The sequence below is a fragment of the Engystomops pustulosus genome, chromosome 10 (genome assembly GCF_040894005.1).
Source record: "Engystomops pustulosus chromosome 10, aEngPut4.maternal, whole genome shotgun sequence".
In the NCBI taxonomy this organism is placed as follows: domain Eukaryota; kingdom Metazoa; phylum Chordata; class Amphibia; order Anura; family Leptodactylidae; genus Engystomops; species Engystomops pustulosus.
Genome location: NC_092420.1, coordinates 41,189,735 through 41,261,823, shown reverse-complemented (window position 1 = coordinate 41,261,823; position 72,089 = coordinate 41,189,735). Strand labels below are relative to the sequence as shown.

The following is a 72,089-nucleotide window of genomic DNA, read 5'->3' as shown; positions in this document are numbered from 1 at the left end:
GCCGAGACCCCTAATTTTACCACAAAAACCTGGTAAAACCTATTGACTCGAGTATAAGCCGAGGGTGGAAAATGCATTGTTCACAGCCCCTTCCCCCAAGTCTATAGTGAGCAAGCCCCCAGAAGTATATAACCAGCAGTCCCCCAGTATATAGCCAGCATTGGTCACAGCCCCTTCCCCCAAGTATATAGCGAGCAAGCCCTCAGAAGTATATAGCCAGTAGCCCCCAGTAGTATATAGCCAGCAGTCCCCCCAGTATATACCCTGCCAGCCCGTGCCCCAGTATACAGCCTGGCAGCCCCTGTGCCCCAGTATACAGCCTGGCAGCCCCTGTGCCCCAGTATACAGCCTGGCAGCCCCTGTGCCCCAGTATACAGCCTGGCAGCCCCTGTGCCCCACTATACAGCCTGGCAGCCCCTGTGCCCCACTATACAGCCTGGCAGCCCCTGTGCCCCACTATACAGCCTGGCAGCCCCTGTGCCCCACTATACAGCCTGGCAGCCCCTGTGCCCCACTATACAGCCTGGCAGCCCCTGTGCCCCACTATACAGCCTGGCAGCCCCTGTGCCCCACTATACAGCCTGGCAGCCCCTGTGCCCCACTATACAGCCTGGCAGCCCCTGTGCCCCACTATACAGCCTGGCAGCCCCTGTGCCCCACTATACAGCCTGGCAGCCCCTGTGCCCCACTATACAGCCTGGCAGCCCCTGTGCCCCACTATACAGCCTGGCAGCCCCTGTGCCCCACTATACAGCCTGGCAGCCCCTGTGCCCCACTATACAGCCTGGCAGCCCCTGTGCCCCACTATACAGCCTGGCAGCCCCTGTGCCCCACTATACAGCCTGGCAGCCCCTGTGCCCCGGTCAATATAACCTTCCAGCCCCTGTGCCCCGGTCAATATAACCTTCCAGCCCCTGTGCCCCGGTCAATATAACCTTCCAGCCCCTGTGCCCCGGTCAATATAACCTGCCAGCCCCTGTGCCCCGGTCAATATAACCTGCCAGCCAGTGTGCCCCGGTCAATATAACCTGCCAGCCCCTGTGCCCCGGTCAATATAACCTGCCAGCCCCTGTGCCCCGGTCAATATAACCTGCCAGCCCCTGTGCCCCGGTCAATATAACCTGCCAGCCCCTGTGCCCCGGTCAATATAACCTGCCAGCCCCGGTCAATATAACCTGCCAGCCCCTGTGCCCCGGTCAATATAACCTGCCAGCCCCTGTGCCCCGGTCAATATAACCTGCCAGCCCCTGTGCCCCGTTATTGAGCCGGACCCCCGCCCTGTTGATGTAAAAAAAATAAATAAATCAAAACTCACCTTTCCGGCGGCCCCCTCGGGTCTTCTGTGTGATCCAGCAGTCGGCGGCATGTCTGTGCATCGCACAGCGCTGACGCCAGCCGCAGCCGCTGCCGGCACACACAATACTATTGCAGCGGCGGCGGCGGCTGATGTCAGTGCCTGTGACATCCCACGGACCTGCCGCTGACTGCCGGATCACACAAACGACCCGAGGGGGCCGCCGGAAAGGTGAGTTTTGATTGTTTTTCTTTTTTTTTTTTTTTTTTTTTTTTTTCAGCGGCAGGTCCGCACAGCACTGACATCAGCCGCTGACATCACAGTGTGTGCCGGCTGTCGACGCACAGACAATACTATCGCAGCGGCGGCTGATGTCAGTGCCTGTGACATTGCACGGACCGGCCGCTGACCGACGGATCGCACAGAAGACCCGAAGGGGACCGCTGGAAAGGTGAGTTTTGATAGTGTTTTTTTTTTTTTTTTTTTTTTTTTTTTCTTTTCTTGGTGTCAGATTTTGTTTGACTCGAGTATAAGCCGAGTTTGTGTTTTTCAGCACAATTTTTGTGCTGAGAAACTCGGCTTATACTCGAGTATATACGGTATATACTGCAATACAGTAGTATTGCAGTATATAGTATTAGCAATCGGACCCTGCAGGGTTAAATTACCCTGGAGAATCTAAAATAATGGTTAAAAAAAATGTAAATTTTTTTAAAAAAAATATGAAAAAATAGTAAAAAAAAGGTAAAAGTTTAAATCCCCCCCTTTTCCCTAGAACTGTTATAAATATAAATAAACAATAAAAATCATAAACACATTAGGTATCATCGCGTCCCAAAATGTCCCCATAACGGAAATTGGCGCCCAAAGTCGAAGATACCAATTTTTTGCCATTTTGAAAAATATAAAAAATTCTATAAAAAGTGATCAAAAGCCCATGCAGTCCTCAAAATGAAAGCATTAAAAAGAATCCAAAGAAACCAAAGAATATAATAGACATGTGATTTGGGGCGCTCAGTGAAAGCTGTAAAATCCAAGCCCACAAGAAAACGGCGCAAATGCGTTTTTTCATCATTTCACTGCATTCTGAATTTTTTTCCCGCTTCCCAGTACACGGCATGGAATAATAAATACCATCACTGTGAAGTTCAATTTGTTATGCAGAAAACAAGCCTAAACAGAGCTCTTTACATGGAAAAATAAAAAAATTACAGATTTTTGAAGGTGGGGAGTGAAAAATGCAAAAACGAAAAAGGGCCACGTTCCTAAGGGGTTAAAGGGGTATTCCAGGAATCAGCATAATTCATATACAAATGGGTCCTTAACCCCTTAAGGACGCAGCCTGTTTGCAGGTTAAGGCTACTTTTTTTTTTTTAATTTGACCAGTGTCTCTTCCTGTGGTAATAACTTTTCAACGCTTTAAGATATCTCTGTGATTTTGAGATTGTTTTCTTGTGAGACATTGTAGTTTATGTTAGTAGTGTCATTTCGGTGATCCGTTCGTTTTTTGGGGGGTAAAAATTCAATAATTTAGGAAAAATTTGAAAATAATTTTCAAAGTTTCAAATGTTATACTTTTTAGACAAAAAGTGATACCACAAATTTTTTTTGATAGAAACCTTTTGCCATTGGTCTTCTTTTTATATCCATTATTTGTTTTAAGTTTCCATTTTTTTTTTATGGATGTGAGAAGGTTTGAAGTTTTAGTAGCAACTTCTCAGATTTTCTAGAAATTTGAAAAATGCTAACTTTTTGGTGATCAATTCAGTTTGGAAGTGCCCTATAAAGGCTTATGTACTATATACCCCCACAAGTAACACCATTTTATGAACCTAACATCTCAACCTATTCAAATCAGCATTTAAGAAGTCTGTTAACCCTTTAATTATTTTTCCGGAAGCATATGAAAATGGAGTGGAAATTTTGAAATTTCAATTTTTGATTTCAATCTTTCCAATTTAGCCCTAAAATGGATACATTCAGAAGGAATTTGAGGTAAATATATATTCCTAATTTCTTGCCCTGCTTCTTCTGAGTACGGTAATACCAGACATGTGGATGTCAGCTGCTGTTTCCCCGCACAGTGATGTCCAGAACAGAGTTAGCGATACTGGGAATTTGGAAGGCCAATTTGGCTGCAAATATTTTGTGGTGCCACAGTGTAATTGAAGAGCCCCTGAAGTGAAAGTACAATAGAAAACCCCCCAAAATGTCACCATTTCGGAAACTAGACCCCTCAAAGAATTTATCGGTGCTTGTGGTGAGCATTTTAACCCCCAACACGCTGGTCAAAATTGAATGCAAAGTAAATGGTGCAGAGTAAAAATTGTGTTTTTATCTCAAAAATGTCATTTTAGTGCCTCATATACTGTGCCCAACCCATGCCACTTTAGACAAACACCCCAAAAATCATTCTTCGGGTTGTCCCGAGTACAGCAATACCACACATGTGCCAATAATTTACAGGCTGGGCACACGGCAGGGGTCAGGAAGAAAGAAGCACAATTTAGGTTTTCAAGCTTCGTTTTCACTAGATTGGTAATGGGGGGTACCCCCGAGGTACCAGTACAATAGAAACCCCCAAGTAGTGAACCCATTTTGGAAAGGGCACCCCTCAAAGAATGTATGTAGGCTTGTATGAGCATTTTAACCCCTAAGGTGCTGGCTAAAATGTAATACAAAGTGAGTAGTGCAGAGAAACAATTGTATTGCAATTTATCAAATATGCCATTGAAGTGACAAAAGTATTTTGCCCAACTCATGCCACTGGGGAAAAACACATCAAAAATCATTCTGCGGGTTACCCCGGTTAGGGCAATACCCCATAGGAGGCAATAATCTGTAGGATGGAGACACGGCAGGGCTCAAAAGGGAATAACTTGTTGGAGCACAGACATTGTACTTTTTTTTTTTTGGCATCATGAAAGATTTGTAGATGCCAATAGGGGCCAGTACAGTAGAACCCCCTAAGAACTGACCCTATTTTGGAAACTACACCCCTCCATGAATTAATCTAGGGGTATAGTTAGCATTTTAACCCCACAGGTGGACCCCTGAAAAAGTGCATAGTAAAAAATATCCATTATGTCATTTTGTGCCCAGCTGCTGCCATGGGAGACAAACACCCTAAAAATCATGATGCATGTTTTCCCGGGTAAAGCATACGGGACAGTAATCTACAGGCTGGGCACATGGCAGGGCTTAGAAGGGAAGGTGCGGCATGCGGCATGATGTATAAGCTGTGCGTCAGGGTAACAACAGGGTACTCTAAAAATCCAGGGATGTATGATAAATTCGGAAGCAATCTTTCATGCATAACCCTGGTTTTTCTGGGCATGTCTCACAGTGATGAATGGTGTCCTTCCGAATGCCATTTTTGGAGCACACCCTGCACCTCTTTTGTGACCTTCCCTTGCTGGCTGTTTGGGGAACTACTCCTGGAAAGTGCTGCCCTGGCACAATACGTGATGTGGCCTCACTTCCAGTTGTGCTAGCACTCCCCCCTTCCTGGTCTCCAAAAAGAAAGTACTTTATTACCACCTCTTGAAATTCCAGGAAAGTTCCCCTCTGGCCGGCATATCGATGCAGCACATAAGCATCATACAATGCCATCTGCATGATGTGCACGGCCAGCTTCTTGTACCACACCCTCGACTTCCGCATGGCATTGTACGGCTGAAGCACCTGGTCAGACAAGTCCACCCCTCCCATGTATTTGTTATAATCTAAAATACAGTCTGGCTTGGGGGTTTCTGTACTGGCACCTCGTACTGGGACAGGGGTGGTGGTGTGCTCATGTATTGTGGTTAATACAAGGACCTCTCTCTTGTCCTTGTACTTAACACAAAATACAGAGTCACTGCATAGTGCCCTGCTTTCGTGCCTTTTAAGTTTTTGCCCAAGCAGCGACTTAGGGAGACCTCTCTGATTTCTGCGTACAGTGCCGCATGCCACAGTATTTCTGGAAGTGAGGCACTTGAACAGGGTGGTGCTGGTGTAGAAATTGTCCAGGTAGAGGTGGTAGTCCTGGTCCAGCAGTGGGTGCACTAAATCCCACACTATCTTCCCTGTAACACCCAGGAAGGGGGGGCATTCTGGGGGCACTATAGTGGAGTCCTTCCCTTCATATATCCTGAACTTGTACGTGTACCCTGATGAACTTTCGCACAGCTTATACATCTTCACACCATACCTTGCCCTCTTATTGGGCAGGTACTGGCGGAAGTGAAGTCTCCCTTTGAATTGTACCAGGGACTCGTCTATGCTCACATGTTTGGCGGGGGTATACGCCTGGGCAAACTTGGCACTAAAATTATCTAATATGGGCCTGACCTTAAATAACCGATCATAACTGGGGTCACCTCTGGGTGGGCACTGTGTGTTGTCAGTGTAGTGCAAAAACTTATGGATGGCTTCAAAGCGCATCCTGCTCATTGCCATGCGGAACATGGGGGTGTGGTACAGTATATCTGAGCTCCAGTAGTCCCTGATTGAAGGCTTTTTTACTATCCCCATAAGGAGTATTATGCCCCAATACTTGTGCATCTCTGCTGCAGTGACAGTGGCCCACCTGTAGGGTTGTGCATAAAAGGACGTGGGGTTTTGGGCAATATGTTGTGCAGCGTAGAGATTTGTCTGAAATATAATAATATTCAGCAGCGCCTCATCAAAAAAAAACTTTAAAAAGTCCACAGCTCTGAGCCCTGTCGTGTCAAAGTTAATTCCAGGATGGCCCAAAAAGTCAGGGACCTGAGGGGTATAATTATCTGGGGCTACCCATGTGGGGTCAGTGGAAGCCCCAGGCCCCAGGCACTTCTCCTGCAGAAGTCCCAGGCACTTCTCCTGCAGAAGTCCCAGGCACCTCTCCTGCAGAAGTCCCAGGCACCTCTCCTGCAGAAGTCCCAGGCACCCCTCCTGCAGAAGTCCCAGGCACCCCTCCTGCAGAAGTCCCAGGCACCCCTCCTGCAGAAGTCCCAGGCACCCCTCCTGCAGAAGTCCCAGGCACCCCTCCTGCAGAAGTCCCAGGCACCCCTCCTGCAGAAGTCCCAGGCACCCCTCCTGCAGAAGTCCCAGGCACCCCTCCTGCAGAAGTCCCAGGCACCCCTCCTGCAGAAGTCCCAGGCACCCCTCCTGCAGAAGTCCCAGGCACCCCTCCTGCAGAAGTCCCAGGCACCCCTCCTGCAGAAGTCCCAGGCACCCCTCCTGCAGAAGTCCCAGGCACCCCTCCTGCAGAAGTCCCAGGCACCCCTCCTGCAGAAGTCCCAGGCACCCCTCCTGCAGAAGTCCCAGGCACCCCTCCTGCAGAAGTCCCAGGCACCCCTCCTGCAGAAGTCCCAGGCACCCCTCCTGCAGAAGTCCCAGGCACCCCTCCTGCAGAAGTCCCAGGCACCCCTCCTGCAGAAGTCCCAGGCACCCCTCCTGCAGAAGTCCCAGGCACCCCTCCTGCAGAAGTCCCAGGCACCCCTCCTGCAGAAGTCCCAGGCACCCCTCCTGCAGAAGTCCCAGGCACCCTACGGCGCCTTCTTGGGGGTCCTTTCAGGTCACTGGAAGATGATGATAGGTAAAAGGGACCATCATCCCCACTAGCTGACTCGGTGTCAGAGGCAGGCATGTTATATGCCTCCAACACGGTGTACGTCTTCTGAGACATTGCACACAAAAAAAATAGAGAACTAGAAAAATTAGATAATGTGCACCAAGCTACATGGATAAACCGTCTAGCAGGCACACAAAAAAAAAAATAATGCACACCAAACCACACGGACCAGCCGCACAGATGGCACACAAAAAATAATGCGCACTAAACTACACGGACAAGCCGCACAGATGGCACACACAAAAAATAGCTAAGCGCACCTACGGCGCTCTGGAAAAAATATTACCAGGCACCGAAAAAAACCTATGTGCACCGCGCAAAAAGGCGCTACAAATGCACCTAGCTTGCCCTAAGACAAACTAACTACCTCTAAGACTGCTAAAGATTTTGTGCAGCACTATTCACACGGCGCACTGAAAAGTGCGTTTGGGTTCAGAAGGGACAGACAGGGAAAAACGGAAGACACGTGGGATCACACAAGGCGATCACACAGGGAACACACAGGACACAGGAAAAAACAGATAGGAACAATAGGGATCAGATAAGGATCAGAACACTATTTATAGTGTAAAAGTGTATTTTGGTGCACACAGTAACGCTCTTTCCTCTCTCCAGCGATACCAAACTAAAATGGTGCCGCTGGAGGAAGAGGAAAGGGCTAAAAGCACGTTTTTTAGCCTAAAATCGCGATCGGCGGGCGGGACCGATTTGATTGGTCGGGTGACGGAGACAGGAACTCCTCCTGCCTCGGTCACCCAAATCTCGTCCCGATGTCGCGAGACGTGGTGACAATTCTAAAATAGTATGCGCTCGCGCCGTAGCTGTACTGCGCTGAGCGCTAATCGTCGGAAGCTGCGCAGTACAGCTACGGCGCGGAGCGCTAAGGGGTTAAAATATAAACTAATATGTATTTAGTTATTTAAAATTTTGCTCCCTTAGCAGAAATATGCTGTTGCCATAGACTGTTTATTGTGTTTTAATACATTTTCAAAAATTAAACGAATTTTTGCCATCTTCTGGAGCTAATAACTTTTTCATACTTTGGCGCACGGAGCTGTGTGAGGTGTCATTTTTTTTGCGAAATGAGCCGACCTTTACATTGCTACCATTTTTTAGTTCTGTGCGACATTTTGATAATATTTTATTCCATTTTTTATGTGATGTAAAAAGGTGTACAAGTTGCATTTCGGACATTTGGGCGCCATTTCCCGTCTCGGAGGTCACCGCCGGCCGTAACCGTTTTTATATTTTGATAGATCAGGCATTTTGGGACGCGGCGATACCTAATGTGTCTGTGATTTTTACTGTTTATTATGTTTTATATCAGTTCTAGCGAAAGGGGGGTGATTTTGAATTTTTAATATTTAAAAAAAATTTTTTTTTTTTTTTAATTTTTTTTTTCCCCACTATTTCTTAGACCATCTAGGGTACATTAACCCTAGATGGTCAGATGGCTCATACCATATACTGCTATACTTCTGTATTGCAATATATGGCATTTTTGCAGCTCATTCATTAAAATGAGCCACTGGCTCATTGTAACAAATCTGCAGATGCCAGAGCAGGTCATGTGATCACCACTGCAGTCGGTTGGTTGCAGTGCATCCAGTATGGACAGTGTTTTGGTGATGGCAGCTACACATCATTACTACGGTAACAGAGCAAGTAAACCTGTTACATCACTGGGAGAATAGCATAAGAGGTAGGAGCAGTTGCTGAGAACTAAAGGATTTTGGTGTTATACTTTAGAGAGGTCATAAAATTTAGAGAGGTCATAAAATTTTGTGAATCATAAAATCAAACTATTTGAACTCCATTTTGTGACATTGAGTTTTGTTACATTCATTTGTTCATAGCATCATGGGTTTTTGTATCAGACGTTCATATTCCCAGAATACCCCTTTTAAAGTTCCTCATGATAAATTCCTCATGAAAATTTTTTTTCCAGTATAATGGTATAGCTTGCTTCTGCTAGCATTCTAGCTACAGACCGTCTAAATTCTGGCAGATTAACTCCATATTTAAATTCAAAAGAGCAAGTCCGGACTTAGCTTAATTGGTGGGCTCCAGATCTGTTTGATCAGATTCTGGAGCCACCCCCCTTCGGGGGCCCTTAAACATATATGAGGCGAAAAATAAAAAAGTTATGCATGTGAAAGACGGTGATGCTAAAATTAACAACATTTTTGCCAAATTACTTTTTATTCAGTAAAAATGGGAAAAAAATCTTTATAAATTAGGTCTTTTCGTAATCGTGGCGACCCATAGAATAAAAATGAATATACTATTTTTATGGTATGGTTAATGGCCAAAAAAAAACACAAAAATTTTCCTAAAAATTGATGATTTTCATTTCCTCCACCAACAACGAGTTAATAAAATCTCACCAATTAGCTATACATGCCCCAAAATTACGTCCCAGAAAAGTGCATCTCATGTGGCACTCATATGGGGTATCGGTGTACTCGGGAGAAATTGGGTATCAAACTTTGTGGAGCCTTTTTTCATTTAATCCATTGTAAATGTTTAATTTTTCCACCCAAAATGAGTGTATTGTGAAAAAAATATTACAATTTGCAGACTGCACCTCCATTTTGTTTTAACCCCTATAAAACAAAGGGTTAACAAACTTCTTAAAAGTGGGTTTTCATACGTTGAGGGGTGTAGTTTCCATATTGGGGTAATTTATGAGTCTTGCCATTATTTAGGCCTCTCAATGTCAATTAGAATTTGAGCAGGTCCATCTAAATACGGGTTTTGGTGATTCTACAAAAAATGTGAAAAATTATACCTAAATTCTGAGCCTCATAACATTATAGTAAAATATGTGGAATCTTAAAAAAAACATCCAACATAAAGCAGACATTTGGGAAATGTAAGTTATGAATTTATTTGGGTGCTATAACTATCTGCATCAAAAGTAAAGAATTTAGAACATTGAAAATAAAGAATTTTTAAAAATTTTTGCCAATTTTTTTTTTTTTTTTTTTATAACTAAACACAAAAGATTTCATCCAAATTTTTTAAACTAATTTGAAGTACAATGAGAAAACAATCTCAAAATCCCCTGGATATCTCATAGCGTTCCAAAGCTATAACCACTTATAGTGACACGGGCCAGATTTGAAAAATGGGGCCGCATCCTTAAGGCCAAAAGAGGCTGAGTCCCGTAGGGGTTAAGCAGTTTTCTTAATGCATCTCTTGTCTGCTTCCCTCTAATAAAACCTACCTGATCAGGTGACGGTAATCTATGTAATATAGCCGACATTTTCCTAGCTAGTATAGATGAAAAGATTTTCAGGTCCGAGTTTAAAATTGAGATTGGCCTATAATTTGGAATGCAAGGATCTTTACCACTTTTATGAATGATAATAATTTTAGCTTCCTGCATTTCTTCAGGGATAACCTCGCCTTCAAGAAATTTTATTAAAAAGGATAGTCAAATACGGAATTAATATCTTACTAAATAATATGTAATATTCATTAATTATCCCGTCTGGGCCAGGGGCTTCAGCTTTTTTCAACACTTTTATTACATCTGTTACTTCCTCCCTGCTAATAGGTCTATTTAGCTCTTGATTTAGCTGTTTATCCAGTTTAGGTAACTGCGCTGATGAGAGGAATTTTATTATTTTTTTTCACCGGTGGATCCTTATATCCTACTACTTCCTTAAAGTTATATACCGTATATACTCGTGTAGAAGACAAAAAAATGTGCTGAAAAACCTCAATTTGGCTGATACACGAGTCAATACTTAAAAAAAAAAAATAAATAAATAAAAAGCTTACATACTCGCCCTCTGGCGGCCCCGATGCACAGCACTGCTCCCCCGATGTCATCGCGGCTCCTCTTCTGGCTTCCCCTCGGCTCCTCTTCTTTCTGTAATAGGCGGCAGGCCATGTTATCTGCTGGCAGGCGCATACTATGACGCGGTCGCTGCCGACGTCATACTATGCGCCTGCCGGCTGTGAGATAACATGGCCGCGTCCTGCCGCCTGTTACAGAAGAAAGAAGAGGAGCCGCGGGGAAGCCAGAAGAGGAGCCGCAATGACATCGGGGGAGCAGTGCTGCGCATCGGGGCCGCCGGAGGGTGAGTATGTAAGCTTTTTTTGTTTTTTTAAGTGCTGGGCTAGCTGTATACTGCAGGGGGCAGAAAGGGCTGGCTGTGTACTGCAGGGGGCAGAAATGGGCTGGCTGTGTACTGCAGGGGGCAGAAATGGGCTGGCTGTGTACTGCAGGGGGCAGAAATGGGCTGGCTGTGTACTGCAGGGGGCAGAAATGGGCTGGCTGTGTACTGCAGGGGGCAGAAATGGGCTGGCTGTATACTGCAGGGGGCAGAAATGGGCTGGCTGTATACTGCAGGGGGCAGAAATGGGCTGGCTGTATACTGCAGGGGGCAGAAATGGGCTGGCTGTATACTGCAGGGGGCAGAAATGGGCTGGCTGTATACTGCAGGGGGCAGAAATGGGCTGGCTGTATACTGCAGGGGGCAGGCTGACTATATACTGGGGGGGGGGCCGTGACCAGTGCATTTCCCATCCTCTACTTATACTCGAGTCAATAGGTTTTCCCAGTTTTTGGTGGTAAAATTAGGGGTCTCGGCTTATACTCGGGTCGGCTTATACTCGAGTGTATACTGTAGTGATGAATATGGATCAAACAGCATTTCTCCCTTTTCATTCAATATTTTCTCTATAACATTGGCCACTTTAGATTGGTTTATTGCATTACTGAGACGCTTTGAAGCTTTGTTTCCCATAGCATATGTGTGAGCCTTAGTTGGCTCTAGCTGACCTGCATAATCATTTATTAATATTGTTTTTATTCCATATCTTGTATATTCTATTTTTATCAACTATGACAGTGATGGCAAATCTTTTAGAGACCGAGTGCCCAAACTACAACAAAGACCCGCTTATTTATCGCAAAGTGCCAACACAAATTTAATTTGTGATTTATACTCCCTTCTCTGTCACAGTTTTCATTGATACCAGCACCCTGAGGACACCAATAAAGCAGAAAATAGTCCCAGGTACAGCTGTCCCTTTAAAATAGCTCTGTGCACAGCAAGTCCTGGGCTGTCTGGGACTGTAGGAAGATAACTGGAGTCCTCTCTGGTGATGGCCTGAGTGACCACAGAAAGGGCTCGGAGTGCCACCTCTGGCACCAGTGCCATAGGTTAGCCATCACTGAACTATGACATTGTCCACTTCCTTTTTGTGCTGATAATAATCGATTCTTGAATACGAACTATGTGGTCTGGAAAAAAACGTGTATCCTCTTTCGGAACCATGCTTACATCTCAAACATCATGCACATGGTATTCATACATAATTTTCCTCACTGATCTACATTCCCTTTTATTTTCCCCGGAAACATCTAACTCAGCATTCATAATCGCATCAAAATCCCCACCCATTATCATGTTTGAACCCTTTATTTTTTTAAGCTTTTCACAAACCGATCTAATAAATTTACATTGGCCTGCATTACGGCAGAAATATTGACAAAGGTGCATTCACGTCCCTGAACCATGCCATTCATAGTTATGTATCTTCCTTCTGGATCTATCTCAGTATTGCTTATTACTATCCCAACTGTTGCATGAACTGCTATGAGAACTCCTGCCTTTTTAGTTGATGCAGTGGCATGGATTATATAAGGTAATTTTGAATGACTCATTCGCCAGGTATCCTTTGCCAACAAATGAGTCTCCTGAAGAAACACTATCTGACTCTCTGATGCATTAAATTCTTGCCATGCCAAATGCCGTTTTACCGGCCCATTCAATCCTTTTACATTAATAGATATACATTTAAGTGCCATTCATGTTCATATACAATGCAGTTTTTCCCAGACCATGATCATAATCCTCTAATTACTTTTCTCTTGCAAAAGAAGTCCTGTAAACATGAACCACTTCCAAAAGACTGATACCAAAAAAGAAGAATAAGGGAAAAAAAAGAATATAGTCTGTAAATACACACATTTTTAATCAATATATTACTCATACCTTTAGGGGGCCCTTTCATGATAACCTTAATTCTTAGATTGGCAAAGGGGTCTTTTATCAATACTAAATGCACTGCAACAGAGTGCATACATAGGGATTAGTAAGCCTTGGCCCTAGTTATTTCCCTGCCAGCCTGCGGTGAGAGTTTGAGCTAATATTTTATCGCTTCAACAGTAATCCTTTCCTCCCTAACCTACACTCTTCCCATCCAGAAACACCTCTTTACCTTTCCTTTCCACCATTTTCTACAATCTGCCATCTTCTTTGCTTGGGAGCACCAGTGCCATTGATGTAGCATTTTCCCCATTTCTTCTTTAGAATGGCAAATTATTGTTTTTATTATCTTTTTCAAAAATTATCTTGGAAGGGAAACCCCACGTGTATCAAATATTGTTATCAAGTAGAATATCCGTATATTCTTTCAGGTCTCTCCTCATAGATAAAGTGGTTACAGAGAGATCTTGCAGTATTACCAATTCCTTTAATTTTTTTTTTCTGTTTTATAGTATCATAGTATATAAGGCTGGAAAAAGACGCAAGTCCATCAAGTCCAACCTTTAAGAATTAAATAAATGTTTTACCCCCATAACCTGTGATATTTTTGCTCTCCAGAAAGGCATCCAGGCCTCTCTTGAACATGTACATAGAGTCCGCCATAACAACCTCCTGCGGCAGAGAGTTCCATAGTCTCACTGCTCTTACAGTAAAGAACCTTTGTCTATGTTGATGGTAAAATCGCCTCTCCTCTAGACGCAGAGGCTGCCCCCTTGTCCTGGTCACAGGCCTAGGTATAAAAAGATCTTTGGAGAGATCCTTGTACTGTCCGTTCAGGTATTTGTACATTGTAACGAGGTCTCCCCTCAGTCGTCTTTTTTCTAAACTGAATAATCCCAAATTTTGTAATCTGTCATTGTATTCTAATCCCCCCATTCCCCTAATAATCCTGGTTGCTCTCCTCTGCACCCGTTCCAGCTCTACTATATCCTTTTTATACACTGGTGCCCAAATCTGTACACAATATTCCATGTGTGGTCTGACCAGCGATTTGTATAAGGGCAAAACTATGTCTTTATCATGAGAATCTATTCCTCTCTTGATACATCCCATAATTTTATTTGCTTTGGCAGCAGCTGCCTGGCTCTGGTCACTAAAATTAAGTTTACCATCCACCAATACCCCCAAGTCCTTTTCAGCTCCAGTTTTACCAAGTAATTGACCGTTTAGAACATAATTATACTTTTTGTTTCCATGGCCCAAGTGCATAACTTTACATTTATCTACATTAAACCTCATTAACCATTTCTCTGCCCACTCCTCAAGCTTCCACAAATCCCTCTGTAACGCTAAACTATCGACCTCAGTATTTTATTACTTTACACAGCTTAGTATCATCTGCAAATATTGAAACTTGACTGTGTAAACCCACTACAAGGTCATTAATAAAAATATTAAAAAGAAGTGGCCCCAATACTGACCCCTGTGGCACTCCACTGGTAACATCAACCCAATCTGAGAATGTGCCATTAATGACGACCCTCTGTTTTCTATCACTAAGCCAATTACTTACCCAAATACACAGATTTTCTCCTATTCCCAGCAGTCTCATTTTATATACCAACCTTTTATGTGGAACGGTGTCAAATGCCTTTGAAAAGTCCAGATATACAAGATCTACAGCGTCCCCCAGATCCAGTCTTGAACTTACCTCCTCGTAGAAACCAATCAGATTAGTCTGACAGGACCGATCTCTCATAAACCCATGCTGACGCTGGGTTATAAGGTTGTGCACAGTGAGATACTCCAGGATAGCATCTCTAATAAACCCCTCAAATATTTTCCCCACCACAGCAGTTACTCACGGGTCTGTAGTTTCCAGGATCGCTATTTGATCCTTTTTTGTATATTGGTACCACATTTGCTATGCGCCATTCCTGTGGAACATAACCAGTCCTCAGTGAATCTTCAAATATTAAAAATAACGGTCTGTCTATCACCGTACATAATTCATGCAGAACCCGGGGGTGTATGCCATCTGGCCCAAGTTAATTTATCTATCTTAGTGGTTGCGAGGCGGCGCCGTACCTCTTCCTGGGTTAAACTGTTGACATTATAAAAAGAATTAACATTATTCCTCATTGTGTCTTCCACCAGGGGATTTTCCTGGGTAAAGACCGTTGAGAAGGCGACATTCAGTAGATTGGCCCTTTCCTCATCTCCTTCCACCATGACCCCCATGTTATTTCTAAGGGGATCAACACTCTCTGTTTTTAGTTTCTTTTCATTTATATACTTGAAAAATAATTTGGGATTATTTTTGCTCTCCCTGGCAATATTTCTCTCAGTCTCTATTGGTAGGTGGTAGGTTTCCTTCAGTGGTAGGTTTCCTTTAAGATATTATTATAATTATTAAATTATTGCATGTGTGCATGGTCGCAAGTAAATGAATCAGACCACCGTTGATACAAGACAAGCTCATGGCTATCACCCTGGGTAAAAATCAGCACTGCGCAAGCTTTATTTGTTCTATCAGTCTATATAGAAAAATGGGAAAGAAGCAGAAGAGGGAGGAGAGTTTTCAGGTCCTGTAGTCTCTTGATTGGAGAACTTCCCTGCTGTCGCACATTGACGTCAGGTCCGCATTCCTTAGCTTCAAAACTTTGAGGTGTGGTCCACGATGCCGGCGCCATCTTGAGTTCATTGTTTCTATTACGGTACTTTTTAGGAAAATAAGACAAGTAGAAATGACAAGGTAAACCTAGCTAATAGATCAAATCCTAACAACCCTTCTGTCGCACCCCAAGTCACAGGACAAAGCAGTACGTTTTTGTAACACAAAGCAGATAACCTGTACGAAAATGTCACCTGAGTGCCTCATGGCTCCTCTGGCTCCTCTGACTCTCTGGCTCCAAACACCTCCCCTCCCTCCACCCTTCAAGGCCAGCTTTCCACAAATCTTGTGATAACCATTATTTTGCGCTGCCAGCAGTTTATTATGCATAAATGTTGTTCTCACTCTGACATCGCTGCCTGTCTATGAAACGTGGACAGGGCATGCATAGTTAGTTGTCGTCTGAGCCATGAGGCACTCAGGTGACGGCAGCCTGAGCACCTCAGGCCAATTTACATATTTCTACAAAGTTATTTTCTCTAATATTCTGGAAATTAATAACAAATGAAAAAACACTGCCTGTATCCCATAGAGGTAACGAGCAAGCTATTTAAGACATTCTAGATGTCCTTTAAAATCTAGGAAATAAAATCATCCAAGTTAACCTAAAAAAATGGAGGGACCGGAATGATTGCGAAGACGAGTGAGGTAATTGTTTTGTTTGTTAAAAAAATATTTTAAAACTAATATAATATTTTTTTTCCTTTTATTTCAGTGTGAAGCCGCTATTATTGCTTCTAGTAAATATTCTACTAAACCTTGGATATTTGATATTAGAATACCACATAGCCTCACTCAGTTTGTTCTCTGATTACATTTCAAAATATTAGCATTTTTCACATCTGAACATTTTAAATTATATCATTGTCATGTCTTGGTTTGGTAAAAATTTTATTAAACCTACCCTCACCATCCTAAGGACTGAGTTGTCTTTTGCCCTTGTGAATAGAAAGCCAGTGGTACCTGGACATATTCTGGTTTGTCCATTAAGACCTGTAAAACGTTTTAAAGACCTAATGCCTGAAGAAATAAGTGACCTCTTTAACACCGTACAGAAAGTTTCCAATGTGGTGGAGAAACACTTTAATGGCACTTCTTTAACCATCTCAATGCAGGATGGTCTAGAGGCAGGACAGACAGTTCCCCATGTTCATGTGCATGTTTTACCCAGGAGAGCAGGAGATTTTGAAAAGAATGACACGGTGTATGAAGTTTTACAAAACCATGACAAAGAAGACATGGCAGCTTCAGAAAAGTGGAGATCTGAGGAAGAGATGGAAGCAGAGGCTAATGAACTTCGGAAGTATTTCCAAATTGAACCTTTCTGCAGATGAAATTTTTACCTATCATTTTGCAGTAGAACATTGCCATAATGATATTAAAATGATATGATTAGTAATTATTGTGTACCTGTAAATTATTATAATCACTGAACAAAATCAAAAGAGAGAGGTGCCTTTTGGTGAAGAGCAGTTTGGCAAATACAGTTACAGTATGTGAGCTGTAAGAAGCTTGCTCACCTGGAAATAAATTTTAGCTGGTGATATATGGGTCTTAAAGGGGGTTTCCCATGAACGCAATTGCTGATCAGTGGGGGTCTCAGTGCTGAGACCCCTCCACAGATCACGAACATGAGGGGTCCGGTGGAGTTTCACGTACCTCTGTCAGACCCCTCATCGCTTCGTCAGACTAATGGAGCAGATGGCCGCGCAAGACCGTGCTGCTTCATTAAGATTAATTAAGCAGAACAGTCTTGCGCAGCCGTCTCCGCCATTTTGGAGCTGACAGAAATTGCCGAGCACTGCACTCGGCGATCTTCATCAGCTCCATATGTCAACTAAAATTTATTACTAGGTGATCAAGTGAACAGCACTGATGGCAAAAGGGATCAGGGATTATGGTTTCGCTTCCTGGCTACTCAGATCATCAAATAATATAGGTAACGTGCTTGTGTGTATAGGACACTTTAATTCAGAAGAAATTGCAACGCATTTCGATCTATATGTAGCTAGTGCTATCAAGAGTAATATATATCAGTCTTTCATCTCCAGTATCAAATCTGGACCTGACAGATTACTGCATAGTATCCCAGAAATTGTGTTTATATATCATTCCTTCTACACCACCTTTTTTCCATTTATATAAAAAAAAAATTTTAAATTAAAACTGGCACTGCAATAGATGGAAATATAGGACAATTGTAAAATTAAAATACATTTATTACATAATATGCCTAAAAATAAATATAATCCAAGAACTCATGCAGGGCCCTTGCACAGAGTTCTACCGGTATATTCAAAGTTATATTGCATAAATGTATGTCACGTAGAGAACAGTAAATCACATAAAAATGTTATGCACCTCACTAGGACTTGAGGTCCGTCTGGGAACCATACTGCGCATGTGCGCAACCGGAAACACAGCCAGCTTTCGTTTTTCTCTTTGTGATACACGTGATAAGTTGCTTATTTATTCTCCCTTTTGCAACTTTTTGTGGTGTGTGACTTTTGAGTCTCAAATAAGTATTTCCCAAAAGCAAGTCTGTGGGGCACATATATTATAGTTTTTCGGCTGCCACTTTTTCAGGATTCCTGACTTTGGCTACATGCACACTGCCGTGTGCCCGCCGCACCGTAGTACAGCGGGCACACAGCAGCGCGGGGAGAGGGGGAGGAGGTGAGCGCCGCTCCACATATGGCCACCGCGCCGTAATACGGGAAAAGATAGGACATCTGTCCTATCTTTTCCCGGGCTACGGAGCGGTGGTTTATACCCATCTCATGGATCCCATCATCTCTTATCTCTGATCTGTCTCTCTTTTTTTTTTTCTTTCTATGTGTCAGGTACTAGTAGACTGTTCAGAAGCTTAAAGAAAGTGTATATAAACCCTGGATCCTGATAATCTAAGCACATTGTCAGCACACAGCATCTCATAGCACAGAGGAATCATGAAGTGTCTGCTTAGAGAGTTCCTGCCCACACTCTGGAATATTACATTGACCAACTCTGAGTGATAGGCGCTAAAACAGCAATAAAAATGAGTAAAATTGTAAAGTAGGGGGTTAAAAATGATCTTTGTGTAAACATCACTAGGAGATTAAAATTTGAGAACATTCTTTCGTGGGCAAATCCCTTTAACCTCTTCACAACGTGGTAGTGGTCACATGTCAGATGCGGGTGAATGGAGGGGGCTGACGAGCTGAGCCTTCTCCATTGCTGATAAGTCTTTGCTGCATATTGAAGCAAAGTGTGCTAACCCGTCCATCGCTGCCGGCAATGCTGCCATCTTGGTGAAGATTGTCGCTCCCTGTGGCGTCATCCGGGAGCGACAATGATGTGGCGTCATTACAATGTGCAAATCCAAAGACCCAAGGCTGTCTCGTTTTAACCTATTCATTACAATGTGCGATTTGCACATTGTAATGAATGAGGAGGAAAATCCCCATAAACTGCCATACTGTAGTATGGCAGTATATGGTAGGATCAATCAAACAACCTAGGGTCAAAGTACCCTAGGGGTCTGAAAAATAGTAAAACAAAACTAAAATCTACCCCTTTTCCTAGAAGTAATATAAATAAACAGTAAAAATCATAAACACATTAGGTATCACCGCGTCTGAAAATGCCCAATCTATCAAAATATAACTGTTATTCACAGCGTTCACAGAAAATTTTGCCATTTTGAAAAATATAAAAAAATGAAATAAAATGTAATCAATAAGCCACACAGTCCTAAAAATAGAAGCATTGAAAATGTCATCAAAAGTCGCAAAAAGCAACACAACCCAAAGAATAAAGTAGATATTTCATTTGGGGTGCACAGTGAAAGCTGTAAAATCCAAGCCCACAAGAAATTTTTCACCAATTTCATTTGGAATTTTTTTCTAGCTTCCCGTTATATGACATGTAATACTAAATACTGTCTCAATGAAGAGCAATTTGTTACACAGAAAATAATCTCTTACATGGAAAAATTTTAAAAAATTTGATTTTTGACGGCGAGTGAAAAATGGAAATGAAAAAACAAAGGGCCTGGTCGTGAAGGGGTTAATGCGTTCTATTTGGTGTACATTTATTTATGCCTTCTCTTTTGCCCTCATTCTTAAAGCACTCTCTTTCTCCCCATACATAATGCCTCCTTCATTATGCTCCCATTTATAGTGCCCACTGTCCTTATGCCCCCGCTGATGATTAGGTCCTCCCTTTTGTTGCGCCTTCCAGTTGGTGCCGGTCGCCAGCGATGTAGTAAACGGGTATCAAATAAATCCTATAACTCAGCAGGACCTCCTGATGTCACTATTGCTATTTGCATATCTCCTGTTCTACTATATACACACATGAGCATTCTCCTGATGTGTTAAGATCTGCTCTGATCCGTTCCCATGGCCACATGAGATGTTCACATCATGATATGTACCAATTCCGATACCGCGATGCGATACAGTGACTTCTAGCACCATAGCGACCAGCAAGCGTCACTTCCGGTTATGCGCACACCACCTCCTGTGACGCGCTGGATCTTTACCCTGGATCAGGGGTCCCCAAACTTTTTTACATAGGGGGCCGTTCACTGTCCATTGGAGACCATTGGAGGGCTGGACTAAAGTTTAAAAATAAATAGCGGTTCATGTGACCGCATCCGTAATACACTAGGCCCCCCCTCAATTAATTATTTAATATACTGCACCCCCTTGTGAACTATTTTTATATATTGGCCCAATTAAATTATTAATGGGTCAATTAATTATTACATATACTGAGACCCCTCTCCATTAATTATTGAATAATGCCCCCCCATTAATTACTAGACTGCCCCTCATAATTCATTATTTCTTATGCCCCCCCCCCACATTAATTACTATGCTTCCCCCCACCATTAATTAATTACTATGCTGCCCCACACCTTTTATTATTTCCTATGCTGCCCCTCATAATTAATTATTTCCTGTTCTGCCCCTCATAATTATTTCCTATGCTGCCCCTCATAATTAACTATTTCCTTTTCTGCCCCTCATAATTAATTTTATATATTAGGGCCCCCGGCCGCCACAATCTTTCTCCTGGCGTTTTAGGTGTACTCACCTCAGTCTCTGTGCTTCTTCTATCTTCTTGCTGCGTCCCGGCAGGAAGGGGTGCGCGGCCGTGTGATTACGTAATCACGCGGCCGCCCATCCTAGTTCACGGAGCGATGTGCACCGGGGTTGTCTTCCGGCCACTTCACTCCAGTACAGTACCGGCAACATCGAGCACTATACAGTGACGGGCAGGAGCTTCCTGTCCGGACGGAAGCCCCTGCCCGACTGTCGAAGGCTCCAAGCACTCCAAGCATCAGGGGCCGGTTAGAAATGGTCCACGGGCCGTAGTTTGGGGACTCCTGCCCTATATCTTTCTATTTCCAGGCCAGATCTCACTTGACAAAGGTCGAGATGACTGAAATGTCGTAAAATATTTGTGATCTGTATAATATTTCTCATGTATTCATTCATTACAGTGAAGGCTATGCTATGTGATATGTTCACTGGAATAAAATCATAAAAATTAATTTTGGTGTGTGCCATGGATGTTCCGAAATCACGTGACTCATTGACGGCAGTAGATCCTTCTGCGGTGCACATGTAGCCTCACTTTATACTGTGACGGTTGCTGTATGCTCACAGTAAGAGGCATGGCAGAGGTGATGAGGGGTTACAGAAGCTCAGGGTGCGAATTCCGGAGCGGTAAGGTAAAGATGGCGGATAAAGGAGTTTGTGTGGCGGGGTGTTGTCAAGATGGCGGCTAGGGATGGCTCTGTGTTTTGGGGGAGGGCAGGTGAAGATGGCGGATGGAGGTATGTGTGTCAGGTGGGCAGGTGAAGATGGCAACTGGGGTTATGTGTGTCTGTGTGGGGGAGCAGGTGAAGTTGCCGGGTGGGGGTATGTGTTTCCTTTCTCAGGCGTTTTCCTCTGCCCCCCCAGGTGCTGTGTCCTCTGTCCCCACCCACGAGCTGTGTCCCCTGTCCCCCATGGAGCTATACTTGTGGAGGGAGGTTGCTACTCGATATGTTATTATTGAAGGGAAGCCGCTGCTGGACATGTTGTTTGTGGTGCTAGGCCACTGCTGGACATGTTGTTAGTGAGGGGAGGCCACTGCTGGACATGTTGTTAGTGAGGGGAGGCCACTGCTGGACATGTTGTTAGTGAGGGGAGGCCACTGCTGGACATGTTGTTAGTGAGGGGAGGCCACTGCTGGACATGTTGTTAGTGAGGGGAGGCCACTGCTGGACATGTTGTTTGTGAGGGGAGGCCACTGCTGGACATGTTGTTAGTGAGGGGAGGCCACTGCTGGACATGTTGTTAGTGAGGGGAGGCCACTGCTGGACATGTTGTTAGTGAGGGGAGGCCACTGCTGGACATGTTGTTAGTGAGGGGAGGCCACTGCTGGACATGTTGTTAGTGAGGGGAGGCCACTGCTGGACATGTTGTTAGTGAGGGGAGGCCACTGCTGGACATGTTGTTAGTGAGGGGAGGCCACTGCTGGACATGTTGTTAGTGAGGGGAGGCCACTGCTGGACATGTTGTTAGTGAGGGGAGGCCACTGCTGGACATGTTGTTAGTGAGGGGAGGCCACTGCTGGACATGTTGTTAGTGAGGGGAGGCCACTGCTGGACATGTTGTTAGTGAGGGGAGGCCACTGCTGGACATGTTGTTAGTGAGGGGAGGCCACTGCTGGACATGTTGTTAGTGAGGGGAGGCCACTGCTGGACATGTTGTTAGTGAGGGGAGGCCACTGCTGGACATGTTGTTAGTGAGGGGAGGCCACTGCTGGACATGTTGTTAGTGAGGGGAGGCCACTGCTGGACATGTTGTTAGTGAGGGGAGGCCACTGCTGGACATGTTGTTAGTGAGGGGAGGCCACTGCTGGACATGTTGTTAGTGAGGGGAGGCCACTGCTGGACATGTTGTTAGTGAGGGGAGGCCACTGCTGGACATGTTGTTAGTGAGGGGAGGCCACTGCTGGACATGTTGTTAGTGAGGGGAGGCCACTGCTGGACATGTTGTTAGTGAGGGGAGGCCACTGCTGGACATGTTGTTAGTGAGGGGAGGCCACTGCTGGACATGTTGTTAGTGAGGGGAGGCCACTGCTGGACATGTTGTTAGTGAGGGGAGGCCACTGCTGGACATGTTGTTAGTGAGGGGAGGCCACTGCTGGACATGTTGTTAGTGAGGGGAGGCCACTGCTGGACATGTTGTTAGTGAGGGGAGGCCACTGCTGGACATGTTGTTAGTGAGGGGAGGCCACTGCTGGACATGTTGTTAGTGAGGGGAGGCCACTGCTGGACATGTTGTTAGTGAGGGGAGGCCACTGCTGGACATGTTGTTAGTGAGGGGAGGCCACTGCTGGACATGTTGTTAGTGAGGGGAGGCCGCTGCTGGACATGTTGTTAGTGAGGGGAGGCCACTGCTGGACATGTTGTTAGTGAGGGGAGGCCACTGCTGGACATGTTGTTAGTGAGGGGAGGCCACTGCTGGACATGTTGTTAGTGAGGGGAGGCCACTGCTGGACATGTTGTTAGTGAGGGGAGGCCACTGCTGGACATGTTGTTAGTGAGGGGAGGCCACTGCTGGACATGTTGTTTGTGAGGGGAGGCCACTGCTGGACATGTTGTTTGTGGTGCTAGGCCGCTGCTGGACATGTTGTTAGTGAGGGGAGGCCACTGCTGGACATGTTGTTAGTGAGGGGAGGCTGCTGATGGACATGTTATTATTAAAGGAAACCTACCATCACGGATCTACCTACTGAGGTGGCATGTTCTTTTAATTAAGTATAGCCCAGTCCTTGTTCTATTAACTTTAGTCCCCCAGATTGTTATAAAACTTTTATCTAACATTTATGCAAATTGAGGCCATAACAGTTAATCTACTACCAATTTATATTATGGGATTCTGCATATATGTTCTCTACACCCTTTGGCAGTGAGCATGTCTCACCGCTCCCTTGGCAATGAGTCCTTGTTTTTGTTTGTATGTGTTTTGTTTTTGTCTTCCAGGACTGTGCCTGCTGTGGACTACTTCAGATTCGATGACCAATCACCAGCATTTTTTTTTTTTTTTTAAAGATTTTATTTTCCATTTTTCAAAAGGTACAATAATGCACAAAAGACAAAACAAACATCCGCCTCAGGGAAATATAAAGCACAATCAAAAAGAAATTAGGGTTAGCAGCACAAAGATGTCAATATAGGAGAAAGACGTCAGTCAATGCAACACCGAACCCATATACTGCCTCACAGGAGGCATCCCTCTCCCCTAGGCAGAAAGCACTCGTTCACTCATCCATACACACCACACACACACCCAGAGCTATCCCTCCTCTCCTGAGGCAGTCTGCGCAGTCACTAAGTGAGTTTGTACATTGTAAGTTCCGCATTAATTAGAGAAATTCATTTGGCCAACGTGGGGAGCTTAGGAGGCTTCCAATTTAGCAAGATAACCTTCCTACCATAGAACATTAGCAGCCTCTCAAATTTTGCCTGGAGGACATCTCCCTCTAGGCCCAGTAGACACACCCGAGGGGAGCAGATACCCGGAAGACCCAGTCGCCCATTAATGTAGGAGTGAATGTCCATCCAATAATCCTGAATGGATGGACATTCCCAAACCATGTGGAAGAAAGTGCTTGTGTCCTCCCCGCATCTAGAGCACATGTCTGAGGGGAGTCTATGCATCTGACGCAGGCGCAAGGGGGTCAAGTACACTCGGTGTGACCACTTGTATCAACTGGTCTCGGGCACTAATAGCTGTTGAGCGACAGTTGTGCGTAATTTCTTTAAGATGATGGTCCTCTAAATCAGGCATATCTCTTTGCCATACTTGAAAGCTTTTGGCAGCTGGAGAGGGCTGGGAATCCATCAATTGCTTATAAAAGGTGGAGGTGGGTTTCCCAAGGTCTTTGGTTCTGGCAGTGGCCTCCATGGGGCTGTGCTCGATCTTTGGCTCCTCCCTCCCATATTGGACCCCCAGTGCATGACGTAGTTGCAGGTCACTCCTCACTCCTCTCTCATGTGCAAGGCTGTATGATCGCCCAGCAGAGCTCAAGAGCTGCAATAGGAACAGGATGAGAGCTCCCGGTGACTTCAGGGAAGGGAAATGAGTTAATATTGCAATCTGTTTACTATAGAAAAGACTAGACCAGAGCTGTCACTATTCTTGGCCCTACATGTAAGAGACGGATAGAGTGGAGCCGTCACTATTCTAGGCTGTACAGAGCAGAGACGGATAGAGCGGAGCTGTCACTATTCTAGGCTCTACATGACAGAGACGGATAGAGTGGAGCTGTCACTATTCTAGGCTGTACAGAGAGGAATAGAGCGGAGCCGTCACTAATCTAGGCTATACAAAGACGGATAGAGCGGGGCCGTCACTATTCTAGTCTGTACAGGACAGAGACGGATAGAGCGGGGCCGTCACTATTCTAGTCTGTACAGGACAGAGACGGATAGAGCGGGGCCGTCACTATTCTAGTCTGTACAGGACAGAGACGGATAGAGCGGGGCCGTCACTATTCTAGTCTGTACAGGACAGAGACGGATAGAGCGGGGCCGTCACTATTCTAGTCTGTACAGGACAGAGACGGATAGAGCGGGGCCGTCACTATTCTAGTCTGTACAGGACAGAGACGGATAGAGCGGGGCCGTCACTATTCTAGTCTGTACAGGACAGAGACGGATAGAGCGGGGCCGTCACTATTCTAGTCTGTACAGGACAGAGATGGATAGAGCCGAGCCATCACTATTTTAGTCTGTACAGGACAGAGACGGATAGAGCGGAGCTGTCACTATTCTAGGCTGTACAGAGAGGGATAGAGCGGAGCCGTCAGTATTCTAGGCTGTACACAGAGGGATAGAGCGGAGCCGTCACTATTCTAGGCTGTACACAGAGGGATAGAGCGGGCCGTCACTATTCTAGTCTGTACAGGACAGAGACGGATAGAGCCGAGCCATCACTATTCTCATCTGTACAGGACAGAGACGGATAGAGCGGAGCCGTCACTATGCTAGTCTGTACAGGACAGAGACGGATAGAGCGGGGCCGTCACTATTCTAGTCTGTACAGGACAGAGACGGATAGAGCGGGGCCGTCACTATTCTAGTCTGTACAGGACAGAGACGGATAGAGCGGGGCCGTCACTATTCTAGTCTGTACAGGACAGAGACGGATAGAGCGGGGCAGTCACTATTCTAGTCTGTACAGGACAGAGACGGATAGAGCCGAGCCGTCACTATTTTAGTCTGTACAGGACAGAGACGGATAAAGCGGAGCCGTCACTATTCTAGGCTGTACATGACAGAGACGGATAGAGCGGAGCCATCACTATTCTAGGCTGTACATGACAGAGACGGATAGAGCGGAGCCGTCTCTATTCTAGGCTGTACATGACAGAGACGGATAGAGTGGAGCTGTCACTATTCTAGTCTGTACAGAGAGGGATAGAGCGGAGCTGTCACTATGTTAAGGTAAACCTAGCTGATAGATCAAATCCTGTCATTTCTACTTGTCCTATTTTCCTAAAAGCATTTTAATAGAGACTTCATTTTAAGATGGAGCCGGCATAACCAAAACGATCAAGGCTAAAGGAATGTGGACGTGACATGAACACGAAGTGTCGACGTCATGTTCACGTGCAACAGCAGGGAAATTCTCTAATCAATATGTGAGCTGGGAATTCTCTCCCCCCCCCCCCCCCTTCTGCTTCTTTCCTAAATATACCCCACATGAACCCCACATGACTTGCACAGTGTCCTAATCCAAGTACAGCCCAAGCATCTGAGCAAAGGCCAGACAGCTCAGACTCCAGTGGCCACTTCCAGAGCGTTACACATTGAAAAGGTGCACAGCTCTGAATCCTGCCGTTCTGTCGACAGTCTTACAGGAGAGAGAGAAGGGTTTTTACCGAGAGAAGAGTGTTTACCTCAGATGTTGAGCTTTTCCTCATAGATGGCTCCAGGTCTGCAGAAGAAGACAGAAGGTTCTATGCTGGATAGGCAGTGGTTAGTGGCCCACATGAGGTAGTACAAGCAGAACCACTCAGGGAAGTGCTACAGCTGGTGGAAAGTAAAAGGGCAAACATCTATACGCAAGGTATAGTTTTGAGGTCTAAACACGACTATGAATCCATATGGAAGGCTAGAGATTTCCTCACCCCTGCAGGGACCCCCTTTAAGCTTGGCACAATGGTTAAAGAGCTCATGGATGATTTCTTACTTCCACAAGAGGTGGTGATGGTAAAAGTAAAAGCACACACAATTTGGTAACTCCACAAGCCAAGGGCAAGTATGTGGCCGACAGGGTGGCAAAGGCAGCTGCACAGATGGAACCCAGAGACTGTCCTGAAGTCTCAGCGGTGAGTTCTGAGCTAAAAAGTTTGATCCACAGGTGTTCCAGTCTCTGGTTGCCTGAGGGTCATCTGATGTGAAGAAAGTGTGGAGGAAAGCTGGAGCCCAGATGCCGATGGGACAGAGGGTAAGAGGGTGTGCCTGCCCAGAGCCCTGCACCCGACAGTAAGTCAAGTAGCCCACGGACACACACACATATCCAAAATGGCCATGCTAGTGCTCATAAACCATCAGTGCATTACTACCCCTGTCACTAGACTAGTGAAAGCCTGTATAGTCTGTGCCCGCCACAACCCAGGTAAGGTGGTTAAGACCCCACAGAAAGTGACACCTATGCTGCTGTATCCCTTCCAGAGACCGCAGATGGATTTTATCCAGGTACCAAAAAGTGGTACGTAGGAATACATGCTTGTGTGCATTGATCTCTTTCCAGGGTGGCCAGAAGCTTTTCCCATGACCAAAGCTACTGCCAGAGTTGAGGCCAAGAAGTTGGTGAGTGAGATTTTTCTTCAGGTATGGATTCCCAGAGACCACAGAGTCTGGTCGTAGAACCCACTTCACTGGACAGGTAAAGACTCAAACCTTGTCCCTCCTGGGTGTAGAACAGGCCCTGCACACCCCTTACCAAGTTAGTGGTGGGGTTGAGAGACTAAACGGCACTCTTAAGTTACAGATCCGGGAGGCCATGGAAGAAACAGGGAAACCATGGCCCGAGAGCCACACAGTTGAGCCAGGGCTTGGAAAAGGTCCGCAAAAATGTTTCTGATTCCTTTTCAGATCCAGACAGAGACCTCAGGACGCCTAACCTGAAGTCTGGGGACTACGTGGTGGTAAACAGACACCAGAGAGTCCTCTGGTCCTTTCCAAGTCCTGCTGACCAGTGCCACGTCTGTGAAGCTAGAGGGAAGCCAGCATGCTTCCACGCTTTTTATTGCAAACTTACTTATTCTTCTTCCTAGATGGTCTCTTCTGACTGACTGTATGCTCAGGGACACCCCAACTATGACTATCATTGTATCTATAGGACTGACCAGGATGCCCCAAGGGTAGGAGACTTAACCTACGGTTGGTGCAACAAGACAATGACCTTCTTTAACATTGACAACAATAGAGGTAATCCTGTATTAGCAGTGTCTGATGTGTACTAGATTTGTGGGGATAGGAGAGTCAGGTCAGGCCTAGAGGCTGGGAAGGTGATTGTGCTGTGATAGAACCTGTGCATTCCTTCCTCGTGATCCCCAGGGATAAGGTTGATCAGACACATAAGAAAAGGTAGAGAATCCCAAAGGATTCTGTAGGTCTGAGAGAGAGGCACCTAGATGACAATGTTTATAAAGATACAGTGGGAGCACCAAGGGTGGTCCCAGTTGAGTTCAAGGCCCACAATCAGATATGGACAGGTCTAGAGTCCATTATTCCCCAGATAGCTATGAGAAAAGATGTTGGTTGGGTTAACTGTTTCTATTGTAATCAACAGAGATTTGTGAATTATATCCGAGATGCTTTCCAGAACCACATGGTCTGTAAGATGTGGGAGTGGCTTGTTGCATGTACATCCCGGATGACATCGCCCCCTGTGGATCCATTACCCATACACTTGGAGAGATTGCAGGACTGTCCAGGGGACTCACGAGAAAATCAGAAGTGGATGCTATATCCTTCACTTTGTGGTTGGGGGATTGGAAGGGTTTCCTTTAAGTGGGGGTGATATTGGGGATTGTGATTTTGCTCTTGTCATTTATTGCGTGTTATGTGGTCCCCCTCATCAAGTTGACCAAGTATCATGGGTATCAGTAGTTAGACAAGCCAAAGACCCCTTACTCAAGTTACCTAAATTTGCATAATGAAGATATCCCTCTGAGATTAACCACCCCTGAAACATATCAAGCAGCCCTACGGAGTAGGGAGAGGTAGAGTACAGATTTGATTCCCATATGTGATAGTCCACTAAATGGGAGCACACCCAACAGGGGTTTGCTGTTATCCAACTGGTGAAGAGGAGAGCGATGCACATATGGGCAGATCTGTAGGTCCTTCTAGACTAAGAGTAGCTGAGAGAAATTCCAGGATTTAGGGGGAACTGTTAAGGTAAACCTAGCTGATAGATCAAATCCTGTCATTTCTACTTGTCCTATTTTCCTAAAAGCATTGTAACAGAGACTTCATTTTAAGATGGCGCCGGCATCGTGGTCATAACCAAAACAATCAAGGCTAAAGGAATGTGGGCGTGACGTGAACATGACGTCGACGTGCAACAGCAGGGAAGTTCTCCAATCAGGAGACTACATGAGCTGGCAATTCTCCGCCCCCTTCTGCTTCTTTCCTAATTTCTATATAGGTTTGTGAAACCAAATAAAGTTCACACAGTGCAGTGCCAACTTTCTTGGGGCAAGAGTGAGACTTAAATCAGCAAATGTTGTCTGAATTATTTCTTATGAGGTGCACACATGCTTATTGATTAGAAACACGCAGCCAATGCACACTAAAAGAGGATAATCTTGAATCCTACCCCAACAACTATTCTAGGCTGTACAGAACAGAGACGGATAGAGCGGAGCTGTCACTATTCTAGGCTGTACAGGACAGAGACGGATAGAGCGGAGCTGTCACTATTCTAGGCTGCACAGGATAGAGCGGAGCTATCACTATTCTAGGCTGTACACGACAGAGATGGATAGAGCGGAGCTGTCAGTATTCTAGGCTGTACAGGACATAGACAGAGCGGAGCTGTCACTATTCTAGGCTGTACGGTCATGGAAATAAGTTTTGAGAATGATACAAATGTTAATTTTTACAAAGTCTACTGCATCAGGTTTTATAATGGCAATTTGCATATACTCCAGAATGTTATAAAGAGTGATCAGCTTAACAGAAATTAAATGCAAAGTCAATATTTGCCTAGAAAATGAACTTTTCCCCCCAAAACACATTTCAACTTCATTGCAGGCCTGCCTTAAAAGGAGCAGCTAACATTCTTTCAGTGATTGCTCCATTAACACAGGTGTGGGTGTTGATGAGGACAGGGCTGGAGATCAGTCTGTCATGATTAAGTAAGAATCACAGCACTGGACACTTTAAAAGGAGGCTGGTGCTTGGCATCATTGTTTCTCTTCCGTTAACCATGGTTATCTCTAAAGAAACAAGTGCAGTCATCATTGCACTGCACAAAACTGGCCTAACAGGGATGAATATCGCAGCTAGAAAGATTGCACCTCTGTCAACAATTTATCGCATCATCAAGGAATTCAAGGAGAGAGGCTCCATTGTTGCCACAAAGGCTCCAGGGCGCCCAAGAAAGACCAGCAAGCGCCAGGACCAGCTCTTAAAAGTGTTTCAGCTTCGGGATCGGGCTAGCAGCAGTGCAGAGCTTGCTCAGGAATGGCAGCAGGCAGGTGTGAGTGCATCTGCATGCACTGTGAGGGGGAGATTCTTGGAACAAGGCCTGGTGTTAAGGAGGGCAGCAAATAAGCCACTTCTCTCCAGAAAAAACCATCAGAGATAGACTGATATTCTGCAAAAGGTACAGGGAGTGGACTGCTGAGGACTGGGGTAAAGTCATATTCCCTGATGAATCGCCTTTCCGATTGGAACATCTCAGCCAAGGGAATCGGCTCTTTCACAGTCTTGCCTAAAAACACATCCATGAATAAATAATAGTACCAGAATGTCCTCCAAGAGCAACTTCTCCCAACCATCCAAGAGCAGTTTGGTGATCAACAATGTCTTTTCCAGCATGATGGAGCACCTTGGCATAAAGCTAAGGTGATAACTAAATTACTCAGGGAACAAAACATAGAGATTTTGGGTCCATGGCCAGGAAACTCCCCAGACCTTAATCCCTTGTGTCTGTTGTGGTCAATCATCAAGAGACGGATGGACAAACAAAAACCAACAAGTTGTCACAAAATGCAAGCATTGATTGTGCAAGAATGGACTGCTATCATACAGGATTTGGTCCAGAAGTTGATTGAGAGCTGCCAGGGAGAATTGTAGAGGTCCTGAAGAAGAAGGGTCAAAACTGCAAATATTGACTTGCTGCATTAACTCATTCTGTCAATAAAAGCTTTTGTTATGCATAATATGATTGCACTTGTATTTCTGTAAGTGATAAAAACATCTGACAAACACACATAAAAACCAGAGGGCATCAGATTATGTGAAAATATCATATTTGTGTCATTCTCAAAACTTGTGGCCATGACTGTACAGGACAGAGACGGATAGAGCGGAGCTGTCACTATTCTAGGCTGTACAGAACAGAGATGTATAGAGCGGAGCTGTCACTATTCTAGGCTGACCAGGAGAGAGACGGATAGAGTGGAGCTGTCACTATTCTAGTCTGTACATGGAGGGATAGAATGTTCAAAAACTGAAGTGAGAAAAAATAAAAGGACATATTTTATTTTTAATATACATTTATTCAGCTTTTTTTATGTGGCACAATAGAACATTCCCTCAATAGCTGGACAAGCTCCAGGCCTGCTGCAGTCTACTAGTGGCCTCAGAGGGCAAGGGTATAACAAAGCAAGGGTATGGATCTACTTATTAAGGTAGATCCGGTGGTAGGTGCATCTAATGAATATAAGGATAGCCCTGTTACTCCACACCCCAGTAGCCTCTTTGATCCTCCTACCCATACATCTTCAGCGCACAGCTGATTGTCCTCTTTAAGCACTTTTTGTTCTGCAGTCCGTGTAGCTGTGATTTTCTCTGACTTTTTCTACCTTTTCTGTCACACGCTTCCTTCAGGATCCCATTTGGCATAGAATCTAAAGGAGACAAAAACTCACACAATATTACCAGCAGGCATAGAAGTAGATTGTAGGATGGGAAAAATGAAAGGGGTGTTTCAGTGTACCCATGGCTGTATTCAGACTTGATGCTGCCGTAGGCACTTACAGAACTTAGCCCCCTATTGGTTTAATCAGGTCATAGCTTTTTTCTAGTGGAGGCCCATAAAGGATATCTACCACCAGGATGAAGGATCTTAAACCAAGCATATTAACATGATGGTGTGTGCCCCCTCTGCCAGTATCTGTTCTTTAAGATTCTTATGCTCTTAGGCTTTAAGAATTATGCAAATGAGCCTGAGGGGCTCCAGTCTCCATTAGCACCTATGGAGCCAGGAGCCACTCAGGTTCATTTGCATATTTTTAAAAGCCTTTTTTTTTGTAAAAAACTAGGAATAAGAAGCTAAAAGAGCAGATCTTGCCCAAGTGAGCACACACCAGTATGTCATGTGCTTGGTTTACAATACTTCATCCTGGTGGTATATGTCCTTTAACCCCTTAAGGACGCAGGGTTTTTTCGCTCATTTCTCGCTCTCCACCTTCAAAAATCCATAACTTTTTCATTTTTACGTGCACAGAGCTGTGTGAGGGCTTATTTTGTGCGTAACAAATTTTACTTTTCCGTAATGTTATTTATTTTAACATGCCATGTACTGCGAAGCTGAAAAAAAATTCCAAATGTGGAAAAATTGAAAAAAAAAAAAACACACGTTCTTGTGGGCTCAGTTTTTACGACTTTGACTGTGCGCTCCAAATAACACCTCAGCTTTATTCTTTGGTTCGGTGCGATCGCGGTGATACCAAATTTATATAGGTTTTATTGTGTTTTAATACATTTTCAAAAATTAAACGAATGTGTACAAAAAAGAAAAATATTTTTTTGCCATTTTCTGAAGCTAATAACTTTTTCATACTTTGGCGCACGGTGCTGTGTGAGATGTCATTTTTTGCGAAATGAGCTGACCTTTACATTGCTACGATTTTTAGGTCTGTGCAACATTTTGATCATTTTTTATTTGATGTAAAAAAGTGTAAAAGTCGCATTTCGGCGCCATTTCCTGTCTCGGAGGTCACCGCCGGCCGTAACCGTTTTTATATTTTGATAGATCGGGCATTTTGGGACGCGGCAATACCTAATCTGTCTGATTTTTACTGTTTATTATGTTTTATATCAGTTCTAGCGAAAGGGGGGTGATTTGAAATTTTTATATTTTATAAATTTTTTTATTTTTTAAACTTTTTTTTCCCACTATTTCTTAGACCATCTAGGGTACATTAACCCTAGATGGTCAGATCACTCCTACCAGATACTGCAATACTTCTGTATTGCAATATATGGCATTTTTGCAGCCACTGGCTCATTGTAACGAATCTGCAAACGAAGACCCGAGGCTACCATGGCAACCGATCTTTTAAATGCTGCCGCCGACTTTGCCTGAAGCAACGAAACGGTTAATAGCCGCGATCGGTGCAAGCACCGACCGCGGTTATTAGTGGTGGGGGTTTGCTGCAATATGCAACAACCCCCACCTCTGTATGAAGAGGACTCAGCCCGTGAGCCCTCTTCATACATTCCCTATACCTCTGCGCCGAAGAGCGTTAAGGGGTTAAAGGAAATCTACCATTTGATTTGATGCAGTATGAAGCAAACATACCTTGAGAATGCTGTAGCTACACTGATGCAGGATCATATCTTGGTTAATCCCTGAGCTGAGTGGTTTTGCTGAAAAAACAATTATACCATTCAGGATCTTGGGAAAGCTGGGACAGACACAGGAACTTGTAAATGGCTGCTAGGTAAAGTATGACTAGTCAAGCACTAATCAACCTGCACTGAATTACTCAAACACAGCAGCTGGGGGATGGTGCGGCAATTGATCATTCTGGCTGGCAGGAAGAGAAGTGCAGGAGATGATGATGCAATCAGAGAGAAACTCTCTGCTATGAGAAGAGGCAAATGTCTTGGTTAACCCCTAGGCGCACCACGACGTTATACTACGTCCCCGGGGCTAGATGCTAAGCGCACCGGGACGTAGTATAACGTCCAGCTTCTGGGACCGGCTCACGAATGGAGCCGGTACCAGAAGCAGCGGCTGTCAGCTGTCTATTACAGCTGACACCGCGCTGTAACACCCGCGATCGGAGCCGACGGCGATCGAGGGTGTTAACCCCTTACACGCCGCGGTCAAGCGTGTAAGGGTGTTCTGCTGTGGATCGGTTCCCCTGTGCCGCATACCGGGGGATCCGATCCTCTTCTGGGCAGCTCCGAGGACTGGCATGTGCCCCGGAGCTGCCCGGTCTCTATGGCAGTCAGATCCCAAAAAAGATAATTCCGAAAAAAAAATTCAGTCAGATTCCGAAAAAAGATAATTTTTAATTAATACCCTATAAAAAATGCTCTAAAAAGTGATTTAAAAAATTTTATGCACTCTAAAATAAGCCCACTAAAAAGAACAACTGTTCTCGCATAAAATAAGCTCCTAACAAGATTTGTCAGCCAAAAAATAAAAAAGTTATGCATATAAAAAGATGGTGATGCTAAAATGAATAAGATTTTCTCCAAATTAGTTTTTATTCAGTACAATTGAATAAAATACACAAACCCCCACATATTTGGTATCTCTGCGTCCGTAACAATCTGTATAATAAAACAGAATCGTTATTAGATCCGCAAAGTGAACCCCGTAAAAAACAACCTAAAAAAACTCTCTCTGAAAAAGATGATTTTTTATTAATGCCCTTTAAAAATGCTCTAAAAATTGTGATTTTAAAAAGTTACGCAATCTAAAATAAGACCACTAAAAAGAGCTATCATTCTTGAAAAAAATAAGCCCTTAAACAGATTTGTGAGGTGAAAAATAAAAAAGTTATGCATATGAAAGACGGTGATGCTAAAATTAACAACAATTTTGCCAAATTACTTTTTATTCAGTAAAAATGGGAAAAAATAAAAAATATATATACATAAAGTATTTTCATAATCGTGGCGACCATAGAATAAAAATAATATACTATTTTCATGGTATGGTTAACGGCCAAAAAAAAAAAAACACATAAAAATTTTCCTAAAAATTGATGATTTCATTTCCTCCACCAACAAAGAGTTAATTAAATCTCACCAATTAGCTATAGATGCCCCAAAATTATATATTAGAAAAGTGCATCTCATGTGGCAATAAGAAGTAAGCCCCTATAGGTCCTCAATAAAAAAAAAGAAAAAAATTATAGCCTGTACAATGTGACATAGCAAATCTGATCTGATCCCTTCTATGCCCGGCCGTGCGCCCATACAGCAGTCACCACCACATATGGCGTATCCGTGTACTCGGGAGAGATTGGGTAACAAACTTTGTGGAGCCTTTTTTCATTTAATCTATTATAAATGTTTAATTTTCCACCCAAATGAATGTATTGTGAAAAAATATTACAATTTGCAGACTCCACCTCCATTTTGTTTTAACCCCTATAAAACACGTAAAGGGTTAACAAACTTCTTAAAAGTGGTTTTTCATACGTTGAGGGGTGTAGTTTCCACAATCGGGTAATTTATGAGTCTCGCTATTATTTAGGCCTCTCAGTGTCAATTAGAAGTTGAGCAGGTCCATCTAAATAGGGGTTTTGGCGATTTTACAAAAAATTTGAAAAATGGCACCCAAATTCTGAGCCTCATAACATTCTAGAAAAATATGTGGAATCTTAAAAAACCATGCCAACATAAAGCAGACATTTGGGAAATGTAAGTTATGAATTTATTTGGGTGCTTTGACTATCTGCATCAAAAGTAGAGAATTTAGAACGTTGAAAATTTTTCTAAATTTTTTCCAAATTTTGTTTTTTTTCATAACTAAACGCAAAAGATTTCATCCAAATTTTTAAACTAATTTGAAGTACAATGTGTCACGAGAAAACAATCTCAAAATCCCCTGGATATCTCATAGCGTTCCCACGCTATAACCACTTATAGTGACACAGGCCAGATTTGAAAAATGGGGCCGCGTCCTTTAGGCCAAAAGATGCTGAGTCCCGTAGGGGTTAATCCCTGAGCTGAGTGGTTCTGTTGATATTACATTATGATAATGAAGCTCTGTGGCTTCTATATCTGCCCTGGCACACTCTCCTGCATTTCTTTTCCTGACTGACAGAATAATCAATTGCTGCACCATCCCCCAGCTGCTGTGTATGAGTCATTCAGCTCAGGTTGATTAGTGCTTGACTAGTCACGTTTTACTCAGCAGCCATTTGCAATTCTGAGGCCGCGGTCACACGTACCGCTAGACGTCCGTTCATAACGCGACGCTAGCGCACAGGGGGAGGTCCTCGGCCAGAACGCACATGCGTTTCCAGGGAAACGCATGCGATTGTTAAGCCGATCGCATGCGTTTCTCTGGAAACGCATGTGCGTTGGGGCCGAGGACCTCCCCCTGTGCGCTAGCGTCGCGTTATGAACGGACGTCTAGCGGTACGTGTGACCGCGGCCTAAGCTTCCATGTCTGTCCCAGCTTTCCCAGGGTCCTGAATGGTATAATGCATTAAATCAAATGGTAGGTTTCCTTTAATTGAGCTTAGACCAATCCTTCTTTTATTAAAAACTTTTGTCCCCCCAGATTGTTAAATAAAAGTTTTATAAACACTTATTCAAATGTTCTTGAGGTGCTACTAGCGATACCACGCTCAGCATATAGTCAGTGCATTCTTTGATCGGGACAGGTGAGTATTTCTGCTATGCTCCCACATATAACACCAACCAAACCACTGTCCCCAATATTTTATAGGATTCTGCATATATGTCCCCTTGGCAACAAGCCCTTGTGTGAGTGTGTGATTTTTTTTTTTTTTTTTGTCTTACAGGAGCAGGCCTGCTGTGGATTTGATCGTTAACGATGACTGCATTAGTTTGCCATAGTAGTGGTGCTGTCTAGTTGACGGTGCTCATTGCTAAGGGGTGGTTGTCATGTAAATCTGCCACGACCATACCATTACCCCAGTACCCATCGCCACAAGGGGTGCTGGGAAGATCCTGGTAAAATCCAACACCTGGCCCTCTATAGATGATCAGGTAGTGGGGTGGCTGCAGGCTGTTATTATTGCGCTGGAATAGCCCCCTAACAGTGGGTTATCCCGGCTCTGTGATGACAGGCTTCTGCTTTCTTGTATTGGACTGATTTTGACACTAGGGAGGACCCCACATCATTTTATGGCCAGAAATAAAAAAAAAAAAATAAAAAAAAAAAAAAAAAAAAAAAAATCGATGTGAGGTCCCCACCCCTTCTTCAAAATCAGCCTGGCATTACTGAGCTGGAATAGCCCACTGTTAGGGCACGTTCACACGTTGCGTTTTGACCTGCGTTTTCATTGCGTTTGAAACGCATATACAACAGCTGAGGAGAGGTGATTTGCCTAATTACATCACTGTTAACATTTCCGTTTACAAAACGCATCATAAACGTGATGTTAACGCATGCGTTAACATTGTGTTTACAAGCGTAAACAGTAATGTAATTAGGCAAATCACCTCTCATCAGCTGTTGTATATGCGTTTCAAACGCAATGAAAACGCGACCAAAACGCAACGTGTGAACGCGCCCTTAGGGGACTATTTCAGCGCAATAATAACAGCCTGCACCTGTACCCCTGTACCTCAGCATCTTATAGATAGAAAATATATGCCTCCCATAAAATGCAATGGTGGCAGTAATTTTGTTGGTGCTATATGTGGGAGCATATCAGGAGTACATACTTACCTGCCCCGATTAACTGTTATGGCCTCAAGAAAATTTGCATAAATGTTAGATAAAAGTTTCATAACAATCTGGGGGACAAAAGTGAATAGAACAAGAATTGGGTTAGAATATGCCACCCTAGTAGGTAGATCCGTGATGGTAGGTTTCCTTTAAAGGAAACCTACCACGGAGGGCGCTGTCCCACGTTGCGTTTGCAGACGCAGACGCAGACCAAACCACGCCCACTGGGGCGGTCCGCGGTCCGATCGCATCGGCGATTTCCATAGAAACATAGAGAAACGCCGATGCGATTGGACCGCCCAGGTGGGCACGGTTTGGCCTGCGTCTGCGTTTGCAAACGCAACGTGGGACAGCGCCCTTAGAATGGTAGGGGTAAGCTGTAAGTACCGAGCACCAGCTCAGGGTGAGCTGGTGCCGGTACTTACTTTCGTTAGTGTTATAAACCGCGGTATCGCGGTTTTAACACTTTTTAAACTTTAGAGCAGAAGGTGCTTCGGCGCTGCGCGCGACTGTGCGCGCGCAACATCTCCGCTATTTCCTATGGAGGCGCGCGCAGCGCCTAAGTGGTAGGTTTCCTTTAATAATAACATGTCCCAGCAGCATCCCTTCACTAATGGCGGGGCTGGGGGGTTGGAGGCCAGGACACAGCGCCAGGGTTTGGAGGCGACACATGCCCCCCCCCCCCCCCGACGCACATGCCCCCAGCCACCATCTTCCCTTGCCCCCCCCCCACATGCCTCTAGCCGCCCCCCTGTAGTATATAGCCATGGTGCCGGTCCCGCCCCTGTAGTATATAGCCATGGTGCCGGTCCCGCCCCTGTAGTATATAGCCATGGTGCCGGTCCCGCCCCTGTAGTATATAGCCATGGTGCCGGTCCCGCCCCTGTAGTATATAGCCATGGTGCCGGTCCCGCCCCTGTAGTATATAGCCATGGTGCCGGTCCCGCCCCTGTAGTATATAGCCATGGTGCCGGTCCCGCCCCTGTAGTATATAGCCATGGTGCCGGTCCCGCCCCTGTAGTATATAGCCATCGCCCCCCCCTCAATAGTACATAGCCATCGTGCCGCGCCCCCTCCAGTATATAGCCAGCCTCTGAAAAAATTTAAAAAAAAAAACGTTTAAATAATACTCACCTACCTGCGCTCCCTGGAACTGCATGGTCCATCCCACAGTGTCCGTCTCACGAGACTTCGGCCGGCACATGCGCGGTCAGCCCACACCGCAAGGCCAACCAACAACAGACGGCCCAAAAACTTCAGCAACCTACACAGGTGAGACCTTTTAAACACCCTCATACCCGAGGGCGCGTTCACACGTTCCGCTAGCGCCGCGTTCATAATGCGACGCTAGCGCACAGTGGGCGGGGTTTGGGGCGATCGCATGTGCGTTTCCAGAGAAACGCATGCGATGGGGTTATTAATCGCTTGCGTTTCCCGGGAAACGCATATGCGATCGGCCCGAGCCCCGCCCACTGTGTGCTAGCGTCGCGTTATGAACACGACGATAGCGGAACGTGTGAACGCGCCCTCAGGATAAATACGGCACCTAACAGCATAAAATATTTACCCCTGAGGAAGCCAGACAGTGGCAGAACGCGTGGGGAGCTGAGCCCCTATCCCTCTCTATTGGACATGGTGATATCCTACTTTTTCATTGTCTTGGCCCATTTTTTATTCATGCTGCTGTTTTGAACCTGGGAGCATAGTACATCCACATTTCCAACAGACAGGACACACAATCCATGCTCACATTGCACCTCACCACCACCAATAGATATATTAGGGGATAGGTAGCCTTTCGTATGAACTGCAGACACACAAAAGCAGTCCATGCCTTGATCATAGCACATACTAGATGTGCTTTCTAAGGCCCCTTCCACACTAGCGAGTGTGATGCGATGAACTCGCATCACACTCGCAACGCAAGCTGCCGGAAACGCACGGCCCGAACCCTGCACCGCGGGAGTGAACTGACATGCTGAGTTCACTCCCGCGGTGCAGCGTTCGGGCCGTGCGTTCCCGGCAGCTTGCGTTGCGAGTGTGATGCGAGTTCATCGCATCACACTCGCTAGTGTGGAAGGGGCCTAAGTGTTTTTAAATGTCTGTTTAGTGTGAGATTTCAATTGTTAAATAAAAGCATTACCTTTTTTACTTCATAATTCTAGATTGTTCATTATTAGCCGTTTAGATACAATTCCCCTCTTTTTCTTGTAATTGCCACCATCCCCTCTCTATGATGCTATGTCTAAGACACACATGTCTAATCACTACTGAGGGACTGTGCCCCAGGATGGGAGTCAAGGGTAGTGCCCTAGGCGCCTTCCCCCCTTCCCCTGGCTTTCTGTTAAGTGAAAAAAATAGTTGTGGGTTAGAATTTAAACAAGGAATAAATATTAGGCCTCATTTAGCCTCATCAGCCTTCCCCATTGCTCCCCGGTCAAAAGGTGGTCAATACACAACGGGGCAGATTTATCAAACTGTCTGAAAGTCAGAATAATTCTAGTTGCCAATGACAGCTCCCCTTTAACCCCTTCCCGACATTTGACGTAATAGTACTGCATCGCGGGAGGTGCGTTCCCGCAAAATGCAGTACTATTACGTCAAGCTTCTGGCCCCGGCTCCTGAACGGAGCCGGGGCCAGAAGCTGCGGGTGTCGGCTATATGTTATAGCTGACACCCGCCTCTAACACCCGCGATCGGAGATTTCTCCGATCGCGGGTGTTAACCCCTAACACGCCGCGGTCGCGCTGACCGCGGTGTGTTAGAGGCATTTAAAGATATTTAAATGTGAATCGGACCCCCCCGCGGCGCTTACCGGGGGGGTCCGCTCCTCCGATCGCAGCCCCGGGACTGCCGGTGCCCGGGGCTGCGCGATCCTCCTCTCGGTGCCGGGTCCCTGCCTCCTGGCAGGACCCGGCTGTAAGACACTGGGCATGCGCAGCATGCTCAGTGTCTTACATTACACAGTGCAATACATCTGTATTGCACTGTGTAACCTGTAAAATAGCTTGAACAAGTGATCAGAAGATCACTTGTTCAAGCTAAGATGTCAGTATATGTAAAAAAAGTAAAAATAAATAAATAAAGGTTTTTTACAGTAAAAATAAATAATAAAAGAAAGTGAAAGTCCCCCCAAACACCACATTTCCCTTTACACAAGTAATAAAGTATAAAAAACACTAAATCACGAAAAACCCCCACTTATTTGGTATCGCCGCGTCCGTAACAATCTGTACAATAAATCCTAATCATAATTGGACCCGCTCGGTGAACGTGGTAAAAAAAAAAAACCCAAAAACTTGCCAAAAATTAAAACTTTTTATCAAATTGCTTTACAAAAAATGTTCTAAAAAGTGATCCGAAAAAGTTACAAGCACCAAAATGATACCAATAAAAAGAGCAACTTGTCACGCAAAAAATAAGCTTACAACCAGCTCCGTAAACCAAAAAATACTATAGTTATGCTGCTATAAAAATGGCAATACTAAAACAAATGCAATTTTTTTCTATTCTAGTTTTCCTTCAATAAAATTGGACAAATAAAAATATATAAATGAGGTATCACCGTAATCGTAGTGATCCGTAGAATAAAGATAATATATTATTGTTATGCTACAGTGAACAACCCCCCAAAAAAATGCTAAAAATCCAAAACAAGAATTGATGATTTTATTTTCCTCCACACGTAAAAAGTTAATAAAATTTCTTCAATAAGCTAAAAACCCACTAAAATTAAGTTTTTTTTTACAGTGCATCTCGTCTCGCAAAAAATAAGCCCTTATTTGTCTAAATTGCTTAAAAAATAAATAAAGATTGTATAGCCTATTCCCAACGAGCGTTGTTATAGAACGGTGCGGCGGGTAGTGACTTTCCAACACCGGTCAGGGTAAGACGGCGGCTGTTCACTGATCGGGGTAAGACGGTGGTTGTTCCTGACAGCCATCCATCCTGCCCCATGGACCAGAAGGGTTACGTCCCCCCCACACACCCCTAGTTTATTATCGCCGCTACTGGCTCATCAATTCAGACGAGCCGATAGCAGCGAATTTACTTATGACGTCAGTAATACCGGTCACCATGTCTATAGACACGGTGATCGGGGCAGGGTGGCGGCTGTTCCTGACAGCCACCATTTTTGCCTTGCGGTCCAGAGGGGTTTTGTTGCCCCCCTCTGTCCATGTTTGCCGCTATTTGCTGGTCGATTTGGTCCAGCCAAAAGCAGCAATATTCGTCACAATGGGCATCGCTAGGGTGAATAAGAGCAACACTTGGTGATAATTTCCCTACTAAAACGAAGATTTGGTACAAAAGTGCGGGCCGTGTACATTGTACAGATTATGGTGTATAACTCTTACGAGCTGTTCCAATGTGCACGTCCTGCCGTATCATTTCTCCGTTTTCAAGAGGAAGATATTAGGAAACTAATATTGGGACAAGAAGGACGGGCCCCAGTACCTCTGGTTTAGATGTTCCTGTGTTTTGCCAGGACAGCATTTTCCCGGTGAATTCTGCTGCTTCTAATGGTAGGACTCAATAAAGAGTCTGTTCCAAAAGAGAAGTTAGGATGGACACTACATACTACTAAGAGACCTGCGACAGCTCCAGAGTGACAAAAGTTTAGTTGGTCCCCTGGTATATTCTACCTCCTTATACACTAGACATTCACAATTCACACCCAACCTATTGTGAATTAATTTCGGTAAAATGAATAATTGTAACAACTGTTATGTCCCGTTGCTCCCTATACCCCTCCATTATTTCATAAGGGGCGCCACATAATGGGCACTGAACTTTCCAGAAATAATTGCAGTTTCCATCTTGGACTCCGTTGCACATCATATTTGGAAACCACCTATATGTTCAAAATGCTCATTTCACCACATGTATTACACTACACCACATATTACACCTTGCTATATTCCCCAAGGGGTGTACATTCAACAATTAGGGTCACTTTTCGGGTTTTCCTCTGTTTTGGTACCACTACGGCTCTCCAAATGTATCCTGACACATAGACGCCTGATGGGTAAAATTAGGGCTATTGGTTTGGCAGAAATCATTTGCAATTGGATTGAAAACTGGCTGAAGGATCGTATCCAGAGAGTTGTGGTCAATGATTCCTACTCGGAATGGTCACCAGTTATAAGTGGTGTACCTCAGGGTTCTGTGCTTGGCCCACTACTATTTAATATATTTATTAATGATATAGAGGTAGGAATTAATAGCACTGTGTCTATTTTTGCAGATGACACCAAACTGTGTAGTGTAATACAGTCTATGGAGGATGTTCATAGGCTGCAGGGTGACTTGGACAAACTGAATGTTTGGTCATCCACTTGGCAAATGAGGTTTAATGTGGATAAATGTAAGGTTATGCACCTGGGGGCCAATAATCCAAAGGCAAAATACGTCCTTGGGGGAGTAAATCTGGGTGAGTCCCTTGTTGAGAAGGACCTGGGGGTACTAGTAGATCATAAATTGAATAACAGCATGCAATGTCAATCAGCTGCCTCTAAAGCCAGTAGGATCTTGTCATGTATCAAAAGTGGTATGGACTCTCGTGATAGGGATGTAATATTACCACTATACAAGGCACTGGTTCGGCCACACCTGGAATATGCTGTCCAGTTCTGGGCACCGGTCCATAAAAAGGATGCCCTGGAGCTGGAGAGGGTTCAACGTAGAGCCACAAAAATGATAAGGGGTATGGAGGGTCTCAGTTATGAGGAAAGATTAAAACAACTAGATTTATTTAGTCTGGAAAAGAGACGACTATGAGGGGACATGATTAATTTATTTAAATACATGAATGGTCCATACAAAAAATATGGTGGGAAGTTGTTTCAGATTAGATCAAATCAAAAGACGAGGGGGCACTGTCTCCGTTTGGAGAAATCAAGGTTTAATCACCGGAGGCGACAGGGCTTTTTTACTATGAGAACGGTCAATCTGTGGAATAGCCTGCCTCAGGCGCTGGTCACAGCAGGGACAGCGGATAGCTTCAAGAAGGGTCTAGATGCCTTTTTACAGCTAAATAACATAGATGGTTATGTTATATAGAATTGTTTCCCCTAAATCCCTTCCTCATCAAATCCCTTCCCTTCCTTGGTTGAACTTGATGGACAAGTGTCTTTTTTCAACCGTAGAAACTATGAAACTATGAAGGATTTCTTACAAATTTGGCCTCTAAAAGACAAACATCCCTCTTTTCCTCTACTGTGCGCCCATAAAGCATTTTATATGCACATGTGGGGTACTTCTACACTCGGGAGAAATAGTTTTACACCTTTTTTGGGGTTATTTAATATATTATCCCTTGTGGCATACATAAATTAGGGGTAAAGTGACATTTATAGGAAAATTTTCACCTTTTTAATGATTCGGGCCTAATTGGATCATTCACCTGTAGGGGCAAATACATATATTACACATTGCAAAATTCTCTAAGGGGTGTGCATTCAAAGATTAGGGTCACTTTTCGGATTCTTATCTGTTTTATACCACTAGGATTCTCCAAATGCATGTCAAACATTTCTGTCAAATTTGGCTTCTAAAAGGCAAACATTCCCCTTTCCTTTTACTGTGCGCCCATACAACATTTTATATACACATGTGGGGTACTTCTACACTCGAGAGAAATAGGTTTACACATTTTGAGGGGTTATTCCATTTTTTTATCCCTTGTGGCTATATAAAATTAGGAGTAAAATGACCTTTATAAGAAAATGTTCACCTTTTATCTATTTAAGTCCTAATTAAATCAAACACCTTTACGGACAAATACACATATTACACCTTGCTAAATTCTCTAAGGGGTGTGCTTTCCAAAATGGTGATACTTGTTGGGGTTCCGCTCTGTTTTGGTACCACTACGGCTCTCCAAATGCATCCTGACACATGTAAAGGATGTCTGTCAAATTTGGCTTCTAAAAGGCCAACGCCCCTCTTTCCGTTCTGAGCTTCACTGCGTACCCATACAACATTTTATTTGCATGTGTGGGGCAATTTTATACTCGGGAGAAATGCTAGTACACATTTTTTGGGGTTGTTTCATCTTTAATGCCTTATGGGATACAAAAATTAGCCGTAAAAGTGACTTTTTTGGGAAAATGTTCACCTTTTTCCTTTTAGGGACCTAATTGAAGCAAACACCTGTAGGGGAAAATACACATATTACACCTTGCTAAATTCTCCAAAGGGTGCACTTTCCAAAATGGTGACACTTGTTGGGGTTCCCCTCTGTTTTGGTACCACTAGGGCTCTCCAAATGCATCCTGACACATGTAAAGGATGATTGTCAAATCTGGCTTCTAAAAGGCCAAAGCCCCACTTTCCCTTCTGAGCCCTACTGTGCACCCATACAACACTTTATATGCAAAAGTGGTGCAGTTCTGTGCTTAGGAGAAATAGTTTTACACATTTATGGGGTTGTTTCATCTTTTATCCCTTGTGGCTTACAAAAATTTGGGGTAAAAGTGACTTTTTTGAGAAAATTTTCACCTTTTTTCCCTTTTGGGGCCTAATTGAATCAAACACCTATTGGGGAAAATACACAAATTACACGTTGCTAAACTCTCCAAGGGGTGTACTTTCCAAAATGGTGTCTCATGTTGGGGCTTTCCTCTGTTTTGGTACCACTATGGCTCTCCAAATGCATCCTGACACATGAAAACTTTTTCAGCCATATTTGCCCTGCAAAAACGAAACAACGCTCTTTCCATTCCAAGTGCCCCCCTGTGCCCGTACAGCAGGGTACAGTGACAAAATGGGTATTGGCATACTCAAGAGGAATTGCCCTCAACATTGTAAAATGCATTTTCCTTTTTAACCCATTGTGAAGGTGCAAATTTTAGTGTTAAATGAATCTATATTAAGATAAAATTACATTTCTCTAATTTCACTTTCATTTATCTTTCACGCTCATGAAACGCTCATAGGGTTAACAAAATTCCCAAAGGTTGTTTTGAATATTTTGAGGGGTGTAGTTTCTAAAATGGTGTCATTTGTGGGGGGTTTCTGTCATGTGGGCCTTATAAAGTCACTTCTAACTAAATTGACCCTCCAAAAGTAGGTTTTGATGATTTTCGTAAAAATCTGAAAAATTGCACCTAAAGTTATAAGCCTCCTAACATCCAAAATAAAGGAAAAGATGTTTGAAAAATGATGCCAAGTTAAAGCAGACATATGGAAAATGTTAGTTATCAAGTTATTTTAGTGCTATGACCAACTTTCCAAAAAGTAGAAAATTTTGAAAACATTGTTTTTTTCAAAATTTTTGCCAAATTTCCATTTATTTCATAAATAAATACTAAATATATTTATTAAATTTCTCAACCAGCATGAAGTACAATGTGTCACGAAAAAACAATCTCAAAATCAACTGGATATGTTAAAGCGTTCCAAAGTTATAACCACTTAAATAGACACATGTCAGATTTTAAAAAATGGCCCGTGTCAGGAAGGTGAAAAGTGGCTTCAGCGTTAAGGGGTTAAATATTCATGAGCACTGGTAAAATGCAGGCTGAGCTGTGATTGGTTGCCATGGGCAACTAGAAATATTCTGACTTTCAGACAGCTTGATCAATCCACCCCAATGTCTCACCCCACGATGACCATGAAGGGCAGCAGTGCCACAAAGTATAGGACATGTCCTATATTTTGGACAATTTGCAACAGTCACTGGTCTCTCTAGGAGAAGCGGTGGGTAGCGCTTAACCCTCCATGTGCATGCACCCATGTGAATAAGGCCTTTGTTTCAGTGCAGAAGTTTTAAAGAATGATAAACCAGGGACAAAGGTGAATGTCAGTCCCTGTGATTGTTGGATCATATTTGTTAACAATGGTCCCTTCTAAAATCAACTTTTATCATTGTGCTAATGATCCTGGAAGGCTCCTGGGTGTGCTCCATGCTGCAGATTCACAGGCTGTTACAAGGTCTCCTTCCTTTGGCAGCTAGAATCTATCACAGTAGGGGCACAAAGTGCTCCTGCACAGTGTAACAATGCGAAGCTGCTGGACCAGGGGCCTCTGGAAACACATCTAGGAGCCTGTTGGGATCATTAGAATTTTAAAAGTTGATTTTAGGAGGATGGAGGCCATGGATGATCAATATAAGAAGATCATGATGGTAGATTTCCTTCCCGCATCCATCTCTGCCCCCTACCCCGCACCAAGCCCCCGCATCCATCTTTGCCCCCTACCCCGCACGAAGCCCCCGCATCCATCTTTGCCTCCTACCCCGCACCAAGCCCCCGCATCCATCTTTGCCCCCTACCCCGCACCAAGCCCCCGCATCCATCTTTGCCCCCTACCCCGCACCAAGCCCCCGCATCCATCTTTGCCCCCTACCCCGCACCAAGCCCCCGCATCCATCTTTGCCCCCTACCCCGCACCAAGCCCCCGCATCCATCTTTGCCCCCTACCCCGCACGAAGCCCCCGCATCCATCTTTGCCTCCTACCCCGCACCAAGCCCCCGCATCCATCTTTGCCCCCTACCCCGCACCAAGCCCCCGCATCCATCTTTGCCCCCTACCCCGCACCAAGCCCCCGCATCCATCTTTGCCCCCTACCCCGCACCAAGCCCCCGCATCCATCTTTGCCCCCTACCCCGCACCAAGCCCCCGCATCCATCTTTGCCCCCTACCCCGCACCAAGCCCCCGCATCCATCTTTGCCCCCTACCCCGCACCAAGCCCCCGCATCCATCTTTGCCCCCTACCCCGCACCAAGCCCCCGCATCCATCTTTGCCCCCTACCCCGCACCAAGCCCCCGCATCCATCTTTGCCCCCTACCCCGCACCAAGCCCCCGCATCCATCTTTGCACCAAGCCCCCGCATCCATCTTTGCCCCTACCCCGCACCAAGCCCCCGCATCCATCTTTGCCCCCTACTCCCCCGCCCCCGCATCCATCTTTGCCTCCCCGGCGCCAAGCCCCCGCAGCCATCTTCACTCTTCTCCATCTGTAACCACGATCCACACGCTGCTATCGTTTTGCCACACATCATCGCTATCTGAACCGCCCCCACCTTTGTGCAGCCAGCATCACCCAACCACAGAATTCAGGCTAAATACCTGCTGTAAGCCTCAGAGAGCGCTCCTCAGGAGCATTTGGCGCCACCATGTGGTCACAGCACATCACGTGGCTCAGTGACGTTATAGGATTAGGCCGTTACTAAATAACATGGCAGCTGCTGGCTTCCGACATTTAGCAGACAGGAGGCGCGGCAGTGTAATAAGTTTACCTCGCATTGGTCGGCTGCTGATTGGATACATATAAAAGTGTGCGTCATTGGGCGGTAACTTGGCTATATATACACACTGCTGACGCACCTCCGGTCTTTTTCGCTCCACATTAATTGGGAGGACTTCCATACGGCGTTGTCTCTAGTGAGTGTTCGCTATTTGTGTGGGTTGTGGAGTACGACGCATCGCTGTGATGAATGGAGCGCTGTCTGGAGCTTTGTCTGCTCGGACATGTTTTTCTTTGATACAGGATAGTTGCTCGTTAAAAGCTATTTTAGAAAGTTGGGTGGTAAAAAATGTTGAGCTTGAAGCTATGTAACACATATCTCCCCTTCAGGTTCCCCATCGTTGCTTTCACGGGGTGTTTAACAATGTCCGGAGGTCTTGATGTCCTGCAAATGAAGGAGGAAGATGTCCTTAAGTTCCTGGCGGCAGGGACACACTTGGGTGGGACTAACCTTGATTTTCAAATGGAGCAGTATATCTACAAAAGGAAGAGTGATGGTCAGTGGAATGTCTGTGTATGGAGGCTTTAATATGTGTTCTGCCAAGTCTGTCAGTAGTTTGAGGTTTCTGATGGTCCTGTGTCTGTTTAAATTACAATTATATTTTGTAAGGCTGCATAACAGTAACTTGTCATGGCAGCTGAAGATCTGACAAGGACCTCTGTCTGTTATGTACGGTGGCCTATAAGGCCCAGTAAAAGACTGGGTCTCAGTGACATTTTGCCTAAATGTATGACGGATAAAATACATTGCAAGAAAATAAAACTCCCATCTCTATGTATACTTGTATGTGAAATAAAAGAAGCCCCCCTCCCCCCAAAAAATTGGGGTATTGCATACCTGTATTGTCGGCTGTGAATAAAATAATTTAGTGCTTCCTACCTCCCAAAAATATGTAAAAGAAACAATCATAAAGTCTGATGTACCCTATAAGAGCACTAATCTTGGAGTTGCCCTTTCCCGCACTAAAAATAACCCTCATTTGATTGAGGCTAAGTTACAGCTCTCAGGATATGGCAATACTTTATTAAGAATTTTTGCTGAAGTAGTAAAATGGAAGAACATGTACATGTTTGGTATCTCAATCATACTAACCTATAGAATTTTATGTTTATTATACTGTGTAAACATGTTAATCAAAAACAAGTGGCAAAATGGCTGTTTTATACTGTACAGTTGCAGGAAAGTTGATAATTTGAATAATTGTGCTATTTTTCCATAAAAATTGACCCATTGGAAAATACAAATCTTGCTTAAAAAAAATCTAGACCTCATGTCAGATAGAAAAATAAGTTATGTCTTTTGGAATTTGAGCAGGAAAAAAACTAAAGGAACCCTACCACTATGGATCTATTAAGGTAGTTCTGGTGGTAGGTGCATCTAATGTATGTAAGGATAGCCTTTTTTAGGGCTAATCCTTTACTCCCCTCTTAATCTTTAATCAGGGTAATATGCAAGTTTTCTAAAAGGGCTACTGGGGCATAGAGTAGCTGGAACCACACCCCAGTAGCCTCTTTGATCCTCCTACTCAGATATGTTCAGTGTGCAACTACAAGGAACCGTGCACACTCGTCCACGAAGTTGGAGTTATGGGCATGGGCAGTAGCTCCTGCTTCGGAGTTGAGATTGCACAGCCGCTGGCCTGTGTTCTGCGCATGCACAGGACCACGGCTTTGTGGATGAGTGCGTGCAGCTCCTCATAGCTGTGCACTGAAGATATTTGGGTAGATGGCTACTGGGGTGTGGAGAAGCCGTTCTGTGTAGACTCCGCTCCGGCTATTCTACACACCAGTATACTCTTTAGAAAATTTGCATATAACCCTGATTAAAGATTAAAATTGGGGAGTAAAGGATTAGCCCTTGCATACGTTAGATGTACCTTTTAAGGTAGATCCATTGGTAGGTGCATCTGTAGTGGTAGGTTTCCTTTAAAGGGAACCTGTCACCAGGGACCTCATTTTTCACTAAAGACATGTTGCAGAAGCTTATTACACCTGAAGTGCAAATCTGCCTTTCTGCCTTTTCTAAGCATTTGCATTACAATATAATTGTGAGTTATAACTTACTCTTGCATCCTGACAAAATCCTGGGGTAGTCACAGGGGCTGGACTTTGGTTTAGATGCATTTCAAAAAACATGAGCCTTGTCTGTGTTACTCCTCAGAGCTTAGCCCCCACCTTCGTGCTCTTGTCTAGCTACTCCTGCTTCTTCAGAGGTCACAGCCTGGTGAGATGACATCAGTGGGGGAGGGAGGAGCTGTACAGGAGCACAAAGATGGAGGCAGCCTGCAGCTCAGACAAGTCACATGTTGTTTTTTGAAATGCATCCAAACCAAAGTCCAGCCCCTGTGACTACCCCAGGATTTTGTCAGGATGCAGGAGTAAGTTATAACAGTTATATTGTAATGCAAATGCTTAGAAAAGGCAGATACATGTTTGCACTGCAGGTGTCATGGGCTTTTAGAATCTGTGTTTAGTGAAAATGAGCTCCCTGGTGACAGGTTCCCTTTAAAGGTCCTGAAGGTCATTTTTAACACCTCCATCTGCAGCATATTAACACTGGTAATTTAGTTCATGAATGCATTAGAGCTGCCCTCATTTGCCACATTGGAGAGGTTTTCTCATCAATTTTAGCCCTATCCAGAAGTGGGGATCTCGATGATTAGATCCCCACAGATCACGAGAGCAGGGTTCTGATGGGATCCATTTAGATCCTTCGTCTCTCCCCTATGAGTGGAGTAGACTGCCTCGCATGTCCTTTCTGCTCCATTCATTTCTAGGGAGTTGATGGAGATTGCTTATTTTGAAGCTTGTTTAGTTTTCCTCCCTGTCAATCATCTGTCAGAAGGAAAGATTAGAGCTTTGGTAGCTGCAGTGAGTGTCTGACGCACACTGCCATGGACAGAAAATTTTATAATAAAGACATAAAAGTATTTTTAAAAATCAATTTAGGCAGGTGTGTTCTCCATTTAGGTAGTTTCAGCTTAGTGTTTTTAATTCAAAAAAATAAAAAAAAAATTTCACTTATACAATATCTTCATACGAATTGATTGAAACTAATTTACTAATAAATGCATATAGGTTAATAAAAGCTTATAGATCTATGTGCACTTATGTGATACACATATATACATTCAATTTCATTAGTTTCTATTAACTGATTCATTGGCCATGGCAATCGGTTAGTTTTGGTCCCAAATTAAAGTCCTCTTAAAATCTGTCTGTGGAGTCAAGGTCAAAGAACTATATTAAAAGTAAAGGATTAAAATGATAAATTTTGAAAAGTAAAGTTCTTATTCTGGCAACAAGCATTTATTTCTTAGCAATTTTATTTCAGGCATTTATATTATAAACCTAAAGCGCACATGGGAAAAACTACTTCTTGCTGCCCGGGCAATTGTTGCCATTGAGAACCCAGCTGATGTGTGTGTGATTTCTTCCAGGAACACTGGTCAGGTATGTCAATCCCTCACATTGCATTTTCGGCTTCTCAATACATGGCACAGAATATTAAATGCTGCTACTAAAAACTTCAGTCTGTACCAAAAAGGTTTCATGACTCTTTTATTCCAAATACTGTTTTTTTTTTGTAACTTTAACCCCAATTAAAACAAATAATTGAGAAAAATAAACATTGTTAATTTTTAACTAGCCTAATGCTTTTTTTGTATTTGGTACTAATAAAGTGAAGTAATGGCCCTTAAAGCAGACCTGTCACCCCCAAAATGACCCCCACCAAACATGCCCCCCATAATCTTCTTCCCAGCCCCTTTCTATATTGCCTAAACTTGTTTTAATTTATGTTGGGAAAGTTGTTCCTAAAAGATCTGATTCCCCCCCCCCCCCCCACCAAATAAAAGGTTGATTCTTCATTATCATGTGCTGGCAGCTGATTTATTCATGAGGGGGCCAGCACTCCATGCCCCTCTGTTGCACACTGCTGTCAGTGGGGGCCTGCAAGAGAAGCTGGCAGCATTGTATCCTCCTCGATGCGGCTGTCATGCCTATTTACAGTGCTGGCAGAATGTTACATATTTATCTATAACACACATGTCAGACCATGCAGAGGAGTGCTGGCCCCCTCATTATGGAAAGGATTATCGGGTCATGTTTGGTGAGGTTCTTTTTGGGGTGACAGGTCCTCTTTAAACAACTATATAAAAATACCCAGTTTCAGGCCTTGTCATTAAGGAGGTTTTCCCTCTTCCGTAGGTGTTGAATAAGTTGTTTTGTATGGCTGTCATGGAGCTCTACTGTACAAAGTGATTTTCTTAGGTAACTAGTCTGTTATCAGTCACAAGTTGTGTGCAAGTCCTATATAACTTTTTATTCCCACCTCCCCCTTTCCTACAGAGAGCAGTGTTGAAGTTTGCATCTGCATGTGGAGCCACACCAATTGCTGGAAGATTCACTCCTGGTACATTTACCAACCAGATTCAGGCTGCCTTCCGTGAGCCACGTTTGCTGGTTGTAACTGACCCACGAGCTGATCATCAACCTCTTACAGAGGCATCTTACGTGAATATTCCCACAATTGCCCTCTGCAATACGGATTCTCCTCTACGCTATGTGGATATTGCTATTCCCTGTAACAACAAGGTATGAAATGGGTGCATTTAAGCTTATATAGAAAAACTTTTGTCTCCAATCTTAAGTAGCTTATATGGGGCCATTGGCCTCTCGCATCAGTTAAATGATTAACACCCACGGTCAGTGCCAGTTTTGTATAAATATGTGAGCCCTCTAAGTACATCCTTAAGGGCATGACATGCAGGTAACTCAATATGCAATAAAATAAGAATCTACAAAGAACACCAGTTAAATTTAGAAATTCTATTCTGCAATTTAGAGACATAAAGATAATGTAATTAAGTGCTATGTTTCCAAGGGTGCTGTCACGTGTTTAACTGATGGTAGAAGTCCAGCATTACATGCTCATTTCCTTATGCACATTGTTTTTGGTGCATGAAAGGCATATTTGCTAAGGAAATGACTTGACTAGATGAAAAATATGTAAAGAAGCCAGAGTTGCTCAGGTTGACATTGCCAGAGCGCCTCTTGGCATTGACAGTTTATAATTTATGCAATTTGGTCTGGTTGCATTTGTCGTGATCTTTTCCAGCTTCATGCAACTTGTACAGATTTCACCTCCATTATTTCAATGACTTGAAAGTCATTGTAGGAATCTACAATTTATGTAAAATGGTAACGGTCTGATCTTATAATCATTGTTTATTGCACACTGTTAGAGCTTGGAGATGAGGCTACATATGGCCCATGAACTCTGAGTGTAGGATGTGTGCTACATAAACACTGGCAGATTCAGTTTGACACCATATGGGCATTATGGCTTTCATGACTGGAGTTTTTAGTAATTCTTGCCACATTACTATTGTGTTCTCGTTGTAGGTCATAAAGGAATTTATGCCACGAGTTACTTATAAGCTGGACATGACATTAATGTGTATTGTTATAGATTGTAACTACAATTTTTGAACATTTTAACATTAACAGCCTCATATTTATAGGATACAAGAGGTCACTATCATCATGATTATGATCCTTGTACATAATTACAATACCAGGAGTCCGGATCTGTCCATAAAATATTCACATGTGATTTTACAAACTTCTATCTTTAATACTGTAAGCAGACAAGACTCTGCACAGCATTGGATTTTTGCTATCCGTGACCCATCTGAATTCTATAAGTTTGTCTGCCTTTATAACTGAAAGTTAGTCATTTTATAAGAGTGGACACAATTTGACTTGTGAATCTAGCAGTTCTTACCATTTAACTTGTAGCATGTGAAGCAAAGTTCTGCGAGATGTGGCACCATGTCTTATATTGGTGGAGTGGTACAGATGTATGGTAGGCATAGAACCTGTCACTTGGTTTGGGATCCATAATTAAGCAGCATATCCTGTGCTGCTGGAGATTGCAACTGAAACCTTGTAACCCTAGTCTTGTCTGACCCAGCATCCACTGCTGACAAGCTCCGGGCCGTGTTGTATGCAGAAATATTTACTTAAACTTTATGTAAATGAGCCAGAGGTTCAGCTACCCGAGCGCCTCTTGGTTCCGGCAGAACCTAATGCATACACGCCCCCTAATCTTCAGTGCTGGTGGAAAGTGCATGAAAGGTAGTTCCTGTGAGATTAGCAGACAGCTGTGTGTCGTCAGCGGCTGTCTGCAGCACTTCCTGTCGAAGGTGGGGGGGGGGGGGGGTTGGGAGCATGCATATGAGGTTCCTCCAGAGCCAGGAGGCACTCAGATAGCTGAACAGCGAGCGCCTCCGGCTCGCTTACATAGTTTTGAAATAAATATTTCTGCTGAGCCCTCTTCATACAGATGGGCTTTGCTGCATATCGCAGCAAAGACCCATCTCAAACACCCGTGGTCAGTGCTTGCACCGATCACGAGTGTTAACCATCTCTTTGCCGGTGGCACTGGAAGCATGGCGGCGCATGGGCGCCACCATCTTACCTTCGATCGTCGCTCCCCGAACCTCATCGGGGGCAGCAATCGGTTGGATCCGAGGCTACATAGCTTCTGCATATCCATTACAATGAGCCTGTGGTGCATTGTAATGTGTAGTGTGCAGAATTGCCATATATTGCAATACTGTTGTATTGCAGTATATGGTAGGAACGATCAGACCATTCAGGGTTAATGTAACCCAATTGGTCTAAGAAATAGTGGAAAAAAAAGTACTGTAAAAAAATAAAATAAGTTTAAATCGCCCCCCCTTTCCCTAGAACTGATATAAAATATAATAAATAGTAAAGATCAGACACATTGGGTATCGCCACGTCCCAAAATGCCTGATCTATCAAAATATAAAAATGGTTATTGACGGCAGTGACCGCCGAGACGGAAAATTCGTTTAATTTTTGAAAATGTATTAAAACGCAATAAAACCTGTGTAAATTTGGTATCACCGCGATTGCGCTCCAAATAACCTCTACTTTATTTGGTTCGGTGCAGAGTCAGTCGAAAAACTGAGCCCACAAGAACGACGTACACACGTTTTTTTAAATTTTTCCATATTTGGAATTTTTTTATGGCTTCCCACTACATGGCATGGAATAATAAATAACGCATAAAATAAGCCCTCACACAGCGGAAAAATTAAAGTTATGGATTTTTGAAGATGGAAAACGAGAAATGAGCTAAAATACCCTGCGTCCTTAAGGGGTTAAATGCGGTTTTTATCAGTTTTTTAAAAATATTAAAAAAAATGTTAGAGTTAAATGTAAACAAAACTAATCGGTTGCACAGACCCATGAATGGTACCAAGAAAATTTACAGCTCATTGGGCAAAAAAGCCATCAACTAGCTCAATTGGTGGAAAAAAGTTACAATGCATAAAATGATCACTTTTGTTGATTTTTGATCACCTTTTTTTAATATACTTCTTGTTGGGTAGGAAGCCCTAAAATAACAATTTAGCTTGGTGGTGGTGTGTGTTTTTTTTTTTTTTTTTTTTTTTTTTTTTTTTTGCTGCCCCTCTACGGACAATAGAAAAAAAATGACAATTGAAGAGGCCCATTAAAAAAATCAATTCCTTATGGCATTGGTGAAAAGTCACTTAACACCTTCACAACTGAGGGCTAAATAGTCCTCGTGCTGCAGAGGTATGGAGAAAGCTCACAAGCTGAGCTCTCTCCATACACAGTGGGTGTCGGCTGTATAACACAGCTGACTCCTGCCTGTTACTGCTGCAGTTGGTGCTGGCACAGATTGCGGCAGTTAACCTGTTAAGTGCCACGGTCAAACCCGACTGCGGCACCTAACTTGCCTTTACATGGACGCCGCCATATTGGTTGTCTGATCGCCGCCCCCTGTGACTTCATTGGAGGGTGGTGAATATTTGCCTACAGTCTCAAAAAGAAGTACAGAGCAGGCGCCTCCTGTGTGAAATCTGCTTAAGATATATCTAGTTTACATAACAATTCATTGTGCGTGCCTTCTCTTGTTGTACAATCGGTTCAACACGTTTACAAGCGTGGGTGAAAACTATTTAGTGAGTCCAGCAGCCTTCCTGGTCTCTGTGATGGATCATCTGAGGAGCGTGTGTCATGGGTAGGTAAGCTGTCTCCAGGGTGTTTTCAGCGGCAGATAAGAATCTTGGTCTTGTATTAAGGTTTCTTTATTAGCTTTAGGCAACATGGTTCAAGCCTGGACCTGGCTCTTCCTCAGTTACATGAAGCTACATGTAATGGAGGAAGAGCCCGGTCCGGGTTTGAAACTAGTCTTGCCTAAAGCTAATAAAGAAACCTTAATATAAGACAGGTTCTTGTTCTGAGTACCTGGTGCCAAAAACGCCCTGGAGACAGCTTGCCCACCCAAGCCTACAGTTTCATTGAGACTTGTAGGCTTGCCATGTGCAATTATCTCTAATGACCAGCAGATGGCAGGCTATTAGAAATCATTGTAATATTTCTATATACTGCAATACAGTAGTATTGCAGTGTATATAGTATTAGCAATCGGATCCTGCAGGGTTAAATTACCCTGTAGGGTCTGAAATAATAATAAAAAATGTAAATCTTCTCTCCCCCCCCCCCCCCCCCTTCCCTAGATCACATATAAAAGCAAATAAACTGTAAGAATCATAAACCTGTGTGGTATCGTGTCCCAAAATGTCTGATCTAGGAAACATAACGATTTTTCCCGCTGTTTAACCCCGTAATGGAAAATGGTGCCCTAACTCCAAAGTGGCGCTTTTTTGCCATTTTGAAAAAAAAAAAAAATGTAGACCAAAAAATGTCTTGTGAAAATGTAGTTCATTAAACTTTTTTTTTTTTTTTTTACAATAGAGCAGCTACTGTAATTGGAAAAGTCACTCTTAACTCTACCCCCCTGCCTCCTTTCACTAAAGTTCTGCAGCTTCAGAGGGAAGGGTTTTGGGGAGGCAGTTGTATTTCTGAAAACAGTTAAGGTACAAAAATAGGCTGTAAAAGCCCAAACATTCTTATGGCTTGGGTTTACCGATGAGGCTGTCCTGAATAGGAAGCTAATGCAGTGGCAGGTAAACTATCATAAGTTTGTTCTTTGAAACTTCCTTTAAAAAGTATTTGCTTTTTTTTTTATTCTTAAACACTACTTTTAAAATTTAGCTGAATTGTTCTATTTTATTTAGGGAGCTCATTCAGTTGGTCTTATGTGGTGGATGTTGGCCCGTGAAGTTCTCCGTATGAGAGGCACAATATCTCGTGAACATCCATGGGAGGTCATGCCTGATCTTTATTTCTACCGTGATCCAGAAGAGGTTTGTACTTAAAACCAAGTTTGTATGATTCTGGCACCACTGAACTTCAATGTTTTTTGTCCTTATTGTTCTGATGCTATATAAGCTCTGTGGTGACACAGGCAATGCCAAGCTATTGGAAATTACCTTAAACACATTTCCAGACAGGTTGTTCATTCCACCAATCCGACTTGGTGCTTAAATAGTATATTTTGTGTTCATACTACCCTGAAATATGATAATTGGGCACTTTTGTAGTTGTCCTGGGGCACAACTTCTTTAGACCCCGCTCTTGAATTGAGCTATGCTGATTAGCTCTCAACTGATTTTCCTTGTAACTCGGGTCTAGAAACGTGAGCTATACAGAATGCCTTTTTAAGAGTTCAAGTGCAGTTGAGCAGTCCTTTTTGGCATGGAGTGAGATTTACTTATAGCATTTAGTGCTTGAATTTGACCACTCCCCCTATTTTCAGATTGAGAAAGAAGAACAAGCAGCTGCTGAGAAGGCTACAACAAAGGAAGAATACCAGGGAGAATGGACTGCACCTGTTGCAGAATTTAATACAACGGAAGTTGCTGACTGGTCAGAGGGAGTGCAGGTTCCTTCAGTGCCCATTCAACAGTTTCCTGGTATGTAGCTGTGGTTTGTTTGAAATGTTGCAAAATATTGAATGGATTTTAATAAAACTCTCCTTTTAGATCGCCCTGAACTTGCTGCAGCTCCAAAAGTTCCAGGTAATTTTTTTTTTAAATTGTTTAACTTCTGTATATTGGTACTGGATATCCCTTGCAAATAAACTCCACACAGGGAAATTCAATCTCATGGTAGTTATCACATTTTCTTATTGGTTATGTGTTTAAAATGTAAAAATGGATAAAAGTTGGAGAACCTGACATTTAAATTAGCCCTGCCAAATTAAATAACTCAAACTGATTAGTCTCTCTCATGGCAATTGTATGCAACTCTTCTGATGCGAGTCATAACACTAAGTGAATCCTGCATAATAAATTTTACTTGAATTGCCCTGCCTCATTGTCCCTGATTGACAGATCTTGCTGCCAGTACATGGTGTCGTGTGGAACATTGAGACATCTGTTACAACATTGGGCTTTTAATGTCATGTGACCAGGTTGATGTAGTCAGGATATCATGTATTGAGCGAATGTGTCCTGCTTGGCCAGCCGCTCCCATGTACTTCTCCCAATGCAGTATACCTCCTCACCAAACGGCGCTTCTGGTCATGTGACCAGGGTGATGGCCAAGTTACTTAACCCCATAACATTTGCATGTATTACAATATATTGTGAATTTACTGCATAAGATTGTTCTGTGATGGCCAGGGCTGTCATGGATATGGATTTTTGATCATGGGTGTTTCAGACAGATTTCTGATGTGTTATTTAGCAGCAACACTTAAGTATGGAGAAGTCTCAGCTCTCCATAATACAGCACTAGTTGCTATGCTGTTAACCAACTATAGAGGAATTCATTTACAAATGTATTTGTGCACCTAACATTGATTTATGACATTGTCTAATTTAGAATTGGGAACTAGTGCAAAAAATTTTGTACACTTTGATCTAGTTCAAGTATGTGCCATCAGGCCCCAAGCACACAACATATATGGCGGTTGTATGGAAGCCATATAGCCTCCATACAAGTGCATGGTTAAGTGACCACATGCAGGTCTCCATACCTCTTGTAGTGGTTGATTTTGGGAACAATCCATTTGATCTGGTTGGAGTACATTCTGTATGTGCCACTTGAATAGGTGTTCACCATACTGTTGCTACAAAAAAAAGCTTGCTGTAACTTTAGCCAGAAATATGGTGCAACTACTCTTCTCTGTATGGTGAAGTGAGGAGCGCTTACTAGCCTTCTCCAGCCGGCAGTCGTCCAGGTTGTGGAAATGGCCTATGTTCATCTGCATGAGGCTGTAGGCTGGCTTTAACTGAAAAGAATGGAAACTAATTACACTTAAGGAAATCTGAAATACAGATGCCAAATTTTATAGAAGTTGTTACCTTTGACTTGTACTATATTTAAAGCATTCTAAAAGGAAGACCTACTTATTGCTAAGTTTAGGAGAGCAAACATTTGCACTGTTTCCAAACGCTTTGGACCATCCTTTTGTCTTTTCTAAAAACCGCTTCACATGTGACCATGGGTTTAGTGTGGGGTATTGCTAAACTTTGCAGCTGAGCTACAAGGCCAGCATAAACCATAGTATGGTGATGCTTTTGGGTAAGTCATGCTTTATAAACTTTAAGAATCCTTAGAAGATTTTTGTAAGGAAAATTTACTGTTATGAAAAATCTTGCTTGGTGTCCACATAAGAATTCACTTCCATTTTTAACTTTTTTCTTAGCTGCAGAAGACTGGAGTACACAGCCTGCTAGTACAGATGACTGGTCTGCAGCCCCAACTGCTCAAGCATCTGAGTGGGTTGGAACAACAACTGAATGGTCTTAAGAAAATTCCTTTTATTTGCTTAATTTTGGCTATATAATTAAAACCTCCTTTCAAGGCAAACCTAGTTGTGCATCTTCATTAAAATGTCTGCATAATGCACGTTGACTTGTATAAATGGTTAAAACCTTGAACACTTGAACATATGGATGTTTTTTGAGATGCTAATGTCATACATGTTACTTGATTGTAGATTAAAAACATAACTAATCACCTAAATTTTTCAAGGACACCTGTCATCAGGTCTGTCACTATTTCTGTCACTACTACCTGTTGGAGCAGCTCACATGTATCCATCCCAGCCTTTACTGTATGAAATAACTAGATAATAATTGTAAAATCATATTTTCCCCTTCACCACGACGGCACCAACCAGAGGGATCCGCCCCCAGGGACAGGAAACCTGAGCATAAAAAACATGCTCCTCCTATTCTGCCTCAGTGGTTTCCTGTCCCTGGAAGGGACCTGAGCGTGGGCTGGTGAGAACCCCTGGTTGGTTCCGCCGGGTGCCCATAGAATCGGACTCACCGTGGTTGAGGGCCGCTGGGCGTCTCTGCGGTGAAGAACGCCGGCTCCACGCGAGCCTCTCCTCTCCTCCCTGTCCTGGCGCGGCCTTCTCCTCACACGCTACCAGTTCCGGGATTCGCGCGACCGGAAGTGGTCACACTTCACTTCCAGGTCACATCAGCGTACTGCCCGGACCAGAGGAAAGCGGCAGAAAAACAGGGGGGAGCCCCGGTGGGATAGTCCACCGGGATATAGCTGACAGGTTGGGCTCTTTGTATTATACATGTGTATATGTAGAAGGAAAACCGGAGCCAACACATCAGCTGTGGACCGGAAGGGGGTGTGGCCCGACTGGTTTTAATTTAAGCGCCATGCAACAGGAAGCATGCGTTGCTTTACAGCGTGGGCCAGGAGAATGGCGGATAAGCGTGAGCTCCCTGAAGAACCCAACTCCGGTAATGAGGGTGTGGTGAGTTACCCTATGGGGCATTTTTCTTACACACACTAATGTTCTGATTGAAATCCTTTCTTAATGGTTTTAGGGAGAAGATGCTCCCAAGAAAGCCACTAGGAAAACACACCGCAGAGAATGTAGGATGTGCAGTAGGAAGTTGCCGTCTGGTTATGAAAAGAATACGTGTACTTCCTGTATTGGAAAGATAATCTCTGAGGAATCCTCCTCATGGTTTGAGACCCTTCGTTCAGTAATAAGAGAAGAGGTCCAATTGACAGTAAAAGAAACTATTAATCCGGCGCCTATATTACCGGTCCCTCCACTAACTACAGGCCTGGAGGACCCTTCAAATTCTGAGGAAGAGGGTATAATTCGAGATGAGACAACCTCTTCGGTCTCTGAGGAGGAACTGACGGGACGTCCTTTATTCCTAATGGAGGACACTGATCGGTTATTAAAGATGATTAGAGCCACTATGGACATTGAGGAAAAGAGAACCAAAATCGGTCCAGGACATTATGTTTGAAGGTTTAGCGGAAAAGAAGCACACTTTTCCCATTCATAACACTATTTCCACATTAATTTCAAAGGAGTGGGAAATCCCTGACAAAAAATCATTTTCCAGAGCAATTAATAGGAAATATCCTTTTGATTCAGAGCCTACTTCATCCTGGGGCCCTCCACCAAAGGTGGATGCTTCTATCATAAAGATGGCCCGTGGGGCTTTTTTTACCCTTTGAAGATATTAGCTCCTTAAAGGATCCTTTTGATAGGAAAGCAGATGGATACCTTAAAAAAAACTTGGGAATCCTCAACAACTGCGTTTAAACCGGCTGTGGCAGCCGCTTGCGTGGCCCGAGCAGTATTGATGTGGTTAGACCAATTGGGGAATGATATACACAATAAAGTCCCTAGAGAAAATCTGCAGGCTTCTATAGCAAATATACAGAAAGGAGCAGCTCTTTTAGCAGACGCCTCGGTTTATAGCCTGAGACTATCAAACTCTGCAAGAAGAGCCCTGTGGCTAAGAGACTGGTCGGGCGATTTGGCCTCTAGAAGTAGACTGTAGTATACCCTGTAGTGGAAATTTTCTATTTGGTCCCATCTGATGATTTGCTAGAAAAAGCGGGGGATAAGAAAAAAGAATTCCCTTCCTCTTATGTTCCCTACAAATCGAGATCCTTTAGGTCCTTTCGTAGGTCAAGGTTTGAAAGGAGAGAGAAAGACCCTAGACCAAATTCCTCCAGACCACCTCAAAGGAATAGAGGGTTCTTGGTTAACCAATCTCTGAATCAGTCCAAGCTGGCCCGTTCCCACCCACAATGACATGAGGCCCCAGGTAGGAGGAAGACTCTCCTTTTTCCTCCCGGCCTGGAAGACAATATCAAACAGCAACTGGATCCTAAGTGCCATCTCACAGGGGATAACCTGGGACTTTGTAATCCTGAATCTCTGAGGAGGGAGAGTTATAAAGGTCCCATCAGGAAAAGGTGGACTAGCAATGATGTCAGAAATTGCTACACTTTCCAAAAAGGTACTGTGCCAGGTACCGTTGGGAGAAAAGGGTCAAGGGTTTTACTCAACCCTATTCTGGGTGGAAAAAACCAACGGGTCATTAAGAGCTATAATAAATTTAAAGGGCTTAAATTCTCATCTTCAAATTCCAAGTTTCAAAATGGAAACTTTAAAGTCTGCGGTAAATCTGTTATCCCCAGGATGTTTTATGGCGTCGATAGACCTTGCAGACGCTTATTACCATATTCCAATTCATCCGGGATACCAGAAGTACCTAAGACTTGCAGTTCAGATAGATCAAAGAATCTTGCATTTCCAATTCAGAGCACTTCCCTTTGGCATAGCTATCGCACCAAGGGTTTTTACAAAGATTATTTCAGAAATGGCAACCTTTATAAGAAAAGATCCAGGTCTGTTCATCCCATACTTAGACGATTTCCTACGGGTAGGTTCTTCAGAACAGGCAGTAAGGGATCAGGTAGACAGGGTATGCAGAATCCTAGATTTCTTAGGTTGGGTCAAACCTAGAAAAATCTTGTATAACCCCGTCAACACAAAAAAGATTTCTGGGTGTGCTGCTGGATTCTCAGTGTCAAAAATCCTTCCTTTCTCTAGAGAAACAAGAGAAAATTACAAAGGGGGTAACCGATTTAGTCTCTACTCCCGAAATCTTCATCAGAGGGGCCATGTCTCTCTTGGGTTGTCTGGTAGCAAGCATTCAGGCGGTCCCCTGGGCTCAGTATCATACAAGGGGACTCCAGAATTTTCTCCTCAGTACATGGGACAAGTGTCCAGCATCCCTAGACACGATAATAAGAATTCCCGATGTAGTGCTCAGATCTCTAGATTGGTGGCTAATACCCCAAAACCTAAGACAAGGTCTCCCATGGGTGTTAAGCTGGGAAAGGATTATTATTACAGATGCCAGTCCATGGGGATAGGGGGCTCATGTAGAAGATCAGTCTTTTCAGGGCAGCTGGGAACCTCAGGAGGACGGTCTATCCTCCAATGGAAAAGTTATTGGCAGTACTAAAAGGGCTAAAAGCGGCACTTCCACTCTTACGGGATCAGGGGGTGTTAGTAAGGTCAGACAACACCACGACCGTAGCCTACATAAACAAACAAGGTGGTACAAGAGATTTACACCTAATGCAGATTACCTCTCAGATCTTTCAGCTGGCAGAGTTACACCTCAAATCCCTAAGCGCAGTACATATAAGAGGTACAGAAAATGTCCAGGCAGACTTTCTGAGCCGAAATATCATTTGCCAAGGGAATTGGGCTCTGAACAAGACAATGTTCCACATGATAACAAAATTGTGGGGGTATCCAGAAATAGACCTCTTCGCCGACAAAGGAAATCGGAAAGTAAAAAGCTTCTTTTCCCTAAATTACAAAGACAATCCCCTAGCCATAGATGCATTTTCCTAGAACTCGGGACATTACCATCTACTATATGCCTTCCCTCCCATGGTGTTAATACCAAGAACCTTGGGAAAGATAAAGCGGGACAGAGCAAAAGTGATTCTCATTGCCCCATTTTGGCCACGCCGTGCTTGGTTTTCAAGTCTCAGGGATATGTCGATCGCAGACCCATGGATACTGCCCGACAGGAAAGACTTGTTATTCCAGGGTCCTATCTGTCATCCACAGGTAAAGGGGCTTCATCTAACGGCATGGCTATTGAAAGGTTGATCCTACAAAATGGGGGCCTTTCTTCTCGGGTAATATCCACCCTGCAAAATAGCAGGAAGCCTATCACCTACAAAATTTATCTAAGAACATGGAAGGCTTTCTTTTCATTTGTAGGAAATCATGATCTACACATAGATAACCCAGACTTTAAACTTTTATTCTAAATTTCTTAGTCTTGAAAAAGGTTTAAAGCCAGCAACTTTGAAGGTTCAGGTGTCAGCCTTAGCAGCTCTTTTCGACCAGGATATAGCTAGTCATCCCTGGATATCTAGGTTTTTTAAGGCCTCAGTGAAACTTTGTCCTTCCATTAGATCTAGACTCCCCCCTTGGGACCTATCACTGGTACTAAAATCATTATCGGGTCCACCCTTTGAGCCTTTAGAAAGTATCTCAATAAAACTTCTTACATTAAAATCAGTATTCCTAACGGCCATTACCTCGGCGAAAAGAGTAGGTGAGGTAGCGGCATTGTCATGTAGACCCCCCTACTTTTCTGTCCTACAGGATAGGATTATTCTAAGACCAGACCCTGAGTTTCTTCCAAAAGTGGTCTCTAATTTTCATAGGTCCCAAGAGGTAATACTCCCATCGTTTTGCACAAATCCTAGGTCAGAAGGAGAAAAATCTTTTCATAACCTCGATGTTAGACGTAGTATTCTCCAATACTTAGATGTTTCAAAATCCTGGAGAAAATCAGATAGTTTATTTGTTCTCTTTTCAGGAAGAAACAAAGGCTCCAAGGCTTCATCTGCAACCATCGCCAGATGGATTAGAGTCACTATACAATTGGCTTATGAAGTGGTCGAGAAATCTGCCCCAGAGAATATTCACGCCCATTCTGCCCGGGCACTAGCTACCTCTTGGGCAGAATTCAGACATGCCTCCTTAGACCAAATTTGTCAGGCTGCATGTTGGTCTACCCCCCACACCTTCTTCAAACACTATCGGGTGAATGTGGCGGGGTCTTCTGAACTTTCTTTTGGGAGGAAGGTTCTCTCCTCTGTTATCCCTCCCTAAAACTTTTCTCTGAAAATCTCTCTGGTTGGTGCCGTCGTGGTGAAGGGGAAAACAGTAGTTACTCACCGGTAATGATGTTTCCTCGAACCACGACGGCACCTGGTATATTCCCACCCGGGTGTTCTTTCCTAAAACTGTGTTTTCTATAAGATGGTTCACGGGTGTCGCCAAAAAAAATAAAATAAAAAAATATATATATAAATTTACGCATACATGGAAAATACATATATATATGTATGTATGTATGTTTCTGATGTACTAATAATATGGCTCTTCCAAGTCTCTGTAAACACTGAGGCAGAATAGGAGGAGCATGTTTTTTATGCTCAGGTTTCCTGTCCCTGGGGGCGGATCCCTCTCTCTGGTTGGTGCCGTCGTGGTTCGAGGAAACATCATTATCGGTGAGTAACTACTGTTTTCTTTTGTAAATGAGGGTCACATGGCCAGAGGCAGTGATGTCACTGCTGTTACCCCTCCCCTCTCCTCCCCCTGCTCATGTCTGTGTGTAGTGTATAGTAAAGCATTGCTAGTGTGTGTTGCATCTGCTGACATGCTGCATCCTCCTAATACACAGACAGACATCAGCTACACAAGTACCTGACATATTCTGCTATAACATGGCTGCCTGGTATCTCCTATATACACACAGGCTGCAGGGGGTGCCAGCACCAGGAAGCATCATTATACAGGTTGTCAGTCAAGCACTGGGGTGTGTCTGTACCTCCCACTCATGAATAAGCTGAACAGCTTGAATATGCTAATGACTCATTGGACATTTCACAGCTCATTTTTCATACAGCTTTAGGACCTCATTGCTTAAGTTTACAGACATGTAGAGGGACAATGAAGAGATAGAGGCAATGCTCTCTAATGGCAGTTTATGAAAATATATTTAGTTTAGGGGGGTTATTTTGCATGACGGGTTCTCTTTAAGCAGATAAATTTGAAAGGAGAATTCTTCAATGCTGATATAAACCAGACCTTTGGAAAATGCTTGTTAACAAGTTGTTTGGTATGGCTGCCTGGAAAGCAACCATGAAACACTTTTTAGGAAGTTTAAAGGGTAGCTCATTTAGAATTATTTTTGATACTGTGGGAAGGGGACAGTTGTGAACATTTTTCTAATATACTTATATACAAATTCTCAGTTTGTCAAGTAAGACTGTAATGTGCCCCTTAGTTACAATGTTACTTCCATGTTGCTAGGGAAAATCTGTCTGCAGGATTGAAGATGCATGGCTCTCTTCTACAGCAGTGAGTGTTAACCCTCTGCCCTCTAAAAATTGTGCTCAAAGCATGCTGCAGCCAAACACCAAGCTGAAAGTGATAGGTTAATCCTCACTGCCAGAGTTGCTTAACCAAACATAAGGAGATTAGATATGAGCTCATGCAGCCTGTTAAGCATCTGTATGGGAGGGAGTCGCTTTATTAACAAATTTTGCTGTTTGAAAAAGTGTTAGAAAAATGTTCGTCATCCTCCCATACACATTTAAAAATCATTTCAAATGATGGTTATGCTTTAACCTTTGTGTTCAACAAAATAGAGATGTGATTTAGAAATTGTAATTTATTTGGAACATGCATTCATTTTGGCCCAAAAATCACATTCACGATGGATTAAAGGAACAAAACTCGCCATAAAGTTTTGATACCAAATTTCTTTGGAGAATGGCAATATCCAATGTGATGGTAAACTGCTGTTGGGGCATGGTAAAGGATTGATGGAAGGGGCACAATTCATACAAGATCTGTCACATTGTACAAGCTATAGCATTTTACATTTTGGGGGGAATGTGGACATCTGCAAGCTTTTCTTGGCTGAGGGATTCACTTTACAGATACTTCATTTGGGTTCTTCTATATATTGAAGATGTTTTTATTAACTCCATGAGGGAGGGGGGAAAACCCACTGCAGTGAAAGTTGTGCACCTGCTTGCTCCTACAATAATTTGTCACATCCCTTCTGGGTTGGATGGTAAGGAGCATCATTCAGTGCTCTGGGTCTGCCTGATGCTTTCATACATAACACCCCTATATATCTATATAGGTGCATAAAAAAAATAGACCCAACAAATTGTGGTACAAGAGGCTTAAATTTTTATTCGGGGTTAAATGAATAACCGTAAATTTGACAAATATAAAATATTGGAATGTATTGTAATGATTATGGCAACTGTACATGAAATCACTGAGCATCGAATTCCCTGCTAATAAAACATGACAAATGCTGTAGCTCTACGGTGCAGGGAATGTATGAAGAGGGCTCACGGGCTGAGTCCTCTTCATACAAGGGTGGGGGTTGTTGCATATTGCAGCAAACCCCCACCACTATTAACCCTTCCGTTGCCGCCGGCAGCATTTAAAAGGCGGCGGCGCTTGGGCGTAGCCATCTTTATTCTGATCGTCGCTCCCCCGAATGCCATCGGGGGGGGGGGGGGCGGTTGGCGGCAATCGGTTGCCATGGTAGCCTTGGGTCTTTGTTTGACCTGAGGCTAAATGGCTTCTGCAGATTCGTTACAATGAGCCAGTGGCTCATTGTAACGAATAACATGCAAAAATGCCATATGTTGCAATACAGAAGTATTGCAGTATATGGTAGAAACGATCTGACCATATAGGGTTAATGTACCCTAGATGGTCTAAGCAATAGTGAAAAAAGTTTAAAAGATTAATATTAAATTCAAATCCACCCCCCTTTCCCTAGAACTGATATAAAACATAATAAACAGTAAAAATCCGACACATGAGGTATCGCGGCGTCCCAAAATGACCGATCTATCAAAATTTAAAAACTGTTACGGATGGCGGTAACCTCCGAGACGGGAAATGGCGCCCAAATGTCCGAAATGCAATTTTTACACCTTTTTACATCACATAAAAAATGGAATAAAAAGTGATCAAAATGTCGCACAGACCTCAAAATGGTAGCAATGAAAACGTCGGCTCATTTAGCAAAAAAAATGACACCTCACACAGCTATGTACCCCAAAGTATGAAAGTTATTAGCGTCTGAAGATGGCAATTTTTTTTCTTTTTTTGTACTTATTTGTTTAATTTTTGAAAATAAATTTAGTATCACCACGATCGTACCGAACCAAAGATTAAAGTAGAGGTGTTATTTGGAGCGCACAGAAGAACGTGGCGCAGTGGTTTTTCAATTTGGAATTTTTTTCCAGCTTCGCAGTACACCGCATGTTAAAATAAATATTACGGAAAAATTTAAATGTTACACACAAAATAAGCCCTCACACAGCTCTGTACACGTAAAAATGAAAAAGTTATGGGTTTTTGAAGGTGGAGAGCGAGAAATGAGCGAAAATATCCTGCGTCCTTAAGGGGTTAAAGTGAAATTCTGTGGTCAAACTGCCCACCCCCCAAGTGACTTTTAATCATATTTGCTGCAACCTACATCGTCCTGCTCTGGAAGCATTCTATGCAAATAACTCTGAAGAAATTATTAACTCCTCACCGCCAATGAGACCGCACCCTCCTACATCCACTCAGATCTTACCGGAGCTCCCCCTCACCTCCCGCCATTTTGCCTCCCTCAGATAAAGGGCACCAGAACTGACTGGCCAGAATTGCCATCCCCGGCAGCATCCATGCTCCAGAGAAAGGCGGGGAGGCCACTTGACACGGGGGTATCCCCTGCCCCTCGAAAAAAAGTACAAGAGGTCACCACACAAGTTATACCAGGGATAGGTACGATAAACGATACTGCAACGATAAAGAGGTGGGAGAGCAACAAGCTGAATCAGAGCTGGAGGAGCCACACATATGGGGCTCAGAAGATAGCCTAGGGGCAACCCTCTCCCTATCACAATTTGCCCAACATACTCTGACAGTTGAAGAGGCACTACCCACCCCCACAGGGCTTTTGCAGAATAACATGGACTCCTGCTGGAAATTTCACAATTTTTAAATAGCTGTTGAAGATCTTGCCTTGTTGGGAGGCTAATTTCTGAAGTAAAGGGGGCCTGCCGCTCTGAAATAGCATCGGTCCGCCAGGACCTGCAGCATATAGCCTCGAGAGTGGAAACCCTGGAGGGGGACCACGACACTACTAGGGGGTATGTCTCACAACTTCAGTCCACAGTTGCTGATCAGTCGGAGGCGCTTAGAGCAAAGAAATAACATACGAATCCGGGGGATGCTGGAGTCCATAATGGATGCAGATATTCCACAGACACTTGAAAATCTCCTTAGCTCGATACTGGGCAGACCGGCTACACACAAAATCAAGCTGGACCGAGCTCACAGAGCTTTGCGCCCTAAGGGACTAACTCCGCAACCGCGGGATATTATATGTTGTGTACATGACTTTCTCACCAAAGAAGCGATTGTGGCAAAAGCGAGAATAACGAGAGACTTTAAATTTGTAGGTTCCCAGGTGCAATTGTTTAAAGACCTCTCATGGCTTACACTTCAAAAAAAGAGGCACCTGCGACCTCTACTGGCGGTTCTGAGAGAGCACCAGATACCTTATAGATGGGGATATCCTTTCTCCCTTACAGCAAGAAGAGATGGGCATTCAGCCACTTTACACACGCATGCGGAACTGAAACACTTCTGCAACTGCCTGATTGTGAGATAGGTCTCCCTCTGCCTTCACCCCCACCTGCCTGGCAGCCGGTCCAGACAAGAAAGAGACACCCTCCATGTATTAAGTCACCGCCAGGGGGGTCCCCAACTGCAGCGTTGAATACCTGACTCCTCATTACGGATGGACTGCAGAGTCGAATTCTGGCGCAGATGGTGGTCTGCAACACTGTGTACTTTTTCTAATTCTTTTTGATATCTTTCCTCTTTTCTCTTGTTTTTTTCTCCTGAAGAGTTATAATAGTCTCCTAAAAGGTTTATAAGGTGGTTTAGATAATATGTTTATTAGAAAAAGTGCAAGTACCCAGATAGTTGCTGGAGACTGGGTGGGATGCAGGGGGGGGGGGGGTAGAGTGGTTTTTCTCTTGTCGGTGTACGGTTCACCTCCCTGGGATTCAGAGGGTTGGCACAGGGAATGGGAGACTGGTGCCATTTTTCCCAAAATCAGGTACTTTCCCAACTCAGTTTTCATTACTTTTCGTGTTTTTTTATGTGCTTTTTGCTTAAATTAGGTTCTATGTTTAATGTCTTATGTGGTTCCCCCCTTCCTCTTGTTTTATCCTTTCCCTAGGAATTGCAGTCTACTCAGAATCAATGATGATATATTGGCTGACCGGTCATACCGCTGATGGTTCTGGTCTCAAATGGGTTCAATGGGGGTGAGCATGACTGAAAAGCTATAATTTACTTATATTTTATCAAATGGTTAACTGTGTTACGTTGAATGTTAAAGCTTTAACACTAATATTAACCCCTTAAGGACGCAGGGTTTTTCGGCTCATTTCTCGCTCTCCAACTTCAAAAATCCATGACTTTTTCATTTTTACGTGTACAGACCTGTGTGAGGGCTTATTTTGTGCGTAACAAATTTTACTTTCCCGTAATTTTATTTATTTTAACATGCCATGTACTGCGAAGCTGAAAAAAAATTCCAAATGTGGAAAAATTGAAAAAAAACCGCACGTGCGTCACGTTCTTGTGGGCTCAGTTTTTACAACTTTCACTCTTCGCTTCAAATAACATGCCTACTTTATTCTTTGGTTCGCTGCGATCGCGGTGATACCAAATTTATATAGGTTTTATTGTGTTTTAATACATTTTCAAAAATTAAACGAATGTGTACAAAAAAGAAAAAAAAATTTTGCCATCTTCTGACGCTAATAACTTTTTCATACTTTGGCGCACGGAGATGTGTGAGGGGTCATTTTTTGCGAAATGAGGCGACGTTTTCATTGCTACCATTTTGAGGTCTGTGCGACATTTTGATCATTTTTTATTTCATTTTTTATGTTATGTAAAAAGGTGTAAAAGTCGCATTTCGGACATTTGGGCGCCATTTCCCGCCTCGGAGGTCACCGCCACCCGTAACCGTTTTTATATTTTGATAGATCGGGCATTTTGGGACGCGGTGATACCTAATATGTTTGTGATTTTTACTGTTTATTATGTTTTATATCCGTTCTAGGGAAAGGGGGGTGATTTGAACTTTTAATATTTTATTAATTTTTTTTATTTTTTAAACTTTTTTTTTTCTTTTTTTTTTCACTATTTTTTAGACCATCTAGGGTACATTAACCCTAGATGGTCAGATCACTATTGTTAAGAGAGCTCTGCGTTTTGAAAGCTGAAGTTGCTTTTATACAGGAAACCCACTTTGACCAAGCGAGGACTTTCAAATTTGCCCGGCAACATTTTACACATGCCTATTTAGCCTCCCAAGATAAAAAAAAAAAAGGGCAGGGGTATTGATCCTATTGTCACGCCATTGCCCTATAACTATGTCCACTTCCCAAGGAGATCCTCAAGGTAGATATATCATTTTGGAGGGACTATTGAGGGGTCAGCCTATCATATTAGGCAATATATAAAAGCCCCTAACACAGGCCAAATCCCGTTCTTGAGACGCATACTACGGAAGTTACGGTCAATGCCTTGATATTAGGAGGGGATTTCAATATGATTTTCTCCGCAACAACGGACAGACAGTCCCTATCTAATAATCCTGTCTCTAGCACCCAGTAGCGTGTAGCAAGAGAATTTAATAAGAATGCACTCCCTATATGATTTGTGGAGAGTTGACCATCCTAGAGACCGCTCTTTTTCCTTTTATTCCGACCCCCACAGTTGCCACACACGCATTGATTATTTCTTTGGAAATATATTAGCACTACGTCAGCTCAACGGACATTGGCACCAGTTATGGTTACCCTTTCTTGTTGCGCCTTGCCTACGAAGTTGTGCAGATGGAGACTGAATGAGTCCTTGCTTAAAGACCCTGCACCTCGAGAGCAGGTGATGTCTGCAGTGCACACTTTCTATGCAAAGGAGAGCTGGACGCTTCCCTCGAAAATGGCACTTCGGGAGGTACACTTTGTCCACTAGGTTGAAATATACAGAGTCGGCCTACTACCTAAAGATATTGCCAACAGAAAAGGAGTTAGAAGAGAGCATGATATCCCGCCCCAACACAACTACTTTGAGAGCCCTGATAGCAAGGGCATGCCTAAAAGATCATGCGTATCAGAAGGTAGAAAAGCTCCCAATATTCTTAAAATAATGCTACTACGAAAAAAGTAGCAAGGCACATACAATGTTAGCCCGATTACTTAAAGGGAACCTGTCACCAGGAGACCCATTTTTAGCACTCCCCCAGTCCCCACAGAGCATAGTACATACACTGCCAAAGTGTTTTTGTATTAAAAATAGGTTTTACAGAAAAAAAGATATGTTATATTGTACCTATCATTAGCATGTGCTGTGTGACTAGGCAGTTGCCAAAAGGGAGGGGCTGGAAAGGAGCAGTCACCCCCCACCCTTGGGGAACAGCTTCTCCATGTGACCTTTTCAAATATATGAA

The 72,089-nt window shown here is 43.7% G+C and overlaps 2 protein-coding genes and 1 non-coding gene across 5 annotated transcripts in view; all 3 read left to right on the top strand.

Annotated features, from left to right (window-relative positions):
• Nucleotides 1–16,971, top strand: part of FHIT (fragile histidine triad diadenosine triphosphatase) — a 46,172-nt gene extending 29,201 nt beyond the window's left edge. For 2 of the 3 annotated variants that reach the window (XM_072126809.1, XM_072126810.1), the window contains exon 2: nt 16,288–16,971. In XM_072126809.1, the coding sequence (XP_071982910.1) occupies nt 16,442–16,906 (465 nt within the window). In that variant the 5' untranslated portion in view covers nt 16,288–16,441 and the 3' untranslated portion in view covers nt 16,907–16,971. Of the gene's footprint in view, nt 1–8,569; nt 8,593–16,287 lie in introns of those variants that run through there. The other variant, XM_072126811.1, reaches the window with a different exon arrangement.
• A 30,749-nt stretch (nt 16,972–47,720) lies between these two features.
• On the top strand, nt 47,721–59,508 carry LOC140104300 (small ribosomal subunit protein uS2). Its single transcript, XM_072127778.1, has 8 exons — nt 47,721–47,861; nt 48,055–48,221; nt 51,059–51,177; nt 52,075–52,320; nt 56,868–56,996; nt 57,449–57,605; nt 57,675–57,710; nt 59,345–59,508. The coding sequence occupies exons 2-8, from the start codon at nt 48,089–48,091 to the stop codon at nt 59,446–59,448; spliced, it is 924 nt and encodes a 307-aa protein (XP_071983879.1). The 5' UTR covers nt 47,721–47,861; nt 48,055–48,088; the 3' UTR covers nt 59,449–59,508.
• LOC140105288 (small nucleolar RNA SNORA62/SNORA6 family) lies at nt 52,956–53,110 on the top strand. Its single transcript, XR_011850527.1, has one exon. It is a non-coding gene; the product is annotated as a small nucleolar RNA SNORA62/SNORA6 family (small nucleolar RNA).
• Nucleotides 59,509–72,089: the final 12,581 nt, after the last annotated feature.

Excerpts from the sequence above, each read along its gene's own strand:
- LOC140104300 (XM_072127778.1), top strand. The coding sequence starts at position 48,089 with ATGTCCGGAGGTCTTGATGTCCTGCAAATGAAGGAGGAAGATGTCCTT. Across the intron at positions 51,178-52,074 it reads CTTCCAGGAACACTGGTCAG|AGAGCAGTGTTGAAGTTTGC; the intron begins GTATGTCAATCC and ends CCTTTCCTACAG. Across the intron at positions 56,997-57,448 it reads TCTACCGTGATCCAGAAGAG|ATTGAGAAAGAAGAACAAGC; the intron begins GTTTGTACTTAA and ends CCCTATTTTCAG.